Source organism: Vicia villosa, linkage group LG6 (genome assembly GCF_029867415.1).
Source record: "Vicia villosa cultivar HV-30 ecotype Madison, WI linkage group LG6, Vvil1.0, whole genome shotgun sequence".
Lineage (NCBI taxonomy): Eukaryota > Viridiplantae > Streptophyta > Magnoliopsida > Fabales > Fabaceae > Vicia > Vicia villosa.
Window position 1 is genome coordinate 129,687,186 of NC_081185.1, and position 72,089 is coordinate 129,759,274.

At 34.6% G+C, this 72,089-nt stretch overlaps 3 protein-coding genes across 3 annotated transcripts; all 3 read right to left on the reverse strand.

Annotated features, from left to right (window-relative positions):
• Positions 1 to 20,995: 20,995 nt before the first annotated feature.
• On the reverse strand, positions 20,996 to 29,446 carry LOC131609988 (ubiquitin carboxyl-terminal hydrolase 5-like). Its single transcript, XM_058881837.1, has 12 exons — positions 29,022 to 29,446; positions 26,529 to 26,783; positions 26,206 to 26,350; positions 26,023 to 26,082; positions 25,601 to 25,696; positions 25,090 to 25,491; positions 23,529 to 23,669; positions 23,278 to 23,448; positions 22,801 to 23,058; positions 22,057 to 22,700; positions 21,388 to 21,661; positions 20,996 to 21,284 (listed from the first exon to the last, which is right to left on the reverse strand). The coding sequence occupies exons 1-12, from the start codon at positions 29,156 to 29,158 to the stop codon at positions 21,138 to 21,140; spliced, it is 2,730 nt and encodes a 909-aa protein (XP_058737820.1). The 5' UTR covers positions 29,159 to 29,446; the 3' UTR covers positions 20,996 to 21,137.
• Positions 29,447 to 43,911: 14,465 nt separating this feature from the next.
• Positions 43,912 to 46,149, reverse strand: LOC131612370 (protein NRT1/ PTR FAMILY 3.1-like). Its single transcript, XM_058884167.1, has 3 exons — positions 46,009 to 46,149; positions 45,073 to 45,850; positions 43,912 to 44,929 (listed from the first exon to the last, which is right to left on the reverse strand). Exons 1-3 carry the CDS (start codon positions 46,115 to 46,117, stop codon positions 44,020 to 44,022), a joined length of 1,797 nt encoding a protein of 598 aa, XP_058740150.1. The 5' UTR covers positions 46,118 to 46,149; the 3' UTR covers positions 43,912 to 44,019.
• A 6,244-nt stretch (positions 46,150 to 52,393) lies between these two features.
• On the reverse strand, positions 52,394 to 55,972 carry LOC131609989 (protein NRT1/ PTR FAMILY 3.1-like). The gene is made up of 3 exons (XM_058881838.1): positions 55,763 to 55,972; positions 53,647 to 54,424; positions 52,394 to 53,517 (listed from the first exon to the last, which is right to left on the reverse strand). Exons 1-3 carry the CDS (start codon positions 55,878 to 55,880, stop codon positions 52,575 to 52,577), a joined length of 1,839 nt encoding a protein of 612 aa, XP_058737821.1. The 5' UTR covers positions 55,881 to 55,972; the 3' UTR covers positions 52,394 to 52,574.
• Positions 55,973 to 72,089: the final 16,117 nt, after the last annotated feature.

Below are 72,089 nucleotides of genomic sequence, written 5' to 3' on the forward strand. Positions count from 1 at the left end.
ATGAACATTAAAAAAAATTCAATCTCTCAACATGTGTCTTTACCTTATCAAGATAAACCTTCGAGCCTACCCCCTTATAACCTTTGATATCAGGACGATAAATGTTTCCTAACCTCCATCCATTGCAAGCTAATCTAGACATGCAAAGAGTCGTTGACCTATTGAACAACGTGTACAACTTAATGCCCTAGAAAAACTCTCAATTCCTAGAAGATTAGATCTTAAGAATTGAAGAAAACTTGTCGTATACCTTTCACACCACGTGAAATTGTTCCACGGTCTCCAACTCCTAATTAAATTTTAAATGAAAATTTAATTAGGTTTTTAATTTTATTTTGATAATTTAATTGATTAGGATTTTTAATTTAATAAATAGATAATATAATTAGTATAAATAATTTTATTTTTATTTTTTTGGCTAATAGTCTAGTAGTTGAAATTTACTCTTAAAAAACAAACAAGTGAGATGTCACGTGTTCGTGCCTGCGTCTCTGCATTTAATATCTTTGTACAGCTACCAACTAAGTTATATATATATATATATATATATATATATATATATATATATATATATATATATATATATATATATATATATATATATAAGAAAAAGAAAAGGATAGAAGAAGAGACAAAAGATATTATTAGGTGGCCTTTGCTACAATTTGAAGGGAAAGAACAAGTAAAAGTGGGAAGCAAGGAGCTGTAAGGGGTCCTCTCAAGTAGCAAATGTTGGAGAATCGACTTAACCACTCAGAAGAAGTCAATAAGAATCTCCTTTCTTCTTTTTACATTTATTATCTTGCATGTCTTGTTTTCACTATCCTTTTTTATTGCTTTTTTTTCCTACATAGTTCATACAAAAATTTGGTGTAAATTTTTATTAAATTAAATGAGATATTTGGTGCATAAAAAAAATTTATTGGATTTTTCAAAAAGTCATGTATATTTGATATGTTACCACATTCCTTAAAAATCCAATAATATTATTTTTGAATGATTACTAACTTAAACCAACAAACCAAAAAAATTAAAAAGGAATTTGACTTATCAGATTTTTTATGATATTTGGTGATACCTCTGCATATATCTATCGATAACTCTAAATATCTTATATTCAATTGCTTATTAAAAAAAAAAATTCTATATATATGATGTGACTAAATTTTATCGATAATTTTGAAATTGTTAGTATACATATATGCATGTTTATCGAAAATTTTAAGATTGTCGATAAAAACTCGTCCAAGTATATTGCATATTTCTAAAATTATTGATAAAAATATAAACAAAATTTTTAATTTTATCAGACATTTCTAAATTTTACCGGTAAAATTATCTTTTATACTTTTGTGATTTTTCTTTCTATTTTGTTTGCTTACTTTTGTCGGTTTCTCAGGTGAAGTTGGATTAGGTTGGAAATTCTTTTAGCATGGAGAGCACTTACACAAAAGCAGACAAAGCTTGGCCATATATATTTCAAATTAATCATAAAATAAAATACTATCATTTCTTAATTTCTATTTGTCTTAAAATATTTCCATTTTCTTATTGTTTTGGCTTTATACATTTATTGTTAAAATAATTAACAAAGACATTTTAATTTTAATATTTCCACTTCGCTTAGTATTTAATTATAAGTGTGCTTTATACACTTTTGTTGATTGATTGAAACTGCCAATAAAAAGACATCCAATTATATGAATTTCCAGCTATGTTAGAGTGTAAGACTGATTTTATTGCTTCAATTTTGATCTCCTAGTCAAGCAATCAAATCTCTTATTGAGCAAGATATATAAAAGGGGAAATTTTGTAATACTAATAAGATTTTGCTCAAAGATATCTCTAAGGTAATATAATTTTGAATAAAAACTAAACATTAAGATTCGATGCTTAAGATTTGGTATTTTGTTCCACCAAATTGAGTATAAATTTAATTGTTTTTTTTTTAATACACGGTTTGAGTTCTTTTTTTCTCTTATTTTCTCTCTACTTTTATTCTCTTTTATTCTCTGCAGTGTAGGTTGAAGCAGACCCCTAAAATTAACAATTTTGTATAGAAGAAAATTTATATATATAATTTTTTAGGTGTGGTTATTATTATTTTCAATGAAAAAATGACAAGTGTGTAATTTTTTCCCGCAATTTCCTCATATTTTCACTTCTTAAACGTTATTTAAGTACACTTGTTATATTTTCATTAGAAAAAAGTCAATCAAATATAAGAAATTGTATATAAGTTTTCTCCTTTTGTATAAGCTACAGAGAGAGGACTAAAACTCTACTTGATTTTTTAAACGCTAAAATTTTATTCAATGTGAAATTCTTAATACACTATTGAAAAAGAAATGGGGAGTCATAACGAAAGTTCATCCAAAGAATCAAGCAACTCATATATAGGAAAGCGTCAACCAGGCAAGCAACGGTCCAAGCAACGGTCCAGATGAAAAGAAAATGAGGAGTCATAGAGCAACAAGAATATAGCTCGGGAACAGCATTGTACTCAAGTGAACTTAAGCATCCTAGAAGGAAGTGTTCCACCCTAGCCTACTAGTCTACGGCCAAGTGTTTAAAATTCACGTGAACGCCTCAATTGTGGGAAAGGTGTTTAATTTGTTTATTACCCACTTCCCGACAGTCGGACTAAGCAATTAATCAACATTCAACTCGGCAACATGAGGTCAGCACGGATTCTAAAATACTTTATGTTTGACACTTTACAGCAATCGTAGAGGACAATTGTTCTGGATCCGCCAAATACCCAAATTAAAAAAAAAAAAACTCATTTACCTCTCCTAAAAGAGGCCCTATGACCTCTCAACCCATATATATATATATATATATATATATATATATATATATATATATATATATATATATATATATATATATATATATATATATTGACTCTACTATTTTTTGGATTTGTTGACTTGAGTGTTGGGGTGATAATCTTACAAGAATAACTTACCCCACCCCTTGGTTCTCTCACTCACCATGCGAGTTGCTTAAATTGCCCTCCTGCTTTCGTAGATGTACTTTCGGAAGCACCCTTCTTTTGTTTAACGTTGTTTTGTTCTGTAGATGTATATACGGAAGCTTCCGTAGATGCATCTACGGAAGCATTTGATGTTATATTCGCGCCAGACTCTTTCTCTCCCCCATTCTTTAGTTTTCACATTTTCAAACTCTCTAAACCTCCAAACGGCAAATATCAAACTTCACAAAACTTGTTTTTTTTCTCTCGAGTTTGGCCGATAACGTCAACATCAACTACCAACACATTCCAACAACTTCCAAACTTAATTTAATCGGGTAAGTTTTTGACGCTTCGAGTTATTTTAGATTTTTTGAAATAGAGTTTGAATCTGATTTTTAGGTGTAGAATGATTGGAATAGTTTTAGAAATATAGTTTAGAGACAATGTAGGTAGTGTTTGTTGTGTAAAACGGACGATCAAGTAATCAAAATGGGGTTTTTAACCCTCGGCAACAGTGACCAGACGCCATTTTTATGTTTTAGAGGTTTCAGAACCTTCTGTAGATTCATCTACGGAAGAATGGAACGTTGAGACATTTCGTAGAGGTACCTACGGAAGAAACTCGGTTTTTTGTAATGTTAGGTACTTCCGTAAATGCATCTACGGAAGAAAGCCAGCTTTTTTCTTTTTTTCTTGTTATAACTACATAGTATCTAACTCGATTTTATTTGTATCACAATGCAAACATTATGGCCGACCATCCAGGCCGCATCATACATGGGAGGACTGCACAACATGCATTCGTGCAGCGTGAACGGATGCATGTAGTATCACATGTGACTTATGGAGTTGTCGTTTCAGCTTATGTACCTGCTACACCCGTTCTAGTCGGGCCTTCTCCATCTGTTCCAATCGAGGGGCCTTTTCCATCCATTCCAACTGAGAGGCCTTCTCCATCTACTACTTCATCATGGAGGCCTCGGGGTGACGTTGAGGGTTCCTCACTGTAATACGGTGGGAGAACTGACTTTATTCGAAATGTCGCGGTAAGCAAGAGTCGCCACCGACTTTTATTTTATCCAATTTGGAAAGGCTAAAAGAACAGGAAATACCTTTGAAAGATTTTGAGTTCGGGGGGTAAGTTATACAAAGGGAAAGTGTAAAGCACCCTTTGCATCCATGGTTATCCATGGGCTCTTAATTGCTTAGCTCACTTTGTTTTCAAAATGTTTGAATTGTTTGAAAAGTGGGGTGTGAATAGAAATTGGAATAAGAACTTTAGCTTGTAAATAAGCATAGTCTTTTTGAATTTGATTTTTGAAAAGAAGTGGGAAAATATTTTGATTTGAATTTGAATTTGAAATACGAGCAAGCAATTAATAGCAACTACCCTAAGTTTTAAAATTCGTTCTTTTAGCTTTTCAGGCGAAAGGGTCTATCCATACCATGAGAGGGCAGGAAGTCTTTCAATTGGATGTTAAGGGTCATCGAGGTTTATCGTTCGCCACAAGACTGTCCCTACCATAAAGAGGGCAAGTAGTCTAAGGGAAGGATCGGAATAGCCATCTTCGTTAGGAAACCAGAGGATACCTCAGCACTTCGTAGGCAACTTCGAGGGACGAGATCATATTAGCGAATCGAAGGCAGCATCATTAGGGACTTATGATCTTTGAATGAGGGCAACATTGCTGAGGTATCCTCGTATTCGAGGGACTTTGGCTATTCTTCATTAAACACAAGGCAACAGGCAACAGGCAACATGCAACAAGAGGAGTACCATAAAAGGTGTGTGGGTGCAACAATCACGTGATCAGATTCAGAATAATTTATCTTGTAATTAGGTGATTCTAATTCAGTTCAGGGTTATCACTCCCTAGGATTACTAACCACACAATAATATAATATGACAGGTTTAAGTGCCTTCAAGGACAAACAATACAACCTCGAAGCAGTTACATAATAAATTATGGGGAAGGGGGAGGAAAAACAATAAATTTAAACCCCAATAGGGTTTGGCATAAGTAATAATTAAAAATAAAAATAAAAAAGAGGAATTTTAGGGTTACCGAACATTCGAGCTTTGACTGGTTGGTTAACCCTGAAAATTGGAAAAGAAAAAATAAACAGCAAAGGGTGAGTGTAGGTGGAGTTCATTATTGTTCGAAGGTAAACCCTAATTTTAAATAAAAGAGGCAAAATAACAAATATTTAAATAGGTATAGAATCAGGACTTAGCTTTTGATCTGATATGGTGCGTAGGCGGAAAAACCCAGATGGTAACCCTAAAAGAACTGCACCAAGAAAAAAGAAATTTTTCAGTGCATGACTGATCGAATGATGAACCCTACTTTAGCTCAAAAGGCGAACAAAATATAAAATAATATTAAACAAACCCTCAAAGGTTCATGGAACCGAAGGTTCGATTGAATAGATAAACCAAAATAAAATCTAATAATTATAAGGTTAAGCCTGATATTTTAATTATTTAAATCTATAAACAAATAAAATTAAAATTAAAAAATTATAAAGAAAATCGAATTTTCGATTAAAATAAATAAATAGTGTAAAATTCTTATGAAAAAAAGTAATTTTATTAAATAAGTGAAAATAATTAAGTGAAAAAAGAAATTAGAAAGAAAAAGAAAAAAGAAACAACCAAAATATTAAAAAGAAATAGAGAAAAGAAAAGAAGACTTAACTGCTGCGATTAGGTGTGGAGGCTTCATGATGGACCATGGTACGTCTGTGTCCTCAGGCACGTTGGATCTGATGGCACAACGAACGGATGGCTGGGATTGAGAGGTGTATCATGGTCGCGTGTTGACTGGGCGTACCGGAACTGGGAGTGTGCACCTGCAAAGAAAAATCTTGTAAAATAATGCAAGAGGTGAGGATGCCTCTCGCTGTTAAACATCTACCTCATAAATATTATAAAATAAAGGGTTAATACTACTTTACCCCCCTGCCATATAAGCGAGATTCGGTTTACCCCCCTCTTAAAAAAAATTTTATTGGACAAACTTTGCAAAATAAAGATTCCATCAATATTGACCCTGATCAGTTTTTTTGGCCAAGATTCTTAGAATCTTGCCTACGTGGCATTTTTGGTAGTGCTGACTGTACAACACATAAGCAATGTGGCACAGTCAGCACTGCCACGTGGAATTTATTTATTTTTTTAATTTTTTTTTTGAATTTTTTTTAAAAAAATTAATTTTTTTTAAAATTAATATTTTTTTTTTAAAAAAAAAATATTTTTTTTAAAAAAAATTTAATATTTTTTACGTTTTTAAAAAATATTTGACAGTACCTGCGGATTTACGTACGCCTTTAAAAATACCTGCGGATTCACCAACGGATTCGACAATACCTGCGGATTTACCTACGAATTTGACAATACCTGGGGATTTAACTTTAAAAATACCTGCAAATTTACCTGCGGATTTACCTACGAATTTGACAATACCTACGAATTTACCTGCGAATTTGACAATACCTGCGGATTTACCTACGAATTTGACAATACCTGCGGATTTAAAAATACCTGCGGATTTACCTACGGATTTGACAATACCTGCGGATTTAACTACGAATTTAAAATTACCTGCGGATTTACCTTTAAAAATACATGTGGATTTACCTGCGAATTTGACAATACCTGTGGATTTACCTACGGATTTGAAAATACCTGCGAATTTATATATAATAAAAATAAATTTTATAAATAATATAAAAAAAAAACAGTAAAATAATTTTGGAAAAAAATTTTAAAAAAAATTAATAAAAACGTAAAAACGTAAATTTTTTTTAATTTTTCCAATTTTTTATAATTCTTTTTCAATTTTTTTATAATATATATAAAATAAAAACGTAAAAAAAATATTAATTTTTTTTTTTTAAAAAAAAATTTTAAAAAATCAACAAAATTAATAAAAAAAATTAATAAAAAAATTTTTCAAAAAAAAAATTAAAAAATAAATAAATTCCACGTGGCAGTGCTGACTGTGCCACATAAGCAATGTGTTGTACAGTCAGCACTACCAAAAATGCCACGTAGGCAAGATTCTAAGAATCTTGGCCAAAAAAACTGATCAGGGTCAAATTTGATGGAATCTTTATTTTGCAAGGTTTGTCCAATAAGTTTTTTTTTAAAGAGGGGTAAACCGAATCTCGCTTATATGGCAGGGGGTAAAGTAGTATTAACCCTAAAATAAAACGTTCGAATTTTAAAAACAAAAGAACCGCGCGCAGCAGCCCAGTCCCAATTCATCTTCCTCATTTTGGATTTTTTTTACCATGGCTTTACCCACGGTTTTGGTGTGTCACCATAGAACCTACGACTTTCAAAACCAAAATTATACAATATAAATTCTTGGCAAAGGTACCAAACTATCATAAATTTGATTTTGAACACCATGGACCCCTTCGTTTGGCCCAATTATAACTAGAACACAAAACCCCAATTTTGAAATCTTGAACCCTAGCCATGGTGGAACTCTTATCTTGTAACAAGGCTCAAATTAAATTATCCAAAAAGTTTCTAAGCATGATTCTAAACACAATGATATATCCAAACATGGTTTATGATGCGTTTATGAATGCATTCGAACTTAAAAATTTTTGGAACAAAACGTGAATACAAGGATACGTCTTAACATGTTCTGATCGATGGTGAGACTTGATTCACGTTCAGGAAGTATCAAAGAATCAATATGAATGCTTGGATTGATCTGAATCGCCCTAAAACGTGGTCTGCTCCATGCCTTTGTATTCACAGTTCTTGAAGCTTTGGAATAGGTTTCTTGCAGCCAAATTTCTTCAAAAAAAATTTCTTGATCATCAGGGTAAATGTATTTATATAGTAGAAGCATTTAGGTCAAGTGATTGCAATCAAATATTAGTGAATCAAGGTGATTGAAATTTGGTTGAAAATCATCATTCAATCTTTCCAATTTTGGTTCAATTTCACTTTTCTTTTTCCAATTTCAATCTCCACGAAATTAGACCAAATATATTGCTCAATTGGTGATTGAATTTAGTTAAGATACTCTCCCCAATCAAATCTTGGATTTTTATTCAAATTATTTGATTTATATCATTTTTTTAATGAATAAAAATCAATATAAAATTAAATAAAAATCATAAACTCGTGGAATTCACATTAAATCTTCTAAATAGCCTGGGTAACAAGATTGGATCATGAAAAATTGGGCCCATTTGCAAGAAAATCTATTTTGAACCTTATTTGTTTCACATTTTTCCCTTTGAAATTTCCTATCTTTGACAAGGCATATCTCCCTCAATTTTTAAGGTATGGAAGAGTTCTAGGACTTTTTGGAAACCTCAAGATGTCCTCTACAAGCCACTTTGGAAGCTTTTTTCCATTTGAAGAATTTACCTTGATGATATGGGTTTGACAGAAAACTGCTTTTGGTTGACTTTCAAAAAGGACCTATAATGTTTTGAGTCATATCTCTCAAATGAAGCATTTTTGGCCTTGGCTTGTGAGAGACAAAATTGTACAGAATTCAATTTCCTTCAAAATGAGCGTTGGATGGAAAATTTCTGATCTTCCATGTGGGAGTTATGGCTGGTCAAAGTTCAGTTGACTTTCTCCTATGAAAACCCTAATTTAGAAACTTTTGGAATTGTTGATTTCTGATCTTTCCTTGATGAACCATGATCAATTCTTGATCAAATGGTGAATGATACTTCAATATAAGGATGTTGACAAAAAATCAGGAGTTTTGACTGTACTTTGACCACAGTTGACTTTTAGGTGAACTTAGTTGACTTTTTGAGCAATTGAGCGATCAACTCTTTGAATTGAGCCCTGAATTTTGTCATGGAAATAGTTTGAAATATCATAAACCATATGAGATGTATTGGAGCTTTTGTTTTATTGATTTTCTTCAGGAAATAGCAAACCCTAGTTTTTTGAGCCTTTGTTTAGGAGGGATGTCTTTGAGCTTTGTACCTTGATTTGAGTTTGAATTAAGAGAAATAGGATGGGCAAATTTTGGGGTATGACACTCACATATGCCCTTCGTCTGTAGACGTCGACAGAGAAGTTCTTCTACTTTTGTGCATGTGTTTGTGCCAGATGCATGATCTCCAATGCCACCTCCTAAGCTACACGAGGATGATCTGGTGCTGGAGTCTGTCAGATACCAGGGGGATCTTGTAGATGCATCCCTGTTGACAAGGTATGCAGATCATTCAACTAGGCATATATGGGAGAGAGAGAGAGAGAGGTAAATTTCCTTTTTTAATTACTTATTAATTTTTTTATTCGGTTTATGACTTTTCTTGAATGTAACAATATTTTTTTTCGAAAATTTCATGAGAGGGATCCCTAGAGGTTCTACAACCACGGCCATAAGATTGCCGCTCTCGTGTAGCCTGACGATATGTGGTTCCAGGATCCACTCGCAGCTTCTAGGATGAGGGACCTCTGTCAGGTCTGCTTTCAGACGATCCATAATGGAATACTGATGGCATTTGTAGAGAGGTGGCATCCTGAGACTTTGTCCTTTCATCTTCCTCACAGTGAGATTACCATCACCCTTGACGACATTGCATGCCTCCTGAATATACCTATCAGGGGTACCCTCTTTGGTCACGGTAGGCTGACGAGGAGGAAGTGATGGAGATGTTGATTGAGGAGCTGGGGGCTAATCCTGCTGATGTGCTTGAGGAGGTGGAGGGGACACGCGGGGCACACGTGGGGTTTCACTCCTTTTAGAGGATATATGATGTTGAGCTTCTTGCGGCACATGAGGCTGCTCGTGACGAGGCAGATGCATATATACATAGAGAGCGTGTGCTGAGATGTTACTTCCTATATTTGATAGGCACTCAGTTCTTTGTGGACACGAGCTTGACGTACACAAACGCCGTTTACCTAAGGTACATGTCAGATATCGCACGTGTCCATGAATACAACTGGAGAGCGGCTACACTGGTGTACACTTACCACAGACTCAGAGAGGGATGCATGTTGAAGGCAAGGACTGTGGCTGGAAGTTATACCCTCTTAGTGGTAACAATCTTATATCCCTCTACATTTTTTCAAAGTCTATTATATATTTGTGATAGTATGTTTGATCACCGTGTTTTTTTCAGGGTTGGATACTACAACACTTCTCTGACATTATTGGCTAGGGAGAGGTGAAGGGTTACACTAAGGCCATGTCGAGTGCTAGAGCCTTCTCCCCCCCTCAAAGGGAACCAGGTGTCGGATCCTTACAGGCGCTATCTTGACCGCATGGCCGCTAAGGACGTCTGATATGACTGTTATGCTGATCAACGTGAGATGGTTCCGTTTGATGAGATCGCATTATATTTTGGATGGTTGGCTTCCAGTTTAACCATTATTGTTTGTTATCTTCCGGAGCACGTCATGCGTCAGTTCGGCTACCAGCAGAAGATACCTCGCCACCCTTCTGAATTCGCTCCTATCGCCATGACTCGTCGGTAGGTAGATGAATTCTTTGCAGATTGGGAGCACCACACGATTCCTACTGAGGCTCGGGCGACCACATCAGAGGTAGACTGGAGCTACGTTGACGGGTACATCCCTTGATACAACAGAGTGTCACACTCATACATGATTCCCACCGTACCTGGATCACCGCCCAGACCAGCCCACGAGGAGATTTTGCGGGCTCATCAAGCTCAGTTGGACTACACTCAGGATGTTCTTCCTCGGTGTCGTCAGATAGCTGACATGGGGCGGGCAGACATTGCATATGGTTTCTTTCCTGAGGGGTCTGATGTCAGGCGTGTAGTGGATGGTATGATTAGACTGGAAGAGGAGGCATTTCAGTGCCATCGACATCGTGCCAAGAAAGGTGGGGAACTTGACGGTAGAGGCATGGTAGTCAGCAAATGGCGTGGTGGACGCAGAGGCGAAGGCGGGGTCAAAGACAGAGGAGGGGCGCATGATGATGTCCGACACACACAGTAGTGATGCTTGTGATATTTTTGATATCTGTATTTTGGTTTCATTTATGTACGTTACTTTGATTATGTATTCGACATTATGGCCGACGGTTTATATGATGTATTTTTTTGGTGTACTATTTACTATTGTCTTTAAATTGCATTACTTTACTTTATTATAATTTGAGTTTCCATTTTTGTTATAAAAATTGAGTTTTGGAGTGAAATGTATGTTACTTTAAAATATAGCAGACTGCTTCGTAGGTACATCTACGGAACACTCTATTTTAACACGTTTCGTAGATGTACCTACGGAAAGAAATAATTTTTAAAAAAATGTGCTTCCGGATGTGTATCTATGGAAGCAGGGGGCATAATTGAAATTTCACCAAGTGGATGAGAGATTTAACGAGTGGATTGATATTTTTTCAATCTTAAAAGTCCACCCACACATTCAACCGCGTCAGAAACTTGCAGCCAGTGTTTTGAAAACCGGATCGGACTGGCCGGTTGGACCGGTCGAACCGGGAACCGGCTAGGTAATCGGTTTGGTTCAATAGCTGGATCGGAAATTTCATTAAACCGGTGTGAACCGGTCAAAACTAGTGTAAATCGTAAAAACTGGGAAAACCGGCAGTTTAAATGCATTTTTAAAAAAAAAATTAAAACGATGTCGTTTTGATTATTTTAATAAAAAATTAAAATAAAAAATAAAAGAAATAAAATAAAAATAAAAAAAATATTACAAATACGGTTGATTTTGTTACCGATGATTTTGATATTGAAGAAGGAGATCCCAACATGAAAACAATTTTTCCTTTCTAGAAATTAAATTTAGTAGACAATGAAATTATTTTGTTATAAATTATTCAATTAGATTATGTTGCGATTAAACTGAGTTTGCAATTATACATTGTAATTTTGTACTATTTTATTATGTGTGATACCTATGTTTAAAATTTGAATTTAAATTATGAACTTGTGAATTTATTTATAATATGATATTTTCAAAAAATTTAAATGTTATTAGTTATATTTTGTAGAGACTGAATCATCCGGTTCGACAAGTTTATATTTATATAATTTTGTTATAACGACCGGTCTATTCAATCGAGTTATCCGGTTTAACCCGGTTTAGTCATGTGGTTCGACCAGTGATCCAGTGGTTCAACCAATAAACCAGTAACCAAATACCCTCATCAATTTGATGTTCGGTCTAGTTTTCAAAACATTGCTTGCAGCTTCGCTTTAGAAATTGATTCTATCAATTCACACATAATTTTAGTTGTAATTCCAAACAATAATGAATAATGAATAATGAATAGAATAGTTGTTTTCTCACACACATGTAGACATTTTATTTTGGATCAAATTGCATTCGCAAGTATCTATATCAGTATTTAGTCATCTACTCTATTTATCTTTATCTTGTCTTTGGTATAATTGTTTGAAATTTTGTTTGTGATAAATGTTAGATTTGTTTTTCATTGAATTTTTATTTCCTGAATTGTTTTGTTTGGTTGACATTCTAATTTTTTGTGTTTTCTTTTTTGTGTCTCAACGCTTAAGATTGGACCCCTCACACAATATACCAAACATTTAGACCATAATCCAAGGACTTGATAATGGCAATCTGATAACAAGTGATTCGACAAATCTTAAATACATACATACAAACTATTTTTAAAATTAGATTTAAATATAACTATAAATCTCTTACATAATAAGATTTTATGGTGATAACTCGCCACCTTTAAACACATTGCATGACTATCTCTCATCCAATGAGGAACTTTGAATCCCAATTATGCAATGAAAGTACTCTAATTGAAGATGAAATTTTGACTACTTTTTAATCAATAAGTGCAATGGCAAGAAGAAAACACCGTTCTTTTTCATCATCTTTTAAAACAATACCTTTATGATGAAATAAACATAAAGTACTCCCACTTAAAAGTATATAATAATACCAAATAATGCAAACAAGTTTGTATCTTTCAAAAACAACCAAATTATTATCAAAAAGCTCTCACACACACACACACACACTACTTTTTATCATGTCCAAGCTATAGAAAATGTCCTTAAAATGAATCAAACAAAAATCCTCCTATATACTTGTTGTCACTAGTCCTTTATACTTTGAGAACATTTGATTTTATCTATCTATCTTTCAATTTCAAGTTGCTAAAACATATCCATTTGTGAAATGAAAAGGGTCTATTATTGAAACCCACTTAAGTCATATTTCTTCAAAAGTTTCTTAGTCAAAGACATCGTTCTCACACTAAATGTTAAATGTCACATTGATATTGAGTCTTACCATCAATGTCATTGAACCAATAAAATATGCATCTTTATGGTCTTTCTTTGTCTAGTTTAATACGAATCATTCACTGCCTTTTACATAGTTTTATTGCAACTCTCTATAATGCATTTGCTTTATTTAATGCTTTGAAAACTAAAGGCTTTTCAATTCATTAAGATCACTTGCTAATCAAAGTACGTGTAAATTGTAGTTATCTTGCATGAAACCTCATAGAAAAAGCTTGATCAATCAAAGGCTTTGTCCTTTTGGACGTGCGTGTGGAAAAATATTAGCCAATTATGTTGTTGCTTGATCAATCAAAGGTTTTGTCCTTTTGGATGTGCGTGTGGAAAAATATTAGCCAATTATGTTGTTATTTTTGAGATAGGATCAATCGCAATAGAGCTAGTCTAGTTTCTAGAGACTTCAGATGAGGTCATAGATTCGAACATAGAATAGAAAAGGAAGTTATTGTTAGAGTCTAACTCAACTTTATAAAACTATTTTATATAGTGAATAGTGTCATTCTATATAAATTTTTTTAAAATTCTATGTCTAACCAATTTAAAACATAAGGTCTTATTACAGTTAGCAGTTCGAAAAGAAAGAGATGATTTCGTTGTATTACGAATGTCTAACCAATTAGTACAAGTGAGATTACTAGGGATGGAAGACAAACCCAAACTTGTGGGGTCCACCCGCACCCGAATCCGAGTCAATGGGTGAAAACCCGAGTTGATTGACTTTGGGTTCGGGTGCCACCCGATATTTCGAGTTTGGGTAGTGTAAAACCTGCACCCGAAACTCGAAATCACGCTCACTTATATATATATATATATATATATATATATATAAAAGTTGTAAGAAAATTGTAGGAAAATGTATTTTATGTATTTTACTGCGGGTTCGGGTTTGGATGAAAAAACTCGAACTCGGATGTGGGCGTGGGTGTTATTTTATCACCCGAATAGCCTTTGGGTTCGGGTTCGGGTTCAGGTAGTGATTTCAGGTGCGGGTTTGGGTTGTGTGAAACCTGCACCCGACCCATTGTCATCCCTAGAGATTACCCTCACATATATACAAAGCTAAGATCTTTAATAGTTATCTATAACTAACTAACTAATTTTGTTAATAATCCCCATCAAGTTAGGAGATATATGTTGCAAATGTCCAACTTGAAAATAAGACTAGAAAACAAATTCTTAGACAAGGCTTTACTAAGAGGATCTTCCGGTTGGTGCTTTGAAGGAATATGGATCAGCTTAATGAAACTTGAATCTACATGCTCTCTTATGAAGTGACAATCTATGTCTATATGTTTTGCTCTTTCATGATTCATTAGATTATTTATCATTTGTATTGTTGAGGTGATGTCAGAAAACACTTTGCATGAACATCTACACCAAAGAATTTTAACATTTGTTTGAGCCACAACAATTCTAAAGTCATAGCTGCAAATGCTCTACATTCAAACTCAGTTGAAAACCTTGATATAGTGGATTGCTTTTTAGATCTCCAAGCAGCCAATGAATATGTAAAAACCCGTTCTAGATATTTTGGTTGAGGTAAAGGTTCCCTAGTCTGCATCTAAATATGTAGAGATATGCAAAGATGAATTTCGAGATAAAAGGATGTTTTATCTTGGAGTTCCTTTCAAGTATTGCAATATCTAATGTATGCCATATAAGTGTGGTAGTCTAGGCTTAGTCATGTTTGACTCAATTTGTTAACTACAAAAGAGATGTATGGCCTTAATATGGTAAAATAGACCAGCCTCCCAATCATTTTTATATAATGAGAATCGTCTCTTGACGTTGGTCCATCATCATCATTAAGAGCTGCATTTGGATCCATTGGCAAAGGAAGACGTTTGGCATCAATGAAACTAGTATCCATTAGAACCTGAAGAGTATATTTTCTTTTATAAAGGGGAATACGAAGGGAGGTATCGCCTCGCCCCATAGTCTTCCCTCGCCCTACGTGTGAAACATGGGATAAGACGTTTCTCAGACAAAGATAAATTCAAGGTCATTAATTGAGCCATGACTCCCTTAGAAATAAGGATTCAAGTGAACACTATTGAATAAGTGGGTGGTGGCCCTTTCTGTGGAAAACCCCAGGTCATAGAGACCTCTTTAAATACGCCTCCACTCAAAAAAGAATAGATAGACCCCAAGTGATACACATTCTCTACACCCTAAAGAGCACCACACTAACTACAGTCTTAACACACGACCGTTGACAATTGTACGCCTTCTACCAAGCATCGGCGATCATCACTAGAGTCTCTCACCTCACGTGAGCAGGTCTCCTAAACTACCTCAAAACACCGCCGTACAGGGTTTCTCGTCGTCATGGGTAAGCACTAACCACCATATCATGTTATAAACCTACTAAGGCCTTTGAGTCGCTCTGCCCTTGCAAGAGGAACATGCACACTTGTATGTTTTAACTAGTACAGTGGTGCCCGCTGTGGTGCCCTGGTAAAACTGACTTAGGCTACACTTTTACTCTAAATTTCTCCATCTTCCCTCTGAAGATGGCCGAAAAAATCAGAATCCACATCGCAAACACCATCTTCGGAGGCTTAACTGGTGAAGGTAACTTAAGATTTTCTTAGCGAAAGTACACAAGGCAAGTATTTGGAGCAAATGTAATATCCCCTACCTTCCCCATAATCTCTCAAGGGAAAACAATAGTCAATATCATCTTCTCTGGAAAGGACGCCCTCTGACTCAACCCGCACGATGATGATCCTCTGGTCATCATTATGCAACAGGGGAACTGGGAAATCAAGTGTGTTCTTATAGACCCTTGCAGCTCTGCTAACGTCCTGTTTTAGGAGACCTTCCAAAAACTACAACTCAACCCGAATGACATAAAAACATTTAGTGGTTCTTTGACGAGGTTATCAAGCAAACAAGTACATATAATAGGGCATATAACCCTAGAAACCACATGTGGATATAGAACCGGCGCTATGGCGATTGACGCCAGCTACCTTATTATGGACGCTACATCACCATATAATATCATTCTTGGATGACCGACTATCGACACCTAGGGAACAGTCGTATCCACTATGTATATGACCTTGAATTATCCGCTCCCTAATGCTACTTAAGTAGCCTAGAGACAACTAAAGAAGAGCTCGAGCTTGTTGATATTCCCCCTTCTGAAGTTCCAAATACTGACTTTGAGTGGTTTGATCACAAACTGGGAGCCGAAGCGGAAAGACTCACTCGCAGAGAGGACTTGAAGGAGGTCCAAATAGGTCTTCACGCCCATTAAGTTATGAAGATAGGTACATTTTTTCCCGCAGAGGAGGAAATGGAACTAGTCGACCAACTCATTAAGAAAGTAAACTTTTTCACATGGACTCCCTCTGACATGCCAAGAATAGACACAAAAGTGGTGAGCTATCGCATTGCCATCAACCCTTCCGCCAAGCTAGTGGTACAAAGGAAATGGAAACTTTGCGAGGAAAAAAGGGTCTCCATTGATGAAGAGGTGGGAAATCTATCTCATGTTAGGTTTATCATAGAAATAAAGTATCCCACCTGTCTAACTAACATGGTTCTAGTATAGAAAGCTAACAATAATAGGTGACGCATGTGCGTAGACTTCACCAATTTGAATGTTGCTATCCCTAAAGATTTGTACCCACTTCCAAACAACGATCGCCTCGTTGATGGATCGTTGACATACAACGTGTTAAGCTTCTTAGATGCAAATTCAAGGTACAACCAGAGTTGGATGGACCCCTTGGAAACGCCTAAGACAGCCTTCATGTAAAATCATGGCAACTACTACTACTACTACAATGCCATGCCATTTGGCCTTAAGAAAATCGGTGCCACCTACCAACGCCTTAGGGATATTGTCTTCGTCTATTAGATAGGATGAAATTTGGAGGTTTATGTTGATGATATGATAATTAAAACTATTAAAAGGTACAATCATGCAAAATATTTGGAAGACATTATGCAATTCATCAAGAAGTATTATATGCACCTAAACCCCGTCAAGTATTCCTTCAAGGTTATGGCGGTGAAGTTTCTGGGGTTCATACTGACACAGAGAGGCATCCAAGGCTACCCAGACAAGTGCTAATCAGTCATCATGATGAGGAATCCCATTAACGTAAAGTGCAACAGCTTACAGGTCGCCTTGCCACCCTATCTCGCTTCCTTTTCTATTAGGCCGCAAAGCCTTCCTTTTCTTCGCCTCCTTAAAGAAGAATAAGAGTTCTGATGGACCCCCAAGTGCGAAGAGGCTTTCACCAAAGTCAAGGAATTTATCACATCGTCCTCCATCCTGACTCGCCTCGGGAAAGGTCATAGTTGCTACTCTACCTCACGATCACTAATTAGACGATGAGCTCATTCCTCATCCAATAAATCTACAAGACAGAGAAACTTGTATATTTTGTAAGAAACGTGTTTAGAGGAACCGAGTCACACTATCAAAAGATCGAGGCGCTATTCATCGTCATTGCAACGAGGAAACTAAGACCTTACTTTCGGGGTTTCAAAATCTTGGTAAAAATCAACTATCTTATCTAACAAGTCTTGAAAAAGCCCAATCTAACTGGAAGAATGGTTTTTTGGGCGGTGGAAATCTTAGAGTACGACATGCAATATATCCCAAGGGGAAGCATCAAGTCATAAGTTCTGGCATATTTCACAGTAGAACTTAGTTCACGTGTAGATGAAGAGACGCCCATAGAGTGGGCGCTATCTGTCGATGTCGTCTTCAACATTAAAGGGAGTGGCGTTGGAGTAGTCCTAGAAGGACTTGGCGACATACTCATCGAGCAAGCTTTAAAATTCGAGTTCACCGCCAACAATAAATAAAGCATAATATGAGGCTCTCATCGCCAGAATGATCCTTGCCTTAGAAATGGGAGCCTCCAAGTTAAAGGTCAAAATTGATTCCCAATTGGTCGCCAATCAAATCTCTGGGCAGTACCAAGACAAGGAGCCTCAATTGATAAGGTATCTACAAATGAACAAAACATATCTTATCATTTCTCCTTTAAATATAGCATGTCCCCCATGAACAAAACTTCAGGGCAGACCTTTTGTCCAAGTTGGCCACATCAAAAATAGTGGGGTTCAACAAAATAATTATCCAAAAGGCCCACACCTCTCCCAGCATAGAGGTATACGAGGTATACTCCCTGGAGGTGATCCTAGAATCTAGCTAGATGTCGCCCCTTTTCTGCTATCTACAAACTGGCGAACTACCACTAGACGAGGGGGATGCAAGAAGGGTATGAAAGCATGCTTCTAAGTACACCCTGCTATTTGGAAAACTATATAAAATTGGAAGATCTTGCCCACAAACTTTTAAAGGTGGGGTATTCTTGGACTACCCTGATGAAGGATAGCATCTCCTTTGTCAATAAATGTGATCAATTTCAAAAACATGATGACCTTCACCACGCCCCGCAGAACTTATCTAGTTGATGACTTCGTCTTGGCCTTTCTATCAATGAGGTGTGGACATTCTGGGCCCTTTCCCCTTAGGACCAAGTCAACTGAAATTCCTAATTGTAGCATATAACCACATAATTAAAGTAAGGCATTGGCCATTTTTTTCATGCTGAAAGTAAATTCACACATCCCCATCTTTTGGAATACTTATGTGCATTCATGATTTTAGGTAAATAGTAACATCAAGAAGAATCTTAACTTTGACTCTAGAGTCACCTTTTCTAATAATTTTTACAAGTCGACCTCTAAAACTTCTCACGCATGTACCCATCTTCTTCTCCATCTGCTTGGTCTGAATCAATGAACTTCTCATATTTTGACCCATACAGATACTTTGTTGAATTTTCTTACATTGATGGTGAATGTCCATTAAACTTTTTGGTTAGACCAAAGTTGCGAGAAATCTACCTGTCACCCCTCAAATTAAACATGTCACCCCCCAAAGCTATGCTTCTACCATTATACCCTTGCTTAAATTCACTAATTTTCAAAAAATTTACGTTTCTACCAGAAATTTGGGGTGTGTATCGGAAATTTCAAAAAATTATCGAATTTTTAAAATTTCCGTGAGTTTTTTTCGGAAATATCAAAAAAATACCAGAAATTTTAAAAAAAATTCCGATATTTTTTGCAAAAGAAAAAAATTGTGATACCATAAATTTGAAATTTCTGGTATGAACTGAAAAATTTTAATTAACTAAAATTTCCGGTATGATGTACTGGAAATTTCCTTATAACTGAAATTTCCGGTTTTTTTGCAAAAAAAAAAACTGTGAAATCATAAAATAAAATAAAACTGATATGTACCAGAAATTTAAAATTTCCGATATACCAAAAATTTTTTGAATCTCAACATTTTTCAACAAGGATAAAATTAGATTAAAAAAATATAGGGAGTTGCCGGGTATAAAAAATGGGGTGGCAAATTAAATTCTCCAAAGTTGCACACCAAGCAAACATTACAAAAACTTCAAGGATTTCCCTTTAAAATGTACCGGTAACAATGATCTTCAGGCGGTCTTCTTTCCACTATATGTAAATCCCGAGGATTGCAACCAAATTTAGATAGTCCCATAGTAACAGATCCTTTATGAATAGATTTTTTTAAGACAAAATTTTTGCTATTATAACATTCTTGCATACTTTTAGACTTTCAATGACGCCATCTTCATCATAAGCAAAAGTATGAGCGCTCACACAAGATGGAGAGGATAGGGAAAACACCACAGGCATTCACAGGTGGAAGGGGTTGATAGAAGAAAACTGAAAGGCAAGAATCTTAAACGAAAATTATGTAGATTTCTTGTTCAGATACTGGAGGGTTACTTAGCAGTCAAAGATGTTTCAAAATTCTGTTGTGTTAGTTCTTTGTCAAGTGTTTTATTTGAAATCCAACAAATAAAATTAGGACAAAACTTAGGTACAATTCTTTAGGTGTGGTTCTTACTATTTTCCAATAAAAATATGACAAATATACGTAAATATGATTTAGTGAGTGAAAATAGGAGAAATTTACTTGTCATATTTTCATTGAAAAATAATAAGCACCACACCTAAATAATTGTACCTAAGTTTTGTCAATAAAATTATATCAGTAAAACAAAAATGTTTATAACTATGCAGCTTCTAACAAAAGGGTGGCAAAACAGATCGTGGTCCGTCGGACCGGCCGCGCACCCGCCAAAAAATGACGGGTTGAGTTGAGATTTTAGACCCGCCGCTCGCCAAAATCCGCTGCCCGCCATACCCGCCCCGCCAAAGCCCGCCGCCCGCGCCCTCCTCCAAAACCCACTCTTTTTTAAGTTAATTCTAGTAATTGCAATTCTTGATGGTTTATTTTATACATTTATTTATAAATATATGTAATTTTTTTTAAATAAATTTGTTAAAAATTTGATTTTATAAAAAAATATTTTAAAAAATAAGTGAAAAAATTAATTAAAAGGTAAAAAAAGCCTATTAATCTATTAAAAAAATATAAATAAAAATAGGCGGGTAAGCCCGCCGCCCACCAACCCGCCATCTTGACGTGGCGGACATGACTTTTATGCCCATTTTAATTGGCGGGCATGCCTGCCCCGCTCGTTCGTTTTTTGGCGGGCATATGGCGGGGCTGTCGGCCCGTTTTGCCACCCCTAAACAAACTCCATCATAATAGTTTCACCTTGATTAAGCATAATGCTGAATATTCTAAAAATATGATCAAATATAACAAGTACATTATTTCATCAAAGAAACTCCAAAAACAAAGGGTAAACTTGAAAATAGAACAAGTACATTATTTCATTGACTAAACTATTATATTATCAACAGGCTAGTGTTTTTCATTACACAACAAAAAATGTCTGAAATGAGACATGCACTTGAAAATCTATTTAATGCCTAATAATGCATACATGGAAGAAGACTAAGCTCCATTGCTTACAATATCATCATCGTCAGTTTTTACCCTCCGGTAGAACAGAACATATGCGGCTGCAGTATTAACCTCGTCTTCACTTATGAGCGATATGTGGCTATCGTCAAAATTGTACCACCTGTTTTCGTCTAAAAGCTGCATATTCCAAATATACACAAGTCAGGACGCAGTGTTGCTAAAATGAAGACTAAAAAGCCGAATCAAATTCAAGGAATTAATGGTTTATTTATCATTTTACCTTAATATGTGCAGTATAATGTCCACTACCCATACTACCGTAATGATTGGTAAGGGCGTAGAGTTCATATACTTGACGCCGCGAGTTGTTTTTGTTGGCTATGTAATTTGTTAAATCAAAATCATGAATAGGAAAGTTAACGAAAGTCTCGAGTTTATGCTTCATTGACCTACTGTATGAGAACCTCTTTAAATGAATTACCAAAACCTCTGGGAGCCTCCATAAGTCAAGCTTTTTACTTGCCTGCCGTCTCTCTTTGCATTTAGGACAGTACCTACATCGGATTTTAAACATAGAACCTTAGCAATATATATGTAATCAGCAGAAGATTTAAGAAATATTTCTGCAGCAGGTGGACATTTTGCCCTAATTCGGAATTTTCAAAATTTTCTTATGATATAGTAATTTTGGCTATAAAGAGAACTAGAATAGCATTAGTTGTAGCTTGCAAGAGTCATAGCAGCCACTGGTATCCGCAATGGTGCAATACTCGATAACACTGGACAGATGTAGTGATTTTTTAAGGAGATACAATTAAATAATTTAAACAGGTCAAAAAGAGATCAAGCAAACAATTATTAATGCATATTCCATTTGAATGTTTGCTAAGTATGAGAGAGACAAAATATTAGTAGCATATATGGGATAGATGAGAGAGGATAAACTAACCACATATCTTCAGGCACCAAAGGTTCTTCACGCAGAAAAGCTTCCAAACAAGTGTACAATGAAAGAGGTTCAGAACGAGCTTTCTTGGTTACAGGCCCATATTTCAAAACTTCAGGCAAAGTCTCGAGTGGATGAGTATCATACTTCTCCAGAAGCTTCTGAGACCAATCAATATAAACCAACACTCTTGCTGATGACGGTGACAGTTTAACTACTTTCTCCCCTCCCATTGAAAGATCAATGCAAGCATTGTTATCATCTACCAGTAGTAAAGGTAACGTTGGTAGGTGTGTTGCTTTTGAACCGGTATCATCCTTATTTGTTGAATTCAACACGGTGTTGGTTTCAGCAGAAGCAGATTTCAAAAGTGGAGAGAGTATACCATTCACTATTACTTGTATGTCACCTCTGGTGATTGTATCATCGCATGAGATCAACGAAACAATAGGTGTTCCATATGGTTTCCATCCTGAAACGGTATGTGAGTCACTGCTCTGCTCTCTGCGGCGATGTATCAACTGGAGGTACTTTGTGTTTTTGTCCATCTTTGGAATCTTGTAAGCGGAAAGACGGTCATCATCTTTAATTGAGGACAACAATTGAAGAGGATCTTCAAAAAATCTATGGATCAAATGGTTTCGTATCTGCAAATAACAAATCAAATATAAAACATATCCAATTAAAATAAAGTATTTAATGCAATTCCAATAGACACATTTAACTTTATTCTAGTATGGTACACACCTCCACAAGCACCATCCTCTCGTTATGCTTCAATGAGCATGCATTGCTAAGCCCTTGTATAAGATCTCTGCACCGTCCCTGCTTGGGCACTGTTACTGTACACGGAGATGGCAAGGTAGAACCATCACAACTAAAAACTGTCACTGTCATGGTCCTATTGGTGGCGGACTGGAGAGGCAGGGAAAGGTACATGAAAGGATCAAATGTGACGGAGACTTTGTTGCAAACTGGACAAACTAAAGTCGACTTGTATTGTCCCTATAAATGAAGTGTCAGAAATAAATATGAGCTTCTGTCTTTTATTATGAACATAAAAAATGAAAATAGACATCACAATTTCTAACCGACATATCCATATATTGTGACCAAGGCTCAACTGAATCATACTAGTCCAATATAAATAAAGCAATACATTATGGAGAACCTATGCCAGTAAAGGAGAGTAATGTCGTCTGAAAATGTAGTCACTTGACTCACCTGACACACATCAACAATTATGGAATCATTACGAGCAATATGATTTGCCCAATACTCATCAGCCACTTCTTCATCCGGTCGGCCATCAGCATCTCGAGACTTTATATATGGTTTGTGCTTAACACGATTTAAGTCTTCATGGAGACCATCAAGTAAAAATGCTAAGAGCTCCTGATAAAATAATAAAACAAATGCTACCACAGACTGCGTCATGGAAGTTGAAAGAGGTAAATAATTTCGCTTAAGCAAACCTGAGAATCATGTTGGTTGTGCCCACTGAACTGAGGTGCAAAGCGAGCAAGCTTTGATTTAAAAGGCCGAGGAGCAATCGGTGTTCGCCCAGGTGCCCATAGTTTTCGAAGCAACTCACCAAATGCTAGGGCTAGCTCACCCTACACATCGGAAATTTCATGTAAGCGCAATAATTTATGATTATAACAATTAGTTAATACAAAAAGATAAATCAAAAAGAAAAACTTCTCCCACCGGATAGGATTGGACGCATGGATGAACCAAACAAAGTCATAATATCCAATTGCAAACATGTGCATATATAAACCATCTAATCTATAAATGTCAAGTAAATGTATGGCAAATCCACCAAAGGCGAGTACATACCATATTTCCGTCATAAATGCTACCCCTACTTTTTTTCGCTAAGGTCCTATTTTTTATTATGCCTTCCCTCATTTAGTGCACTATTTTTATCTCTATAACATAGGGCTAATAGTTCTGTAGTAAAAATTTCTCAGCTTGAGTGGTAACTGAGCTGGGATCTCTCATTGCCTATATAGTTCTTCATTTAAAACAAAGTACTTAATCGCAATTTTAATAGTTATATGAAAGTCTCTATTGCCCCACCTTTTTCACCCTAGTCATGACAAATTATATAGAGTCAACTGAAAAACATTGCCCAACCAATCAAAGTCATTGAAGGATTGGTACAATAATGCAGCACAAAAATGTAAAATCTAATTTGCTCATATTCAAGCAATATATAGACATAGTCATCTTCTTAGAACCAAGATACCCTCTCTGCCACAAATGCTACAAAGCTAAAGACAAAATTCCTATACAAATACTACAACAAACTACTAAAATATTCCTTTATTTAAAAAGTAAATATAGCCCAAGATATTAACTAAAAGTAACGGAGCAAAGGAATGAACAGAGCATTTCCTTGCCATTTTAATGGCAGGATAAATGTATTAAAAACAACTTTCATGACCATTCATTAAACTTTAGGCTTAATTGTACGATCGGACATGGAAGTTTTAGAAAAAAATATACTTTTGTCCTCTATAGATATCATTTTGAATAATCAGGATGACCTTGTTCAAACTGAAATCAATTGGAAGATCAAAAGTGAACTCAAACCTTGGTCACAATAAAAGCATCATTAAACCTACAGCTTAAGCTGTTGGGATACTTGGTTCATGAGATAACACCATAGTTTATATGACCAAGTTGTCTAAAATTTGATCCTTTGCAACCCCATTTTTCTAAATAATAAGAAACAATTAAGCATGGGTGAGTGGGTTGTGTGCCTACAAATCATCAATAGTTCAAATCCAAAAGACTATGGCGTGAGGAGACATGTCAGGCCTAAAAGCATCCATCTTCCTTCACTCTAAAGCCTGAGCTTTTGCAATAGTTGTTTCATGATATGCCTAATAATACTATATATCATGTTTTAATGAAGATTATAAATAATCTTTTATCAATACTCCAAGTTCTTACCATACAGTTTAGCCCGCATAAAAAATATCGAAAGAAAAGGAAACAAGTTAATGCTTTTAAAATGATACTTACAACCATGCCGAGTGGATTTTGCCAATTTATCTCTTGATGATAGTCCTCCCTAAAGTATCTAGCAAATTCTGGCGTATGAACAAGGCACTGTATAGCACTGTTCATGAAACAAGTATTGCCAAGATTTAGCAACCCAGTGAGACCACCAAATGAACCTCTTGTGGTGACACCAAGAGTTCCATAAGGGTTTTCTGAATCTCTGTCCGGAGAATTTAGTTTCTGAGATGAAGAATGTTCGATATTGTTGCCTTTAGATCCACCCTTACTAGTAGACAGGGCACCGGCAGCTGATAAGTTTGATTTTGAAGGCTCCACAAGAACAGAATTTGCTTCCCTCTGTGCTGATCCATTTTCTTGAGCAGAGCTTGTGCTATTTGTATTGTTTACGACCTCAACAAGAATCTGTATGAATGTCGCCATTAATCAAAAGAAAAACAAGAGTATTAAAATGTAAAACGTAAGGGAAATAGGAAAATTCCTACATAAAACTCGGTGAATACTGAAGACTCACATCTTGGTCCATTTGTAGATTGACATCATCCAGAGTCTTATCCATGTCATTCATCAAGGCGTGCTTCCGATGGCCATAGTAATCCCAGATGCGCACCTACAACATGCATATCTATTTTTTACTTCATGCAGAATAAAACAGAAACACTGTTTCAAATATTAGGGTGTGTATATAGTTTGTATTTTCATTTTGATTTGTAATTGTAAAAATGTCACCTTGCATTCATTTTGTTAACTATATCGATAGTTTTGCATAGGATACACTAAAAACAATTGGTTGTTATTTTCAATGTTTCACGTATAAATCTTTGGAAACAGAAAACAAAATGAATACAATGTGACCTTTTTGCAATAAAAAAATGGAAATAGAAACAGAAACCCAACAAACCCTTAGAATTCTGAGAAGGAATGAGAAGTCATTACCTGGTCCAACTGAAGATCGAATATTTCACAAGCATTTTTGTGTAGCTGTCCAATAGTTTCCTGCCCAAAATATTTCAACTCTCAGGTAGATATAGCATGATCAAGTTGAATAACACTTGCAAAAGAACGGAAATGAATTTTAAAGATGTACTTATCACAATTCATTACTATCTCATATTATACCTTCTTGCTGATTCTTATAGTGGAGCGAACATTTTTTGGCAACACGAGTAATTGAAGGCGTAAAGGATACACCTCTACTGCAAATTCAGTCTGGGAAAGACCTGAACTAATAACTTTCCTCGCTAATGATGGTCCGCCACCATACCTAGTTGAGAATGAAAGGAAAAAAGACAAGCAGCTAACATTAAAGACCGGTTACAGGTTTAGTTGTATTACTGTATATAATTTGGTACCAGATGCTATATTTCTCAATAAAACTGAGAAAATCAATAAATCAAAAGGAAAACCAAAAAATGGCATATGTGAAAAGCAGACAAACTCACCATTTAAATAATTGGTCCCAAACCACTTGGGGAAGTAACACATAGTCACGCCCTTCTAAGAGTGTATCGTGAATTTGAATACTTGTAGTAGAGTCCTCTGATCCAGTATTATCTATCAAATCATAGTTATCAATACCAGCTGGCCTCTTTAAAGCACTTAAACTAGCCAAATCGCTATGTTCATGAAAGGAAGATCCATCATAAGAAGGGTTTGTCTGGTCTTGGTTCACATATTCAATCCAATGTTGCCACCATCTGCATGGAAACAAAGAAAAAAGTTCATTCTTATTTTGTGTGATACCATTCAAACTCGACCAACCAATTAGTCTATAGCCACCAAAACAACAATTGGAGAAAGTGTGTCTGCATCGTATTATGTAGTTGGGTTTTTGTTAATGTTAAAAAAATATATGTTTCTCTCAGGACCCTTTGTCAACAGTATCAAGCAAGGGGTGACATTTTTTTGCACAAGGGTCTTTTTCCTGTTTATAGGAAAATCTACTCTTGAAACTGAAGTTCAAATTTAATTGATTTTACAGTCAAGAAGCTCCTTTCATTTGGAATAATGTGTTTGTCACAAAGTGTGCTAATACTTTTGAGGATGCTGCTTAGGTTCTGAGCAAGTGGTACAAGAATTGAAAATAAATTGTCGATATGGTGAAATAATAAAGGCCTCCTCTGCAGTGTTGAAAACAAGAATTAAAGGTGAACCAGAAGAAAGATTATGGTGGTGTTTGCGTTGAATATGATAGACTGTTAGTGCTGGGATATGGTGGAGGGATTTCAACAGCAGTGAAGACAGGTGGAGCTTGAGCAAGAGTTCACAAAAATTGGTTGAGTTTTGCGAATGCAGCACGCATGAATTCGACAAAAATATAGGGGAAGCATAGATGGCAGTAAGGTACCGGTTGTAGGTGGATTATGAAGCAAGGGTAAGGAAGCATAAACATGCATTGCATTAATAGTGGAATGGAGAAACTATGCAGGTGCTGTTTCAAGATAGAATGATGACAGAAGCTACTGCAAAATTTCTATTCTCAAGACAACTTAACTTGAAGTCACAAGATATTTCTCTCCACTGTTTTCATGTGGCTGCGGTTTGGATTTTTGGTGATGTGGTAAACGGTTTCAATAGATTGATTATTTACTCTGGTTCATGCTCATAGTAGCTTCTGTACTTTGATTTTACTGCAGCAACTCAGCATTTCATCATGCAATGCAATTATAATGGGATTGGGGTCAAGGGACACTCTTTACTGTAAGAGGAGTAAGTAAGTCTAGAGTTTGTAACTGAATCTTATGGGATATGGGGTGGAAGCTATGTTACTGTCAGAAGGAATTACACATGCTTCTTTACATATTATATTTATGTTCAACTTTGATAATGGTTGTAGATTTTGGAGTACTAAAAGTGGGTGGGATGGCATTAGGTGGATGTGAATTGTCATTAGATGAGGTGTTGTTGCCGCTGTAACTATGCAGAACATTATGTTTTAAAATTCCCTATCCTAATCTTAGCATATCCTGTGCTTTGATTAGTGTGTTATAAATATATTTTGCTTTTTCAAAAAGAAAAACTGAAGCAGCTTCCCATTATTGGGTATATAGGTTCCATTAGAACACATAATTAGCTACACATAAGTTTCATAGTAAAAGGGCTCAGACATGAGACAGACAACACAACACAACACAGTAACACTATCACTGCCTAGCTTTCTAACAAAAACAACTGAACTACAAGCTAGGTCTTTGTTAGAAAAGGGCTGCAAAAACTTCTCCTGTGTAAAACAATATTGGATGAAATGAAAGTTGATAAGAACCCATCAAAGACACGCCCAAAATCATTCATTTCAAAACAAGGGTTTGATTGTCATGTGCTGATGTGCATCCATAATGAAGGCATAACAATAAACTATTGGATTAAACCAGTCTAAGATTATTGCAATATTCACCTAAAACTATCCCCTATCTCCCCCCAACACTTAACCACCACAAGAACAACATAACCAACAACAACAATCCGCCCTTTTCCCACTAAGTTGACCCGGCTACATGGATCAAAGTGCACCATAATGTTCTATCAAAAACCATGTGTCTATCCAACTCATTAATCTCAAGATCTTTCTTAAAAGGTTTCTAGGTTTTTTTACCTGTACCGGTTTGACTACCCTCCATCTGATCTCTAGCATGTTTTCTCTCTAAATGCTCAAATCAGTCTAGTTTCCACCGGATGCTACCCCCAACACTCTAAATAATATTATCACTCCTAACCACAAATGAGCATAAAAACAAAGCAAAAATCAAATTTTGGGGCAAGATAATAAAACCCACCGAATTCTGGTCACACCCCATTTTTCCAAGGAATGAAACACTGATGTAATAAAATCAAAAAAGAAAAAAGGCTTAAGCTTTGGGTCTAATTTGGGTACCCAAATGAAACCAAAAAAAAAAAAGTAAAATAAACATAAGCAAATGAAAAGAGAAAACTTCTACCTCTGAGTGATGATGAAGAAGGTGTCGCCTTCTTTGATATTAGTTTGAACAGAAAGTGCAATGTCTCTGATAATGATCCTCTCTTCATCTGGACTCAGCTCGCAACTGCTGCTGCAACACATCGACACCTCTGTCATCTTCCTCTCTCAACTCAACCCAATTTTTCTCACAATTTTCCCTTAAATAATGAAAAAACTAAGGTTTTGAGGTTGAAGAAGCCGATTCTCAGAGGGAAAAGAGAAAAAGGAAGAAGTAATTTCGAAATCCAGAGGTGCAGTTCCCTCTACTCAACGGAGGGTGCACACGAGTTCCGAGCAGGTTCGCGGAGGTGGGTAAATTGGGGATTTTACCTGGGCAGGGATTAACAATTTGCTTCTTCACTTGATTTTTCTGGGATAGAATATTGCATTACCATGATTTGTTTGGGACATTCACCCTAATTCATTAATTTATGTTTTTTTTACTTCTTATTTAATATTTATTTTTGTGAGGGTAAGTTAGTGGCAAACGGACATGTCTATCCCGTTTAGGTCTGTTCTGTAAAAAAACAGGGCGGTACGGACATAATTAAGGATGCAGATCTAAAATTTTGGTTTGTCCTACAAAAAATATGGGCGGGAATTACACCTATTAAGACTAAAAATGCAAAACTTTATGTTAATTTTCATGCCCGCAAAAACCCGTTTAAAAAATGGGGTAGGACGATCACATTAAAGAATGAGGGCTTAAAACTTTGATTTGCTCCACACTAAAGTGCGGACAAAATAGACATGTCCAACAAACCGGACCTGTTTTACCACCTCTAACGTATAACCTAGGGGTGGCAAAACGGGCCCGGCCCGCGAGAAAAGCCCGTTTTACCCGCACTTTTTTTGCGGGCGGGGCAAGATTTTAGGCCCGCTCTCTTTAATCTGCTCGTCCCGCCCCGCCCCGTTTTTCTGTGGGCTTTTGCGGGCATTTGTTTTTTATAAAATTTTACTATTTTTAGGCCTAAAAAGTCGAATTCCCGCGGGCTTTCCCCGCCCCGCCCTCACTTTTTTGCGGGACGGGGAAAGGTTTTAGACCCGCGCTCTTAAAAAAGCCCGCACCGCACGTCCCATTTTTTTTGCTGGCTTTTGTAGGGCGGGCTTAAACGGGACGGACATGCCCGTTTGCCACCCCTAGTATAACCCTAATTGGGAAGAGAAGTTTCTCAACCGGAAAATAGATTATGTGATTTTCATACCTCATAAATATTTTATGAAAAAGAAAAGTGAAAATTAAAAAAAATGACTACTTTATGAAAAAGAGAAGTGAAAATAAATAAATAAATAAATAAATAATAATAATAATAATTATAATAATAATAATAATAATACTAATAATAATAATAATAATAATAAGATAAGAAAGAGAAAAGACCTCATAAAGTCATCTAAACATATATCTCGTATAGATGTCTTTCTTTCTTTTATTAAAAAAATGTATTGACTTAATTCATATCGGAGTTCTTTAACTTAATTTAAGGTTCTACGTTGATTTCTTATCTATTAAAAATTACATTTAAATCCTCAAAAATATCTTTGTTAACTAATTTGGTCCATTGTATTAACTTTTAACTTTAACTATATTAAGTAAAGACAATATTGTTTAGTGTTCAAAAATAATTTTATTAATTTTTTAACATTAACCATTTGATTTGATTATTTTTAACAAATTTGTTCACCTTTAAATTTTGATGGCCTACTAATTCTAAGAATACACCACCAACATCTAATATTTTTTTGATTTTTTTTAAGTAAAAGATTTTAACTCATTTCATTACTAATAAGATCTTGAATACATGTTGGTACATCAATAAAATTATGAAAACTAGCAAGAAATGGAGCCACATGTGTCAAAACACGAGCAACCTCATTAACTTTTCTCATAACGAACTTAACATGAAAGTTCCTAAAAAAAAGTGCTAATGAGCGATTGCATTGTAACGTAATAGCATCCAAATCAGAATAATTTGGTTGCTGATTAATCACATTATCCACAATATTTTTAGCTTCCAACTCAAAATTCACCGTATCAAACCCAAGAGCATGTATCAATTTAATAGATCTAAGAAGGTCTAAAGCTTCCCCTATATCTACTTTGGTAATAGGGCAAAACCACTCGGTCCGAGCTACAACAAAATACCCCTCGTTATCTTAAATGCAAGCATTTATTTCTACCATATTACTAGAGAAGGATGTGTCAATGTGGCATTTAAGACGGTCCGCTGAAGGTTTACTCCACTTAATATTCGTAGACCTTTGAGATTGATTGTTATTTCCCAATCGATGTTCTTGGGCATTCCTTCATCATGATAACAAATGAGTAGCACGACCGTAAATAGTGTTCGAAGAGTCCTCTATGAGATTCCATATTTGATTATTCCTACATTTCCAAATACTTCACAAGATAGTTGAGAACAGTGCTTATAGATCCTGATTTTGAAATCTGCAAAAAAAAAAAATCTATTGTAGCAAATAAGGTGTTATCATTCAGCAGTTGCTGCAACATGGACCAAAAACCCGCTTTTTTCTAGCACTTGATACTCTTGAGAAAATGTAAAAATAAATGTTTAACATCTTCAACATCTTCAACACCTTCACCACAAATACCACAATGAGTAAGACATTGGATGTCTTTGTTTATTAAGCACAATCTGATTGGCACACAATTCCTGCATAAATGCCAAAGAAAATTTTTAACCCTCAGAGGGACTTAATTTTCGAAAGAAGCTTCCACTTCTCACTAATCTTAAGATGTGAGGTATCAATAGCATCTTTAATACAATAACGATAAACAATACGAACTGAAAACCTTCCATTCTTTTCAAACTTCCGTACTAAATATTCACCCTAATTCATTAAATTATGTTTTTTTACTTCTTATTTAATATTTATTTTTGTGAATGTAGATTGATTTGAGAAATCTATTAGATTTTAGGTTTTTTTTTTACAAAAATTGAGTTTTCTCTGAGTCTAACTGAAGAAATTAATCTCAAATGATGTAAGATCATAATGGGTGACAAAATTTTCCTTAAAAAAGTTTTAAAAATGAGAGAAAAAATATTTGAAAGAGAGATAGGCACAAACTCATAATTAGTGCCACAAAGTCATCTAAATTTATCTCTATCACTCATTAAATAATTTTGTTTATTAAAGGTGGTTAATTTTGATTTAGAATGATCTGTTTTGATTTAAATAAATGACTTTTATAAATTTTTTGTTTGTGTTTTTATGTAGTTGGTTTTGAGATATTTTATTTTTTATTCAATTGTAGCGTTTATTTTGTTTTGATTGATAGATCATCTTCAATTTAGAAGTTGTGTATATTTAATCAATGACTATAATATCTTCAATTATTGTATATCTAAAAACATATGTATTGCATACACTCAATTTTGTTATTTCATATACATTGTCATGCATGTGTATAATTTATCATTTTATGTTATTAAGTTGGTCATTGTGAGTTTGTTCGCCATTTTATTGTTTTGTTTTGTGGAATTTTTATTGTTTTTTATCGATAGACTCATTCAATTTTAACAAATGTAACTTTTTTTTTAAAATTATTACGGAAATTTACACAACTGCTTCGTCAAATTACCCATTGTTTGAGTTAACAACTTATTTTGTGATAGAATTGAATCATTGATATTTAGTTTAATGATACCACTTTTTCTTTGGTCAGGGTTTCTATTACGATGTCCCTGATAATCAATGAGTGTCATTCGCTCAATGATTGTAATTGAATCTTCTACGCTTTTGGACATCCCTTGGCACTAACATCTAGCAACAACTTTGGTTGTTGTTGTGTCCCATTTTGGAAGATGTGTATCTCTATAAGCTCATAAAAATTGTGATTTGGACATCTTCTAAGCACGAAGTTATACATTTCCCAAGCTTCACATGATGTTTCTGTTGCACCTTGAGAGAATACTGATACGGTTATCTTGGCTTACATGAATATGTTATGAGGAAATAATTTTTTTAAAGATTTTTCCTCTAACTCATCTCGATTTGTCATTGTTGATGCTAGTTGGTCTAAATATCATTGTTTTGCTTTTCCAATTAGTGAATGTGAAACAACCTTAGGGAATATCGCTTTTTCCCCGTCTTCGAGGCTCATAGCATCCTAAAAATCTCGTAAAACTTTGTAAGGAAAGTATATGAGTCTTCATGATCTAAACTTGAAAAAGGGTAAGCATACATAATTAGTACCAGTCTCACTTCATCTCAGTTTGACATGCATTCCTTATGTTCTGGATATGTGTGTCGAACGTCTTAGACTGTTGCGGCATGCCATGCCACCAATATTGTTTCCGTTATTTTTATGGTTGTTCTAATTGTTATTATCCGCATCAGCCATGTTTTCCTGTTTTAAAACTGAAGACTCTATTGGATCTAATGATATAGCTTTCAATTTTTCCATTATGAGTTTTCAAGTGGTTCTTTCAATTTCGGGGTTGAATAGAAGGTGTTCTACTAGATCTTTTCCTCACATTAATAGTTAGAACTAGCTAATACTATGAGTAGTTTAGTGACTATAAACAAAATATATAGGTATTAACATTTATGAACAGAAAATTTAAAATGATGAAAAAAAATTATTGAGATGTCTTTAAAAATTAACGTTGGTCCTCAACATTGGCACCATTTTGTTGTGTAGTTTTCCGGTAAAAGTGCAATATTATCATATCTACATAAATTGGTTGTGCTTAAACATAGATTTAATGGTTTTTATGATTCTAAGTAAGAGTTTAAAGTTTTTTGGTTGCAAAAAAGTAAATGACAAAAAATAAATGGAGATTTAGTGTTAATAGTGAGAAAACTTGTTAGTGGTAGATTTCATCATCATTATACTCATGCAATAACATTGGTTAGTAATATGCTCTTTTACTTAGCTATTAATATTATCTTCGGTTGCTCTAACCGCATCTCATCTCTGACTCAACAACACGATACCAGTTGTATTAGTTAATACGAAATGTCTCGCACTATTAACTACAACATCATTAAGTTCCAACATTTATTTAAAAATATTGATTATCAATTATCAGTATTCTGCTGATATTAAACCTAATCCTATGTCTAGGCATTAGCATCCAATAGATGGAGACTTGAATATAGTAACAACCAACAACTTTTATATGTCAAGTCGTGTTATGAAAACAAATTTTAGATAGCTAATCCAAAATATGCACTAAGAACGAAGAATCATCAATATTAAAACTTAAGTAGAGTTACATAAAATGCCATGGCCGAATGAAACATGAATATACAGTGACTATATCTAACCCCCAACAAATAGATTTATATCTACGATTTTTCACTATAGTTGCATAACTAATCCATAAAAGATAAATTTGGAGAGCCACATACAAGTGTCACTTAGAGCAGTGCTTTCGCCTTTAATCCCATTCTCATATTCTCCTGTTGAGAGCAAGGTAAACCTACTCCTTTTATGTACTCCCTTGAATTCACTTAAATCTCCCTAAAAATTAAAGTTGGACTTCCTATTTATAGGCTATAGAAAGGTAGGTGTGCTAGGTGCACTGTCTATCCTTGCATTGCGCGCCTACTTTCTTTTAGGTTAAGAAATTCTAACTCAGTCTACAACTAGCCCTAGCCACTCGAGCTCACTAGGCGCACTGCTCGTCTTTGCTAAGCACACAAGCCATTCCTTCACCACGAAGGTACTTAGCCAATAAGTCTTTTTTTGTCTGTGCTCACTTAGCGCGCCCATAAACGTGGCCTAATGATAATTTTTTTGTCTGTGCTCACTTTGATTAATTTTCATGCATAAAATGACCTTTTCACCAAAGTCAACACAATTGTCTCGATTCAAGGCTTTGTATAATTCTGATTAAACAAAAATGTTTAAGCATGATTCAGATCATGCCATATCCTGATTCGACTCATGTCAAAAGTGGATTCTCAAGATTTAATTTTAAGGAAACATGATTCAAATCACCATTATCCTTGATTCAAGTCATGAGGTTTATTTCTTCAAATAATTTGATTTGATGAGCATAAATCTATAAAAAAAAATGTTCTGGAAATGTGATAGAAATTAAATTTCAGTGTGATTCACATCACATGACTCAAATAATTCCAAGTCATGATTCAAACCACACTCTTGAGTTTTCACCATTTTCTTGATTCAATTCAATTCATCACTTGATTTGAATCATCACTTATGCTTTTAACTCGAATTATGGAAACAAATTATATTAACTTTGTGCCTTTTCTCTAGCACATATAAATATATTTAATTGTCATTATTTTCAATAAAAAAATTTAAAAATTCATTTCTTCCTCAAACACTAAAACTTCATCTTGAACATGAAAGATTCTCGACTCAAAAAGAGTGTGATGTGTTGTCTCTGAGGATCTCATTGAATTTGTCTAGCTAGAAAGAAAATCTATTGGAATTTTGGTTAGTGAATGTCCAAAAAAAAAAAGATTTTTCTGTAAGTTGAAGACTCGAAGTTTCTTTAACTCAATTTCGTTCAAGAATTTAATTTCAAGTGGATTTTCTATTAGACTCGAAGACTTTCTAAAGAAGTGGCTTGTGCTAAAGATTGAGATATGGTGTATATCAACCTCAAAGCCTAGGGAGCATTTTGCATTTTGGGAGCATACTTGGAAATTTAGAAGTTGTATTTGCTTTCGATTTAAACTTTGTTAGTATATTTTTGTTGATATCAAACATGTAAAAAAAAAAACTATGTATATCTTATAATATAATATTAGTGGAAGATGATAAATTCTAATGAAAATTCTTTAGAGCCTGGATTAGGTGACTGTCATACCCTAATTTTTGACCCCCCTGAGATGACATATCTTCAGGATTTTCATCAGGTCAAAGCAAGTACCCAGAGCAGTCACTTCTTCATCTGGCATTTAATCAAGGATGTTCAAAGACAAGAAAACTCAGGCAAAGGATCAATCAATAGAAGGATTGGTCTCTAACACAATCATAGGACTCAAAAGCTTCACTTTTATATTCACCTATGATTGATTAGACACCCAGTCATCTGAATACAGGTTTACTCAGGTCACCAGACTAGGGTTTTTGAGCCTATCAAGGACTGAAATCAGGGATCACCTTTGGGAAACCCTAAAAAGCTCCAAGACATCTATTAAAGACTTCAATCATCTTCAAATGATCCATACAATAAGATCCACTGGACATCACACCTCAATTCAAGATCCACAGTCACCAATTTCATCTGGTCGACAATTAGGGTTTTTAACCTAATTCATCTGGATAGTTGACTTTTAATCAGGGCATGGATCCAAAACTCAAGACATGATTCAAGAACCTCTACTACCTCAATATAACCCATTTACATCACTCATTTGAGGAGAAGATCTTAATTCCACACAAAAGTCCAAAATCTCACTTTATCTGGAAAAAGTCAACTGTATGGGATCACCTTTGACTTTTAAGATTTTTGGTCAAACCATGACTTTCAAAGATCAATATCATCAATATATGGATATTAAAGTCATTTGACCAAAGAAATTCAAGAAGAATCATCAAGGAGCAAAAAGTCGGGAATTAGGGTTTTTGAGGGCATTGTGGGAACTCAAAATTTCACCTACACAACTCAAAAAACTTCCAACATAAAAGTTGTAGATCTTGCAAAATAAAACAGCATCTTACATAGGAACTTTTTTCAAAAGATCAACCATTTAAGAGATTTGGAATTTTCAAGCTTTAGGTTATAAAAACTTAGAAATTTTTCTAAGTGTTTTAACCTAGTTTTCATCCAACTTTGAGCTCATTTTTCACAATTTTCCCAAATGATTCTGAAGAAACCCCAAACTAATGATTTGAAGTAGATGTTTAGGGCTTTCCAAATTGTGCTCAACCTTCTCCAAATTCATTTTGAGCTAGGAGTTATGCTTGTTCAAAGTTGGCCTCATAAGGTGAAATTATAGGTCATGTACAAATTGGAATTTTGCAATTTTGTGCAATTAGCTTCACTAAGTGATGCTACACGACCTCTAATACATCTGCAAGCATGCCATACATCAATTTCCATCATTGCATAAGGATTGAAGAAGATTCCCAAAAACAAAGGCATGTGATTATGTAATGATTGCCTTTTTGAATTTATGGCAAATGGTGAATCATCAAGGAATCTTGCTCTAAGCCAATTAGAACTCTCCTCTGCATCAGAAATGTTCTCTAAGATCATACAAGATCAATGGTTGGGGAAGCTAGCCCGAAAATGCATCATTGCATTTGGGATATTTTCAAAATTTCTTCATGGCTAAGAAACCAAACTCACTTCACTAAGCAAGCTTGCTATGTTCAACTGCTCTGAACCATTTGCCTATAAATAGAGGGGTCTTTCTCATTCAAAAAACACACCAAAGCAACAGAATTCTTGCTTTCTCTCTTCTTTCTTCATACTTAAGGTTTTCAAAGGTTCTTTGGCAAGAAGACTCGGATTCTTCAAACCAGAGCTCTTCCTTTGGAATTAAGTATTCAAACACCTTAGGGGAGTCATTTAGAGGTGATCCAAACCTCTGAAACACTTCTGTACGTGGGGAATCATCATCTTCACCTCTCACTTGGAGCTGTTGCAGTTGGGGTCGAGCAAGAGGTTCTGGGCACTTTCAGTCCAAGTTAAGCATCTCAACACCTTCCAGGAGGATCACTGAAGCTATCTGGATCGTTGCAACAACTCTGCAACACACTTTGATCAGAGCCAAATCTTCATTTTTCAGGTAAGTTTCAAAAGCTTCAAACTCTATGATTCACGCATGATAAATTTAAAATGAAGTTACCAGTTGGTTTCTGCACCTTCATAGATCATTAGCCCTCAACCAATTGCATCAAATCATGCATATATAGTATTTCATGTTTAATTTCAGTTTTAGGGTTCTTAGTGTTCATGCTTGCAAATTTTATGTTACACTTAGAATAAATGAAATTAAAGGACACCGTCATGATCCTCGTCCAAAAACGAGCAAAATCCATCTTTACATCTTTGAATTTAGTTGAGAATTGAGGGAGATAGGATTTCCAGAAATTGAAATCGTGAGGTTGAAGATGAAGTTGCTTTGCGCGCGCTTTTTTGAATTCTCAGAAGCAAGTTTAAAATATAATCAATTGGAAGCGTGTTTTGAACGACTAAAACGTTCAGCTCACTTGGTTACAAGCGCCTCTCACTTTCTCATGCCTTAGGTCTGGGGTTCGATCCCCCCTCAGACCTTTTGTTTTTATTTTTCATTTTAACGCGCGTGTTTTATATATAACCAATTGGAATCCCTCTTTAGTCACACTGAGCGTGTAGCTCAGTTGGCTTTGTTTTGTGTGGTGACCATGGGAGCGTGGGTTCAAGCCTTGGTAGTGACAAAACAATATTTTTTATCACTTTTTCCATTTGATTTCTTTACAACTTTAAACAATTATTTAACCTATCAAATTAATTCATTTTAATTTCATTTTTTACACACTTGTCATTTAATATATCTATTTTGTGAATAATCAAAAAAATCATAAAAATATTATTTATTTCATATATTCTTATTAGGTTTAAAATAGTATGTTTTAAGTGTTTTCTTAAATACTTTGAAAATATATATTTTCATTTTGTTTTAACCTAATTACTTTGTGAATAATTTTATGATAAAACCCTAATTATTTAGGTCTTAATTAGGTATAGATTTCATCTTTGCCTTAATTAAGTTGACTTTTGTCAATGTTCAAAACTGTTTTCAGTCTCCAATTAAACGGATGATTAAGGTTTTCAAACAACAAAACCTTATATCATTTCAATCATTTTCAACTGTTTCTCATAAACAGTAAATCATTTTTCAATGGGCCTCTAATAGAGTGTAAGTCCCAACACCTTTTTCTTTTCATAGTTTGTTTTTTTCAAAACTGTATTTACAAAATCTTCTTTCTGTTTTCAAAATATTCTTCTGGTATTTGAAGGGCATTATTCCCGGTGAAACTCTTCAGATACCTATGTGACCTATGTCCATCTTCACTTCTTCTGTTTTCAAAAGAAACATTACCTGTTTATCATATATATATTCAACTATTATCCATCAATTACTGGTAAGGCTTTGTACATACTTCTTCAAAGGCCTCCACTCCATCCAGGTTAGGCTTTACAAGCTTTCAATTTACAGTCTTTATTTAAATTATTGTCAAATATAGAACTGTTTATATGTATATTAGAACTACGTTTGAGTGTAAACCCTAGGACAGTTAAACTATATATATATATATATATATTATAGGAATATGACCTAGGATAGAGAATGTCTTCCCGGTGAAGGCTCTTTCCCAATTAGAGATCTGTAGTTCAAGCCCCCCAAGATGAATTATTCCCGGTGAAACATCTTGGCAAAAACCTTAGAATCAAAAAAAAAAATAGGACACATCCACCCAAGAGGAATTATTCCCGGTGAAACCTCTTACCCATTTGCTTAGAGCCAAAATAAGTTCAAAACCACATAGCTTTCTCTTGTGCTATAACAAGGACCCTCGACTAGCCTCCTCTTGGGCTTTGTACAAGGACCCACAGGCTTCTTAAAAGCATTTCCAGCTTCCTCTTGAGCTTGTATACAAGGACCCATCAGGTTTCTTATAAACATAGGAACAGGTCTTTAGTCACCTTTTAACATACCCTGGTGAGTTTCTTCCAATTTAAACTAGACTTTAAACAAGCTAAGTTTGTCTCAATTTTACATTGAGTACACCTTTTGGAATGAGAGACATGGACAGTCTCTGTCACCCTTATCTTCATCAATTTTCCTTAGCAGAGTCTAGGATCCATGTTTGCTTATCCTCAGCAAGAGTCAGCCTTCATCTTGGGCTTTAAACAAGAAGTCTCCACTAGATAATCTTTCTGCCAATCATTTTAACAAAAAACCCCTGGAAAGGGTTAGCCTCCAAAATCACTTCTTCAAAAACCAAAGATTCATTTCTCTTAGGAGATAATTTCCCCAAAAGAGTCAAAAACCCCTGGAAAGGGTTAGCCTCCAAAGTTAATTAATAAAAACCTGTTTAAAAGAATAAAACCCCTGGAAAGGGTTAGCCTCCAAGTTCAGTCAATAAGCAGTTAAAACCCCTGGAAAGGGTTAGCTTCCAAAAATCATTCTTTTCAAAAGATAAACTCACCAGCTGAGTCAAAATCCCTGGAAAGGGTTAGCTTCCAAAAAAATCAGTCTTTTAATAAATAAATCCTTCAGTAGAGTCAAAACCCAACAAAAACAGTTAGCCTCAACCTTGGACTTCATACAAGGCACCAAAACAATAAAACTCCCCTATTAATAGTCAGCCTCAACCTTGGGCATTGTGCAAGGCAGATAATAGAGTCTCCCCAGTGAGTCCTTCATCATTCAGGTAGCCACAACCTTGGGCTTTGTACAAGGCAGATAAACCATACTTCATGTGTCAAAGATTCCTAACATCTAGGATCTTTTCCCTATTAGAGTCATTCATACTCGGTCAACCACAACCTTGGGCTTTGTACAAGGCAGAAAATAATATTTTTTCTAGCTAGAGTCAGCCTCAATTCTGGGCTTTGTACAGAATACAAAAATTCCTTGTAATTAACCCCCAGTGGAGTCATCTCCCAGAGTCAATAAATAATACATTAATCAAAAAGCCTCAAGCTTGGGCCTCATACAAGCCAGTTAAAAATCAAATCTTTTATACAGTAGATAGACATAGCTTATCTCGATAGAGAGATCTTTCCTCTATCTCACCACATTCAAACAAACAAACATTACATTTTATTTTAATTTTAATCAAGTCTCCCATTTAGGATTTTGAAAGGCATGAGCTGGCAGTAAAACCCAGACATGTGGTAACTTTCCCTAATTTGGATGAGCATCTTTCTTTCATTTAAGAGGCATTTGACTGGTATACTTGCACATACACAAGTAAGGTCCCCCTCTTGAATGAAATGAATTCAGTTATTCTGTCACTCTTTTAATGTTTGTGGTGGAATAGTAGAAATACCTCTCTGTAAAGATAAATTCATGTCTTTTTACTGTAAACAGAGATTTAATTCAAGCTTCAACCTTGAGCTTCAAGCAAGGCACCCAAAAATAATTAATAATTAATTAGTTCCCCGAACTACATTAAGCTCTGGCTTCCATTAGGGATATGTAGGCATAAGGTTCACAAGGAATCTCAGCGAGCTAATAAAATACCAAAAATAGTCAGTCAGTCTGTCTGTCTTTCTTTTATTCAATTCAATTCCTTCTCCTAATACAAAGGAGAAACTTTCCCAATAATCATTAGCAGCACAAACACATTTAGACACAGAGAAGGTTCCTGTAGAGTACTACAGATATGTAGGGTGCTTAAACTCTTCCCTATGTATAACCGACCTCCCGGACTCCAGAATTTCTAGTCTAGGTGAAATCCCCACACTTAGCAAACTCCTAGGGTTTAGTTGAGATCTTTTTTTCCCTTTCCTACTTGTAGGACAATAAGAAAGTTCGTGTGATATCGTAGGAAGAACTGAAATAAAATTCCTCCCACCAAGGGCGCATTCCCCTTCCGAATTTCGCGTGAAGGGTCTAGCGTGTCGTCCTCCCAAGTGAAACGGGGAGGTAAAAAAAACGACAACCACAGTGACGAGTGACAATGAATCAAGATAAATCTAATAAACTGTTTTACGAATTTGGATTCTCTCATGTTCTTTTGTTCATATTTTCTCTCTTTTTTCTAATCTAATGGTTAAATATCACACCAAGTAAAAATAATAGTACAAATAAAAGAGAGAAATTTGAATTAATAGTTGAAATTAGAGCATAATGAAAACATGAGAGAAAGAGCATGAGATGATCCGAATCCCTGTTTTACACACCATTTGAAATTAGAAATTGCATAATCTAGAATTTATTGTTTAAATATGTTTGCATGTATTAGGCTTTGAATTCCTGCTTTAAGAGATTTAATTTCTTAAACTTTGGTTTGATTAGATTTAGTCACCTAATCACCAATTTGTTAATCATGAACGGTTAATCTATAATCTTAAATGCTAGTGAATTTAATTTGGATTGATTCAAATATCTCATTTGAATCGATTGAAATTAGATTTTTTCTTTACCCACCTCCCTATGGGGGTCACCCCCAGCGAAAACCCCATTTTACCCCGCTTCGGAAATGCATTTCCGAAATATTTTTTTTTCTAAATTTTTCCAGACTTTGGAAGTGCATTTCCGAAAAAATCCCAAAAATTGAGATTTTGACTAATTCGGAGATGCATCTCCGAAACAACAAAAAAAAATCTAAAAAAATCCCAAAAATTAATTTTAGGATATTAATTAATTCAATTATCATAAATTTGATATAATTTATGAGTAATGAATAATAATAATTATATATTTTGATATAATTTATGAGTTATGAATAATAATTATTATATATTTCTATTTTGATTCATATTTTAAAATTTAAAATAATTTTAATTAAAATAATTAAAATAATTTCACTTACAATGAGTTATAATTTTTTATTATATATTTATAATAATTATTATATATTTATATATTTACAAAAATAATTAAAAAAAATGAGTGTTTTAATTTATATATTTATATATTTATATAATAATTATAATAATTATTACATATTTATAAAAATTATTATATATTTATATAATAATTATTATATATTAATTATAAATATATTTATACATTTATATAATAATTATAAAAATTAAAACAATGAGTGTTTTAATTTATAATATATATTATATTTATATTTATATATTATATTTAATTTTAAATAATTCAAAATTTACTTATGAAATTAAGATGTTTTTGATTTATATAAGTTAGTAAAATAATTTTTAACTTTAAAATTGTTTAGGAAATTTTATACCTATTAATTGTATTGATTCACCTTGATTTTAATTTTTTAATAATTATTGAATTCTTTCGGAAGTGTATATCCGAAACATTCCAAGACCAATTTGGTCTTGGAATATTTCGGAAGTGTATATCCGAAGACACCCCCCTCCCAAAAAAAAGGTGTTTTCGGAAATGCATTTCCGAAAACCCAAAAAAGGGGGTGTTTTCGGAAATACATCTCCGAAAACACCTTTTTTTCGTATTTTCGGAAGTGCATTTCCGAAATAAGACAAATTTTGAAAAAAAAAAAATAAACGTTTCGGAAATGCATTTTCGAAATGAGGGTATTTTGGGTTTTTCACCAGAGGTGACCAAGAAAAGAGGGAGGTGGGTAAAGAAATTTCCTTCAAATTATTACACAAGTTGCAATTATCTCATCTTATTGCTTAGCAATTCTTGAGTAGCTTTAACAAATCTATCTCATTACACATAGTTTTGAAAATGTTTTTCAAATATTCTTCTTCTACAAAACTCTAATTAATAAGTTTTTTAAAATAAGAGAGTCTACCAACCACCTTCCCCTTATAGACAATTTCTTAACCAAATTGACCAACAAATTGGATATAAAAGGAGAATGCACTGAAGTAGAACATGATAAAATTCATTTCAACTCATTTCATCATTTAAATTCATTTTTATACCTTTTGATTTAGATGGAATAACAAGATTGTTTAATTTAATCCTAAAATATCCAAACAAATAGGTTGTAATCTATATTCTACTATTAATAGGGATAGTACACTTCCGGAAAAAAAAGGGTGTTTTCAGAAATGCATCTTCGGATATACACTTTTTTTTTCGTGTTTTCGGAAGTGCATTTCCGAAATAAGACAAATTTTGAAGAAAAAAAATGCGTTTCGGAAATGCATTTCCGAAGTTAGAGATATTTTGGGTTTTTCGCCAGAGGTGACCAAGAAGACATGGGGTGGATAAAGAAATTTCCAAAAATAAATAAGAAACTTAATTCCATTTCTAAAATACAAATTTGCATAGAAGGTGAACATTCACTATCAATACCAACTAGTATCAACCAAACCATAGTTTCATTCATCTTTTACAAACCCTTTCTTATCTTTCTCTTAACCATCTTTTAAATTCTCAACTGATATATTTGCATCACCTTCATCTAGATCTTCTTCCTTGTTCCTTTCACAAACTTCATCTAAGGACTTGTAAGTGTAAAACCAAGTACATATTATGTAATAAACGAGATTTATAACTTGAATCCCACTAACAAAAAAATAATAGTAGTCCAATCTACCTCTATTAAGGTTTCTGTCAGGAAGCCAATTCCTCTCTTTATCAGTATACTTATGAACCAATGATACCAACAATGTGCCCATATAGTTACCAATAGCTGTAGTTATGCAGTACAAAGCAGTTGCACTACTTCTCATACTCTCAGGCGATTGATCAAACAGAAACTCCAAATGTCCAACAAATATGAAAACTCCAGCCACTCCATGTAAACAATACTGAGGTACCAACCAAAACACACTTATTGGAATTATCGCTTTTGGATCATCCAATAAGTTGTATTCTGCAGCAACATTTTTTCTTTTTATTTCCACTATTGCTGAAACTATAGTCGCTATAATGTTGATCACAAAGCCTACTCCCATTCTTTGCAAACATGTGATTCCAACTGGATTCTTTGTGAATCTACGAGCAAACGGGACGAAAAGACGGTCGTATAGAATAACTCCTGTCATCATGGTTAGCACACTGAAAATTGACATATGGGCTGGTGAGATTTGGAATGAGGGAGAGAGATGACGGTCCATTGAACGCGCTTGTTGAATCATAAAACTATGCATATGTGATGAAGAAGCTATGAGCAAAATTCCGGAAGCCCAAATTGGAAGCATTCTAATGATGGATTTTAACTCCTCAACTCTATGGACAGTGACTAGATTCCAAAGGTTTGGTGATAATACATTTGAATCTTTTGCATCTTTCTCTATGACAATTGCAGCCTTGTCCAACCACCTGCATATATATCTTGAGCAGTTACATACTGTAAAGCACAGACAGCAGATACCTGAACACAACACAGACACTCTGTATCTATATGATAATAAAAAAGATAGGACGCTCACACCGCTACTTATATATTATAGTATTTGACTTACTTATATTGATCAGAGTGTAAAAGGCTTCCTTCTAAAGAAATTCCAGCATCAAGTTCCTTATTCTGATATAGAAGTTTGAGGTCATTAGGTAATTTCTCATTCCTCTTTTTGACAGCAGCTACAATTACTTGCGCCAGACGAACCAAAGGACTTCCGTTTGGTTTCACAGTCTTATACAATGGTGATCCCAACACAAATGAAACTATTGATATCAACATAGCAATAGTTGGAATGCCAAGGCCCCAACCCCAACCCATATTGTCTTGAACATAAACCACAATTGTCAAAGCACTAAGAGAAGCTAACTCCATGAAGAAAAAGTACCAGTTAAACAGGCTCCAGTTCCTAGATGCCACACCACTTTTTGTCATGTCGAATTGATCTGCTGAAAAAGGAACAACACAAGGTCTAATGCCACCTGATCCAAGAGATGTGAGAAGGAGAGAGACATAAAGTGTTGATAGTTGTGAAGATGTAGGTTCTTGGCAGTTCACTTGCGTTGGACAAGGCTCGGGGCGAAAATATGGGAGAATAGTCGATATAGTAATACTAATCAATCCGAGTTCGTAAATGAGACATCCGATTGTAATAGTCCAAAACCTTCCAAGGAAGGAGTCTGCTAATAGAGCACCAATGAGAGGAGTGAAGCTAGACATTCCACCAAAATTTGTGAGTGTGTTTGAAGCTGATACCAATGGCATGTTCAACTCTTGGGTTAGGTAACTTATCAAATTACTGTGAAAACCAGCAGCTGCAAATCTATCACACACTTCATTTCCTGCATGTACATATTGTCTATCACATTTAAAAGTTTGCATCATTAATTATAGTTAAAATGAACATTGATATATCCAATCCATGCAAATTAAAACTCAATTGAATTTAGAATATTAAACACAATGATCATTAATTTAAACAAAAAGTAAGTTAGCTCACCAAAAATGAAAGGTAACGTTCTGATCCCTCCTCTTTTCTTGTTATGTGCTATCTCCACTTCTTTTTCTACCATTTCCATACTACTCTTATTCCCCTTCTCCATCTCCATTTCCACTCACTTTAGGTATAGACAGAGAGAGAGAGATTGAGGATTCTTCATAGAGGGAAAGAGCTAGGTGTCTTTTTTTTTTATAGGTTATTTTCTGATAATGTTTTTGAAAATTAACCATTTGGCTGAGTTAGAGAGCCATGATAAAGTGACATGGTTGCATTGCAAGGGGTGGTGGGATTGCGTCTAAATTCGGATTTTCTTTTTAAATATTTGTGTGTTACTTAATTGAAAATAAAAGAAAATCAAAATAGTTTTATTATAAAAACAGAAAAGAGGTGATGAATTGGAGAAATTAACTTGCCACCCAAAATTATACTTGGCACCCTCCAAAATGAATAAAATGACTTAAATGTCCGACAAAAATTTATTACCATATTTTCTGAAATTTGCGTGAAACACCGGATTTTTCAAATCTTTGGGCGATACCGAAAATTTGAGGAGCGTACCGGAAATTTGGCGAAAACAAGTAAGTTTCTGGTATTTTTTACCGAAAATTGTGAAATTTCTGGTATTTTTAAAAAATTATAAAAATACCGGAAATTTTGAAATTTCCGGTATTTCTATTTTTTTTTTAAAAATGCTATTTTTCTTATATTTTTAATTTTTTTCAGTGAGGACTAGATGTAGAGATGGTACTGTTGTTCGGGAGCCGGTGGCTGTTGCTGAGGAGCAAGTACCTGTTGCTGATGAGGAGGTGCCTAGAGTTGAGGAGCAGGTGGCTGTGGTTGAGGAGGGGGTTCTTGAGGAGCGGGTGGTGCATGATACGAACACCACCACAGGTGCATCTACGGTCCCTGACCATGTTGCTTATAGGATATGGCAGGGCGAGGAGGTATTTAACATTGCTTAAGTACTTAATTTTTATTATGCAATTTTTATTACACACTGTGTTTTAATTGTATTTTTTTTTGTTACATAAGCGTCCAGTGCTGAAGGTCACTTCTCACGGGTCGAAGTTGAGGAACTTCCCCGAGACACCGATGCCTGAGCAGGTGGCGAGGATAGTTCGGGACTTCCATTTGATGGACTTGTTGGATGCTCCCTAACGATGCTGGACGCCCCTCTATTATCAGCTTTTGTTGAGAGATGGCACCCGGAGACCTCATCCTTCCATCTTCCATTCGGGGAGAGGACGGTGACTCTGGATGATGTGCATTCCCTATTTCACCTTCCGATTGCTGGTATGTTTTGTACACCAGTTCATAGGAACCAGGCGACGGTGGTGCACATGGTGATGGATGCTTTAGAGGTTGATGAGCTGGTTGTGCTTAAGGAATTTGGTGACACTCGGGGCTTTCACCTCAGGATGTCTTGGTTGAGGAAGGTTTATCAGGAGCTTGTCAATGCAAAGAGGTACCAGGCTGCCGCTAGGGCGTACATGTAATATCTAGTGACATGTACTCTCTTTGCGGACAAGTTTGGAGTTTACATAGATGTCTGCTATCTTTCTCTATTCAGCGACCTTGAGACCCCATGTTGGGCTTGGGGAGTGGCTGCATTAACGATGTTGTACACGGCGCTTGATGCCGCATCTCGTCCCGACACCAAATAACTTGCTGACTATTTGAGCTTGTTACAGGTATATATTCTTACATGGTTTTTTGTGTTTTATTATAATTTACCTGGGCTTGATTATTTTTATTTATGCAGTGTTGGATCTACGAGCACTTCCCTCACATCTATGAGCGGAATACCCAGCATTGTGCGGCTGCTGACCCTTGTGCGAGGAGGTGGAAGGCCAGACAGACCCATCCAGAAGGGATGATTGAGTACAGGCGGAGGCTGAATTCTCTGACGCTGGATGATGTCATCTGGACACCGTATACAGGTCACTCCGATCAACTTCCTTTTGATGTATCTCCTTTATATTCATGGTATGTTAGATGGGAGAGCCATGTGGCTAAACACTTGCCTAAGAAGTGTCTACGCCAGTATGGTTATATACAGGGCATCCCACAGGCGGTCCCAGAGACTCCAGCTGGTGGCATCGATCGCTGGTTTTAGAGTCACATCCTCAGCTCCCCCGTGAGATCATTGACACAGCTGTTGCGGTTCAGCAGTCTAGGCAGTGTCTGGATGATTACCTGGAGTGGTTCCTCAGTGTGTCACACCCTAGGGTCATATCGTCTGTCGCAGCATTAGATGTTCCAGGGCCTTCAGGTACCAGGGCTTCTTCACCACCACCACCTCCACCTCCCGCTGGTGACCAGGACAACCGCCTGCAGTACATTGCAGTTCACTTGGATATCCTTATGGGTTTGATGAACCCTGATGGTGAGGTTCACAGTATTTTAGGTAGATTGGAGGATGTTGCCCGTGGAGGACCTATGTAGATTTATTTTGTTATAATTGTATTATTTGTATATTTTGTATGAACATCTTATGTATGAACATATTTTTTATTGCATAATCTTTTTGGCTAGTACATGTTTCGAGTAGATAAAGAAAATAACATCAATAACAAACAAACATAGTTAACAAACATCAGATGACAAACAACAAACAAGCATAAACAGTACTCTGAAACATGAAAACCTAGGCACTACCGAAAGACTCTGGACGAAAAAAACATTTCATTATATCGTCAACGAATCTTTGGATCTGAGCATCCAACTCGATCAGACCTTTCGTTATTCTACGGCGAAATGATTTCCACATGGTCTTTACATCTTCATTATTCTTCAACTCGATTAAGTTGTATTTCACCCTTCCATTTGTATCAATCAAGTCTTCCCAAAACTCGATCCTTGTCATCCTTCTGTTATCAGAATCATGCAGCAAATTGATGAATTGATGTGTTATCCGATAACCTAAGACCCCTATTTATACAAATGGTGGTGCATTCTAGACCACACAAATGTATCGATGCAATCAGTACCCTTTAAAAGTGTCGGCAAATATCAATCATTTAAAAAACCATAAATTACAACATACCGGAGATTTAGTTAATTTGAAACAAGAACTATGGTGCAAGAGCGAGAAACAACAATAAGAAACGAAGAAGACGATGGATTTGGCTAGGGCATGAGAGAGGAAACAAGATTCTTATCCCTAATAATGAGGGCATTTTGGTCAGTTCATAAACAAAAAACACATGTGGCATTTCATTTAAATAAAAAATAATAAAAGGTGATGCCACATTAGCATTTTTGATGATATGTCCGGCTTAAGGTTAAAATTAAAATATTTTAGAAAATTTAGTGCAATCCATGCAACTTTTTTTTTACGGGGTTTTTTTCAAATATCACCTATATGGCAAGGGGTGAAAAAACTATTTTCCCTAAAATCTATGATATGATACCGAATTTTTGGAAAATCATATATTGAGTTTTTGAAAAAACAAATATAAAATTATAATTTGTTTTCAAAATCTATAATTTCATACGAAATGTTTGAAAAGCATGACTTTGCTTTGTATAAATTAAACCACACACTTTCGAAATAATATGAAAATGACATATATAAGTGGGTTAATAGTAATTCACCCCCTGTAATGTTAGCGAATTTTGCTTTTCCCCTCCCTACCTTTTGGCAACGGTATTTTCAAAAAAATGTTGCCAAAACCTGCCTTTGGCAACGGTGGGGGGGTAAACCGAAACACGCTCATATTACAGGGGGATAAACTACTATTAACCCTATATAAGTTAATAAATTCAGAGAACACAATAAAGTCAAAATAAAATAGAATCGAAAATTGTGCTCCTAATACAACTACTATATACTATTGCATAAGACGAAATCGAGCTCCCTTGTTCCTATGCTACCTTATGTATTGCAGTGCCTCCCCTATTATGGAATTTACTACGTCCCTCACCTCCGAGCCATTAGGAAAGATTTCTTTGTCTATATATGTCTTCCCAATCTCCATGATACAACGAATCTAGGCAACACATCAACAACATGATCTTCCCTAGCCTCTTCGTCCTCTAGTATCTCCTGATGAGTTGACCTAGGTGGCTCTCCCAGAGCATCAGTTTTCATATAAGGATGTGACATTCTGAAATACCAACGGATGTAGCCGTGTACATCAATCTAGTCGCTAGGAGCTAGGGTACTTCATGCCTCATATCGTACCAGATGCAAAATATAATTATCAAACATGCTATCCATATCTCTATATGTCATAGCGGGAGAAGTAGACTCAGAAGGGTCTTTGGGAATAAACTGCATGTAGCCGAACTGCCACATGACGCGCTCCACCAGATAAGGATACATCCGATGTGAATCGCAAGCCGAACATCCAGAGTAGAAGGCAATGTTCTCCAAGGGGCCCGTCTCACGGTGATCTAAGTTTGTACGAAGGTGTATATCCTCTGCTCCCATGCGGTCAAGATACACTCTGTATGACTCTGTTGCCTGATTCCTTTAAGTGGGCTAAATGTAGAAGCACGTGGCATATCCTCAATGTAGGTCGGAACACATGACCATTCAGATATGCGTGGGAAGTGTTGTAAAATCCAAGCCTAAAAATGGTACATATGAATCATTAGTAAAAGATGCATAAATGGACGTAGCAAAAGTGTTATGAAACACTAAAAGATGCAGAAATATTATCGTCAATAGTGTGATGCTTCCTGTCACTTGTTTGGTCTACTACATACAGTCTTCGGCTAACCTGGAGTACAGGTAGACTAAATTAATGTCCCCCATTTGTACTCATGAATCCGCTCCAAGTCATCACAGTATCGCATGTAGATCACATCATCCACATAAATGACACTCTTGTCCACAAAAATAGATGTGTCAACTAAATACAACAGGTATGCTCTCAAGTGTACGTTTTATGCTGCACAACCTACTCGTCACCACCAGCAGCCTGCTATGCATCATGTAGTTGTTGTGTATACAACCTCTCTAAGAATTAAAACCTGGCATAGCCACTCGGGTGGTTTCTAACTCCTTCACAACTTCCTTGGGTCATCTCCCAAATAGTCTACCATTATCTCTGATGCCTCATCTCTGTCAATCTTGCCATGATCTAACAGTCTCCTCTTGATCGAAAGATGTAGCAGGCACGAGAAATCGTGAAGTGTGATAGACATCTCACCATGTGGAAGATGAAATGGTAACGTCTCCGAATGCCATCTCTCTACAAATGCGCACAACATACCATGGTTAATTGTAACATAACTAATCATGCACAAGTCTCTCAACCTAGATAGCTGTAACACATCCTTAACCCAATGCTCATTAGGCACCTATAATCTCATAATCTTCTAGGCATGGTTGATGAATTTTAAAGTATCATGGTCCTGTAGAAAAATAAATCATCGTTAGATATGTCTCTCAAAGAATATTTTGAATACTATAACAAACATGTTTATCAAAGAATGAAAACAATTAAATTTTACATCTCCTTCCAAGATATATTTGACAGTATAGTCGGGGTATAACGACAACAACGATAAGTCGGACATGCACACTTCCTCCAAACCTCTGCCAGCTAGGGTGCTTGTGGGGCCTCGGGTCCCTCTTCCGAAGACTCGGGTTCCTGTTGTGCTTTGAGTGCCTCAGTAGGTGGCACATATCTCCTACGGGAAGACGAAGGTGGAGATGAACAAGCCCTAGAAGTTGACGCTACCGCAACAACCAGACTAGAAACAATAGCTACCTCCGAGGCTTGAGATCTTTCCCTCCAAACCGATGCATGATGCGCACTATGCGGTACCTCAATCTATATTGTTTATCAGCCACCAACAAAAAATTCAAATAATGCATCTCTAGATTCTATAAATCAAAATGTTGGAAAATTTTAGAGATGCATTTTTGAAATATTTTGCAACTCAGAATAACATTAATGACGAAAATGCAGTCCATGCTAACATCTAAAACAATGCATTGATCATTTAAACTATCTATAAAACACATTATTCATTTCAGTAAGATATCTAAACTACCTATTAAATAACCTAATACTCTATTCACATATGAATCATATATATTCTTGGATGAACTTACTAGATAAATCATAAGAGTATATAATTTTGAGTATGTAATATAATCTCTCTGTCATTCGACGTGATGTAACGATGTGCTACATTAGTCACCTCCTATTGAAAATTATGGCAATTATATATGGCTAGAAAAGACTTGATGTTTAAATCTCTATTGACCAACCCCTCTTTCTTATAAACTTTCATGGTGCACTTTATTCACATTCATTTTTATTCTAGTACATGATACTAGCTAGTCCTATTGGTTGATGACAATAATGTCTGATGTAACTCAAGATGTGGGCTATCAATCGTGATGGAGATATGTCCAAGCTAAGTATTGTACATGTAAACAAAGTTCTAATAAATATCAAATGATGATAAAACTACATGCAAAAAAAAAAAAAATACACACATCATTTCCATTTCTTAACAATGGAACTTACATATAGAACTAGAGCATTCATTATATTCAATACTAATACTTATTATTACCTACTAATATCAACCTCACCATACTTTCATTCATCTTTTGTAAACCCTCTTTTATCCTCATCCTTACCACCTTTTAAACTGTCAACTGATATACTTGTACTCTCTTCCTCCAAATATTCTTCCTTCTCTCTGTCACAAACTTCCCCCAAGGGCTTATAATTGTAAAACCAAGCACATATTAAGTAATAAATGAGATTTATAACTTGAATCCCAGTAATAAGAAAATAATAATAATCCAATCTTCCTCTATTAAGGTTTCTATCAGGAAGCCAATTACTCTCTTTACCAGTATACTTATGAACCAATGATACCAACAATGTGCCCATGTAGTTACCAATAGCAGTAGTTATGCAGTACAAAGCAGTGGCACTACTTCTCATACTCTCAGGTGATTGATCAAACAGAAACTCCAAATGTCCAACAGACATGAAAACTTCAGCCACTCCATGTAAACAATACTGAGGTACCAACCAAAACACACTTATTGGAATAATCGCTTTTGGACTATCCAATAAGTTGTATTCTGCTGCAACATTTTTTCTTTTTATTTCCACTAGTGCTGAAACTATAGTGGCTATAATGTTGATCACAAAGCCTACTCCCATTCTTTGTAAACACGTTATTCCGGCCGGATTCTTTGTGAATCTTCGAGCAAACGGGACGAAAAGGCGCTCGTATAGAATGATTCCTGTCATCATTGTTAAGACACTGAAAATCGACATGTTGGCTGGTGCAATTTGGAACGAGGGAGTGAGGTGGCGGTCCATCGAACGAGCTTGTTGAATTACGAAACTGCCTAAATGTGATGAGGAGGTTATGAGTAGAATTCCTGAAGCCCAAATGGGAAGCATTCTAACGATGGATTTTAGTTCCTCAACTCTATGGACAGTCACTAGATTCCAAAGGTTTGGAGGTGCATTTGAATCTTTTGCATCAACTTCTGTGACAATTGCAGCCTTGTCCAACCACCTGTAGATATATCTGAGTCATTAGGTAATATTCCTGCTAGTTTTATTTATAAGAAAAAATTTACTTTTTAGATTTATTGAATAGATAATGTATCTGAGCGTACTTTAGTTATTCAATATCTGAACTTACTTATATTGATTTGAGTGTAAAAGATCTCCTTCTAAAGAAATAGCAGCATCAAGTTCTCTATTTTGATATAAAAGCTGAGGATCATCTGGCAATATCTCGTTCCTTTTCTTGACAGCAGCGACAACCACTTGCGCTAGACGGACTAAAGGACTTCCTTCTGGTTTCACATTCTTATAAAACGGCGAACCCAACACGAACAAAACTATCGATATCAGCATCGCAATAGTTGGAATGCCAAGTCCCAAACTCCAACCCATATTATCTTGAATATAAACCACAACTGTCAAAGCACTTAGAGAAGCAAAACCCATGATAATAAAATACCAGTTGAACAGATTCCACTTCCTAGACGCAACGCCATCTTTCGTCATGTCAACTTGATCCGCCGAAAAGGGAACAACACAAGGCCTAATGCCACCTGATCCAAGAGATGTGAGAAGGAGAGAGATATAAAGTGGTGATAGTTGTAAGGATGATGCTTCTTGGCAATTCAGTTGTGTTGGACATGGTGGAGGACGAAAATAATGTAGTGTGGTTGATATAGTGATGCTAATCAAACCGAGTTCGTAAATGAGGCATCCAATGGTAATGGTCCAGAAGCGTCCAATGAAGGAATCTGCTAGTAGAGCACCAAGGAGAGGTGTGAAGCTAGATGTTCCACCGAAATTTGTGAGTGTGTTTGAAGCTGCTACCAATGGCATGTTCAGTTCTTGGGTTAGGTAACTTATTAAGTTACTGTGAAATCCAGCACTTGCAAATCTATCACATGCTTCATTTGCTGCATGTAAATTGTAAATATGACTTGTAAAATATTCATGTATAACAAAGTTTTCATAATTTACTAGAATTAAAGTTGTAATTATTATCCATTAAATCGACTCAGTTGATATTTGTGCAGAGACATATCGGCTTTTGTGATTCTCAAGTTTCCTCCTTTCAGAAGTGTAAGAGACAATCATTCATGATATGGCAGGACTAGATTTGTTTTCTCAATTTCGACTTGGCTGTATACGGAGGCACTAGCGAATCCACTATTATTTGTTTGTGGATATAATCATTGAATTTGCATTTGCGGTGATGAAAATCACCGCTTTATATACTATGGATATGTTATTTCTATATATGTATGGACAAAAGTTACAGAATATTTGCACGTGGAGACTGTTGAGCAAAAATGCTACTCTCTTCACTTTTTTTTAATATTTTTATTTTAAAACACTGTATTTAGTTATAAGGTTATGTTTAAAAAGTTATCCTTGAATATATTTTAAATTTATAAATTATTAAAAATGGAGCTTTTTTTTTTTTAAATATACTCTCCTTTAATTTCTATTAATTTGCAAGTGAATGAATGAGTTAGTCCACAAAGAGGTAGAGTATCTCACTTGCGGGATAGGTGTACATTGGCATGCCTCAACCAATTTTATAAAATATAATATATTTAGTGTTATTAACAATAATAAGTTGAAGATTTAAATGATTGCACTCATATAATTAATAAACTACATTAGAATGAATTGTTTAGAAGAATTCTAATTCAAATTTTGATTGGAACAATTTTTTCTTCAGATCTTTGGATTTCTTTTATGATTTTTTAAGTTTTTAGAGATCATATATATTTATCAAAGTTCAATTATGACAAAATACTATGAATCATATTTAGTTGGACAAATATATTACCACGTTTTATTTAGTCACAATTTAATTTTGAAGAATTTGAAATTTAATGGTGTAATTTATTTCACACATTTTTAAAAACGACTCTGATTTTATATTGGCCACCATTTAAAAAAAAAAAAAAACTCAAGTCATACGAATATGAAGATAAATAAAACCAAAATAATCGATTTTATTTAATAATTAAAACAATTGTGACACTGATTTTAAAAATGAATAATTTGAAACTGTCTTCAACTATCAAATTTCTTTGCACAATTATTAAGTGAGTTAACTAAACTACATTCTTTTAGTTCTTATATCTTGAAAAATAATCATGAGGACATGAAAGTAAGAATCCATATTTCAAAGCTATGAACATAGAAACATAAGAAAAGTGAGGATTATGAAACAATGGGAAATGAAATATGAAGTAAGTTAAACAGAAAGTGAAGCTCACCAAAAATGAAAGGTAGTGTTCGGATTCCTCCACGTCGATGGTGGTTCATCTTCTTGCTCTCAGCTTTCTCCACCATTTCCATTTCCATGTCCCCCTTAATTCCCTTCTCTATCTCCATTTCTCTTTAATCATGTAATGGGTATGCGAATGCTTATATATAATATACTTCTCAACTCAACCAATAGTGTATCCTTAAATAACTAGCTATGCCTATATATGATACAATCACCACTCTATTTATAGACAGAGATGGATTGATTTTCACCCCCTCTAACAATTTAATTTAATAATCTTATAAGTCTTTATCTTTAACTTATACTACTATTTACTTTTTAATGAGTGTGATTTTTTTTATTAAAAACGTGATTTTTTTACATAAAAAATTTGTTTTTGTTAAAATATTATAAATATTTTATAATATTTTTATATTAATTTAGAGTATTACTTAATATGAAATTTGATATAATGAATTAAAATTGAGTCTTTTGATGTCAAGTTAATAATTATTATCGATAATATTTCTCTCTTATTTTTTACAAATATAATTACGAAATCAATACTTTTAAATAATAATAGAAATTAAAATTATGTGATTTTAAAATAAAGGAATTAGATTTATGAATAATGAAATGGCAAAAATTGTTATCATACCTACAATTTTTTATTTATAAAACAATCTAGGTGCAAAAACATCACAAAAAGGGCACCTCAATGGGTACAACAAACCAATCTTCATAATCAGCCACATCATCTCAATGGCTATAAAAAAAAAAGTATAGATGTATCCTACCTCATTCTGGACGGTTAGAAGCTTTAAGGTTTTTCAATAGTTTTAGGGCAAGTTCACGTGATGAAAGAGTCTATTTTGAGGTGATTTTAACGATTTGAGAGTAAGCTCACATGAGGTGATAAGCAGGGGTGATTATATCTGAACCAAACTAAAAGTAAAACTGCAAATCGAACTAATCTAAACTGAAAATCGTAAAAAATCGTGTTTGGTTTGGATGATTTTTAGAATAAACTGCGCGGTTCGGTTCGGTTTGCGGTTTTCATTTTATAAAACTGAACCGAACCAAACCGGACCACATTAAAATTAACATAGAACGAGAAACCAATCCAGTTCATTAAAATCAACAAATCCTGGTAATATGGACTCCAACCCTCTGCTAGGGTTTGTGAGTTCGCCTGAAACGACAATAGGTAATACTATTGCGGCAAGTTTGAAAAAGAGCACGATGGAGATTGATCTACAGGAACGAAGTACCAGAAAAGTCAAGGAAGGGGTGGTCCATTTGGTTGAGAAAGGTATCTCTTTCAGGGATATCATGGCTGGAAAAAGTGGGGATGCAATGGATGAGGAAACCGAATTTGATCAGGAAGGTCTGGGAATTAATGAAGATGATTATGGGGACATCAGAGTTGAGGAAGAACTGATAGGTGGTTATGAATGCCCTAACTTCATTTTCTCGGAGAATGAGGAGAAGAGAATTCAAAGACCATGGAAGAGAGGGGTGATTGTCAAGTTGCTAGGGAAGAAAATTGGATACAAGGCTCTTGAGAACAGACTGAATCAGATGTGGGTTCGTAAAGGAATTATTAGTATCATTGACCTGAGCAATGATTACTATCTTGTGGCGTTCTCACATGAGGATGATAAGAAGGCGGCAATGCTGAACGGGCCGTGGTTCATCTACGACCACTATCTGACGGTTAAAGAATGGAGGCCGAATTTCCAACCTGAAATTGAATCCATCAACGAAGTGGAGGTGTGGGTGAGAATTACGGGACTCCCAATATAATATTATGATACTAGGGCATTAACATGCTTTGGTAATCGTACTGGCTGGACGGTGAAGGTTGATAAAACCACAACGAAGCAAGAGAGGGGCAAATATGCCCGCATCTGTGTTACGGTGAACCTGGAAAAACCGCTTCTTTCTATGTTGAGAATCCAAGGAAGTAGTTACAAGATTGAGTATGAAGGGCTACATTTACTTTGTCTTGTTTGCGGTCGCTACGGACATTATAAAGAAAGTTGTTACTTCAATAACAAAGGGAAGAATCTGTTGGGTGAAAACAGTAATGATGGAGAGAGACATGCAGACAATGAAGCTAAAGGTGATGGAAGTAGGCAAAGAGTGTCTGAGGTGGAAAATGGACCCTGGAAAATTGTTCAAAAACAAAGGAGGGGGAAGAAAATGGTGGATGGTCGGAAAAACACGACTCCGATGAACTTCAATAGAAAATTTAATGCTGGGGGATCCCGTTTTTTAATTTTAGAAAATGAGGATATTGAAGTTAATGTTGATTATAATGCTAATTATGACAAAATTAATCCCATTATGGAAAAAGATGGGACAACAATGATTGCTCCTGATTATTCCATTATGGATAAAGTTCCAAATAAAAAAAGAGTAAATGACAATAATGATGGTGCTGATGTGGAGAACACGGGAGAAATTTATAAAGAGGATATCCTTGATTCTATTACGAGCTTGGAGATTAATACTGGGGCCCAGGAGTCTGAAAAAGTTACGATTGGTCAAAGGCTTGGTAACAAGAAACAAAAACCTAGAATTAAAAACAAGAAAACTTCTTTGGAAACACGTGGAGGTATTCAATCAAAGGAGAAATCTGGAGGCATTAGTAGATCAGGTGTGGAGGGAATGCTTGAGAATTTTAAACCAGGAGCTACAAAAGAGGCAGAGACATATGATCTATTTAGCTTAGTAAGGAGAAACAAAAATGAGCTAGTTGAAGTTGAGAATGATGTTTTACGTAAGAAGAATGCATTTGTTCACACTCAGACAGTGGTGGAGGGCCATGCAGGGAAGGAAGGAGCTATTAAGGTAGATGAGCCACCAGATTTAATTGGAGCCAGACTCATGAATTTTTCCTACCCTATTAGGGAATCTCAACCTATGAGGCTGGATATAGAGCATATAGATGATAACATAGCAGGTGAATCAACTTCAGTGGAAGGGACTAATGAAGTTTTGAAGGACACTCCGTGAGTTTTGGTTGCCCTAATCTCTTCATTATGTCTTTATGACGTGTACAAATAAAATAATCATGTGTTGGAATTGTAGAGGAGCAGCTAATAAAGCCTTCTTTAGATATTGCAAGCAATATCTAGATACTTATAATCCTAGTGTTTTGGTGATTATGGAAACTAGATGTGATCCGTTAAAACTTAAGAAGACGATGATGAAACTTGGGTTTGATTTGATGGAGTCTTCTGATAATAGAGGATTTGCTGGTGGAATTGTGTTAGCCTGGAAATCTAAAGAAGTTCAGATCCAGGTGCATGATATTAATAGTCAGTTTATTCACGCCAAAGTGTGCATGGAGCATGTGGATGATTGGTGGTTAACGGCTGTGCACGCTAGTCCCAACGATAATTGTAAATAGCTGTTATGGGATAGCTTGAAAAACATTGCGAGAAATTTGGCAGGAGGATGGATGGTTGCAGATGATTTTAATGACATTGATAATGTGAACAATAAAAAGGTGGCTTGCTTGCTTCCATGCAACGTTGCCATAAGATGAGGGAGAGAATTGAAGCCTGCAAAATCAGCAACATTGATATGTGGGGACCCAAATTTACGTGGAGAGGTCCAATCTTTCATGGCGGCCAACGAATCTACAAAAAATTGCATAGAGCCTTGAGTAACGACGAGTGGAAGATTCAATTCCCTGATGCTTATGTTCAAGTCTTAGTGCGGGTGGAGTTCTCCGATCATCACCCTATTCTCATTAATTTGCAAGAAGAGAACCGTGTTTACCAGAAGCGCCCGTTCAGATTTGAAAATGCATGGCTCATGCATGACACTTACAATAGTATGCTGCAAGAGGTGTGGAAGAAGGATTAGTCTCTTACGTGAAACCTTAATAATATTATGATTGGTATTGATAAGTGGAAATTTGAGTCACTTAACCAAATTAAAAGAATAAAGAGGATAGCTTTAAGAAGATTAGAAGGAGTCCAAATTAAGCTGCAGATGAGAGATAATTATGGTGGTATGAGGAGACTTGAGAAGCAACTTCAGAAGGAGCTTAGTGATATTCTGAATAAGGAGGAAATGATGTGGTTTCAGCGATCGCGAACGATGTGGTTGGCAGATGGTGACCGCAATACAAAATATTATCATTTGAAAATATTGGCTTGGAGGAGGAAGAACAAAATTATAACACTCAAGGATGATGATGGTACGTGGATAAGTGACCATGATATTCTGAAACTGCATGTTACTAAGTTCTATAAAAAACTTTTTTCGTGTTATCAAGGTTTGTGTAACTGGAGACAATCTTCCATCAGTTTCCCTAGAATATCTCATAAGGACCTGGAAATTCTGAATGCGGATATTAGCGATAAGGAAGTTAAGACAGCCCTTTTCTCCATGAAGCCTTGGAAAGCCCGAGGGCCAGATGGTTTCCCAGCTGGATTCTACCAGAAAGCGAGGAGTACAGTGGGAGCAGATTTAATTAAGTTTGTAAAGGAGATTTGGAAGAATCCTAGTGGCATGGCTGACTTTAATAAAACAGATATTTGTCTCATCCCAAAAGTGGATCAACCAACTACTGTGGCTCAATTCAGACCTATTTCTCTTTGCAATACAAACTACAAGATTATCAGTAAGGTGGTTATTGCAAGACTTAGACCGCTTAAATCTCATCTTATCTCTCCGTTGCAGACCGGTTTGTTCCTGGGAGATCCATCCACGAGAACATCATCATTGCCAAAGAAATCATGCATTCCATGCAAAAGAAGAAAGGTAAGAAAGGCTATTTTGTTATTAAATTTGACTTATCAAAAGATTATGATAAGTTAAATTGGGAGTTTATTTGGAGGATATTGGTGGAGATAGAACTTCCTAGGAATATCATTAATGTTATCATTCATGGTGTGACTAATGTGGAGACGAATATTAATTGGAATGGCAATAAGAACGAATTTTTCAAACCGCAACGAGGAATTCGTCAAGGTGATCCTATGTCCCCTTATCTGTTTGTTCTTTGTATGGATAAGCTATCTCATTTGATAGAGCAGGCGATTCTAGAGAAGAAATGGAAATCGTTTCAAATTGGTAGGAATGGAGTTTTTATTTCACATATGATGTTTGCTGATGATTTGTTGATATTTGGGGAAGCTAATGAAGCTTAGTTGAATTGTGTGAAGGCTACTCTTAACACTGAGAAATCTAGTATTCTTTTCAGTGAAAATGTTCCTCGTCGCACTAGGAGTCAACTTATCCATATATCTGGATTTAGAGAAACTCATAGCTTTGGCAAGTATCTTGGGATTTATCTCAAAGGGAAAGCTAATAGGAAGCAAGATTTCCAATATGTTGTAGATCAGGTGGCTAACAAACTGTCAGGTTGGAAAGCTCGTAATCTCTCGTTTGCTGGTCGAGTAACCTTAGCCAAGAGTGTCATTGAAGCTATACCTACTTATCCTATGATGACAAATCTTATTCCGAAAGCCTGCATTCATGAAATTAAGAAAATCCAAAGAAGTTTTATTTGGGGTGACTCTGATTCGAGTAGGAAATATCACGCGGTAAGCTGGGACAACGTGACAAAAGAAAAATGTGATGAAGGGCTTGGTTTGAGAGATCTTAGTATCATGAATATTGCATGTATAATGAAACTGGGGTGCAAAATTTTGAATGGTGATGATGACTTGTGGTGTCAAATTTTGCATAAGAAATATAATGTGGTGAATAATAGCAATAGTCTTCAAGCTAAGGATTCTGACTCTTGCTTGTGGAAAGGCATAGCGAAAGCGTCACTAGGGCTGGCTGATCTGAGTGTTTGGAGTATTGGTAATGGTTTGGAAATCAAACCATGGATGCATATCTGGATTGATAGAGGCAAGCGAGTAGCAGATTTAAATCTCAATATTCCTGAAGGTATGAGTAATCTGAGAGTGGCTGATTTGGTCGATGAAACGGGTGGATGGAATTGGACCCTTCTCAACTGGAATCCAACTGATTTAAAGCTTAGAATTGCGGCCATGGCACCTCCCTCGAATGATAATGGTCGTGATAAGGTAGTATTCACCACAGATGAAGAAGGAAATATCTCTATTAATCAGCTCTACAAGCACCTGGTGCAAAGTGGTGACAATGATGATAGTAAGGTTTGGAGTAGAATTTGGAAGCTGAATGCCCCTGAGAGAGTCAGAACCTTTGTTTAGATTCTTCAGCATGATCGCTTGCTTACGAATAACCGTATTAGCATGTCAGGCTTTGGTCTGGATGGTTGTTACTTATGTGGAGCGAACCATGAAACCTCCCTTCACGCTCTGAGAGACCGCAATGTAGTGAAAGGTGTTTGGGACTGTATAGTTCCTATTACTCTTAAATCTAACTTTTTCCTTGCAGGTTGGCACGATTGGATAAAACTAAATTTTTTTAACTGACTTGCATGGTAGCAATGATTGGGGCGATACCTGGGCAATTGCTTGTCACATGTTTTGGCACTGGAGGAACAAGGAAGTTCATGATAACACTTTCAAGCGGCCAGTTTGTGCTACAGCAGTGATTATGGATAAGGTGCTCCAATACAAGAAGGCTATGGTCATAAGTAACAAGATTATGGAGAGATCCCATGATGTTAAGCTTGTCCATTGGTGTACTCCGAAGCATGCTTTTGTGAAGCTGAATATTGATGGTGCCCACGATCATACTGGCTTATCTGGAAGTGGTGGCATTATCAGAGATAGTCATGGTGCTTAGATTGGAGGTTTTTCCAATTGCATTGGTTCGTGTAGTCCGTTAATGGCTGAATTATGGAGTGTTTATCTAGGTATCAAACTGGTTCTTGAACTTGGCTATTTAAAAGTGGAGGTGGAATCCGATTCTTCCAGAGCTGTTGATTGCATCAAGATGAAGAAGAGGAACAATAATATGCTGGTGGGGAGCTTAGTGTCTAATATAGTCAAGATTTTCTCTCATTTTGAAGGGGTGGAAATTCAGCATGTTTATAGAGAGGCTAACAATTGTGCTAACTTGCTTGCTCTAGAAGGAAAGAAATTGAGAGGTGATACCATTTTCTATAGAAATCCCCCTCCTTGGCTGCTGCTTGACTTGGAGAAGGATAGAAGACTTTTCTCTAGTCCTAGGATTATTTCCTTGTAGTTTTTCTTCTTTTTTGGGCCTTTGGCCCTCCTTAATATCAAAAAAAAAAATCAACAAATCCTAATTTAATGGTCGTGATTCATTGTTCTCATTTCTCATAATAACCAAGTGTTCTCACTTTACGACATGTGATATAATTAAAGATGTTGTTTGATTACATTATCTATGTCAAGATATAATTTAACATATTATCTGATTTCCTATGTCAAAATCTAATATATTTAATATGTGTGATATAAATGGTCACAAAAGTAAAAATTGTAAAAATAATTTTTTTTGAACTTGCAAATAAATAAATTAACCCTAATAAATATAAGTAAGAATTTCACATTTTTAAATATTTTTAATTAAATTAAAATATAGGTGATAAATAAATAATATGTTTTTATCATGATTATACATAAGGAATAAAATTATATGAATTCTAAAAAAATAAATTAAAAGAATAAAGTATATATTTTTAAGTTTAAGTTTAAATAAATATATTAATATTTAAAAGAAAAAATAAATAAAATATACCCGGGTTAAAATAAAAAATAAGAAGATTAACCTATTTTAGTTAAAATAGATTATAAATTAATTTTAAAATTAATAATTTTGAAGTCAGAACAATTGTAATCACTGGTATCCATCCTTAATATTCTACAATATATTTTATAGACATGCCATATTTTAAATACTAAATAATACTTCAACTTTCTAACAGTAAAAAGAAAAATATAGAAGGTGGTATTTTTCCCCAAAATCAAGAAAATTAGAAGAAAAAAAAAATTGTAAGAGAGAGCATGAACAAATAAAACTTGATATGTTAATAACAAAATCACACATATTTAAAGAATGTTTATATATGTTATATTTTAGGAAAACAAACTCAATTATAAAAAGATAAATAACATAATCAAGTTGTTGGTTTAAATTTTAATAGCAGGTTGATACATGGAGTAACTTTAAAGAGTTAGAACTAAAAAGTCTTTTAATAATAACCGTAAAATTTAAATTAATCTCTCAGATTTTAAAATATTCATTCAATAATCACATGAGAATGAGTACTTTATATATATATATATATATATATATATATATATATATATATATATATATATATATATATATATATATATATATATATATATATATATATTTGAGTCGGGTCCATACCCCTCTGGCGCCGGTCACTATGAGATACTCTGGTCCAAGTTATGGTTTCTGAATCGACTAAGCAGATGTATTTACATATGTGTGTTCTTTACTGTAAGGCTATCTTGTACCTTACTACAGGAGATTTATGTCTCGAGCAGATCCAACGATCCTCCGCATTCCATGAATGAAAGATAGCGAAGACTTTTTGATTTAGTAACACCTGGCAAGCCTTGGGGTCAACTGTTTTGGGCCGGCCAAAGAGCTAAAGACCTAATTAATATCAATCCACTTCAAGTGACCCAAGGTATAAAAGTTATCTCTCTCGAAAAGTGTAACACCCCGTTTCGTTAGATAATTTTGTTTAATTTAATTATGCCTTTTGTGTGATTTATTTACTTCCTGTGTGGTTGTGAGGGTAAGTATCCTTGAGGTGGGAATATAGGGGGAGAGAGAGGGGTTGGTATAGTTGTTTAAAATTATTTAAAATTTAAATAATGATAAATTAGTGAGTTTATTTAAATAAATACGAATATAGTAAAAGTTGGGGTAAAAGTGAATATTGGAGGGTCAAATAATGGGTGGAGAGAAGCTTGTGTTTAGTTGGGCCTAACTTTAATTAACCAAAAGTTATTAGAATAATATATATTCTAAAAAAAATTGGAGAAAAATAGACGATTTATATCAGTACGTGAGAAGAGGAGAATAGAGAAACGAAGATTTTGGAAAAGGATTGTTGGGGCTTGAGAGAAGGGATCAATTGAACTTTATCTTGTTGAATTTTCTGGTATTAAAAGATAGGGGGAGAAAGGACTTTCAATATATGTGTATTTCATGATGGAGTAGAAAATAAATGTCCTTGCTCTCATTAATGTTCTATGATTTTATTCTATGAGTGTTGTGTTTATACATGTGATTTTATGAATGAAATTATACTTGAATCATCATGATTATACCTGTATAAATTTCTACCATTGACGAGTGTTTGGATGTTGAGATCATGAATGTGAGTGTTGGTGAAATTGTTGATGAATTGTTATGAATCATGATGAATATAGGTCTTGTAGTATATTGATGTTATTTGATAACACTACTACAGAAAACCCATTTAACAACGGTTGTAAAATACATATAATCACGTGGGTTCAGACATTGTTATGTAAAGTGTTGTCGTAAATACGTTACTTACAATCACGGTGCCGAGACCGTTATAGTATACTAAAAAGTGCACGCGCTATCACAATGATTAGTTAAATCAACCATTGTGATATACCTAGAGGTCCCTGGTTCAATTCTCAGCACTGACAGTTTAGAACATAAATTATAATTCATCACAGTTACATTAGATAATTGTTGTGGTAAGTACCCATAGTTTATTATATACTACGTAGATTGCTTGTATTTCCATACACCTCATTAAAGAAATAGAACCATTCAAATTGATGAAGAAGTATATAATCTAAAAATTAAACTATTCTTGAAAACCAGCTTAAACAAACCATTTGTTTTCCTACTCTTTAACATAAAAATATGGTTCAATAGTATGATTCCTTCATTGCATCGATTCCTTCGATTCTATTTTAATTTGAACAACATCAATTTATTGGTTGGGTCTACCTCATTGTCGTCGTTATCATCGTAATTGTTTTGATAACTTATCATCATAATAATCACGATGATAAGCGACGACAATGAGGTAGACCCAATAATTAAATTTTATTCAAATTAAACTATAAGAGAATATATCAATGTATTGAATGATCGGATCATGGAATCACATTCTAAATGCTAAAGAACATGAAATAAATGATGAGATGTAAGCAATCAGAAAACATTGATTTATATAAGTTGGTTTTCAAATACAACTTAATTTTCAGATTATAAATTTCTATGTTAATTTAAATGAATGTATTTTCAGTAAAATGTTAATGAAACAAACAATCTACATAGCATATAATAAACTATAATTCATCTAATGTCAACCTGTATAAGAATTTAAAGAATAAAATATTATTAAGTCACAAGAAGCCTCTTTCTTGTGACTTAGCAATATCTTATTCTTGTTTTGATCGGAACAGTTGTCAATAACAACATACAACAACACAACAAATACACGCAACAACATAAAAATACACACATTTTAGGACACACCTTTTATAGAAAATTATCGTGAAATGGAACAATTATGAAGTTCATCTAGTTTGGAAAGCTATGAAAAAAATACAAAGGTGGATAAAGTTTCCACAATAACTTCATACTTCTTATATTTTCTTCCATAGCTACGCAAACTAAATGTACGATAGCCACGCATGCACTTTGTTAAGGTGGTTAGACGAATATGAAAAAATCATGACAACAAACATTTATTAACAACAACAAATCTTATGACGATGAAGAAAAGAAAAAAAATTAAGAAAATCATGTGAAACATAACAACAACATACACGAAAACGAGAAAATTGAAGAATACCTTCATGTATGATGAACAAGATAAATTATTATCACTTATCTGAAAAACACTCATATGGAATAGGAAAGCTAACGACGAAGAACAAGATTGACGACTATTTTCTAGAATAGGAAAGCTAATGACGAAGAAGAAGAGAAAAAATGAATGATAGGGTTTTCCCGTGAAGGTTACGACAATACTGTAAAGAAGCGAGAGTTATTCGCTTATATATAGGTAAACTTGTCACAACGGTTATACAAAATAACCATAATGATATCCCTTTTATTTTTTTAAAACTAAATAAAAAAGCAAAGGCGCGCCTTAACGTTAAAGGAATCAAATATTTTAGGACGCTGAGGTTCGAACCCATGAAAGCTTGATTTTATCACCACGGTGAGCTTAACAACCGTTAATTATACCCTAAGAATTTTTAATTTAAAAATAAATAAATTTTAGCGCCTGAGAGTTGAGATGTCACCACAGTGTTTGAAAGAACTGTGATGACTTGGATGTTGTTGTTTCCGCCTTTTCTAGTAGTATAACATGATTCACTGATAAATTCGTGTACTGTGTTAATTAATTGTGAAATCATGAGAAATAGTGAATTAACTTGGTAATTTGATGAAAATAAGATGTAATAATAGTAGAGAATGGAACTGTAATGTTGGATCCTAGAAATAAGTTGTTTCACGTGTTTGGGAGTGTTTGGGTAGAGTTTAAGAATACGTGATTATTACAGTGCGTGTAAAGATTGTATTTTTGGAAAATTGAATTATGTCAATCAATTGCAGCCTAGAGTCAATCGATTGACTTTCGTTTTTGGCCATCATGTAATCAATTAATTAAAGGAACTTAATTGATTGTTCTTAATCCATAAGAAACTTTTGAGAGAAATAGAGAGTGCGTGGTTTTGGGGACAATCGATTGACAATCAATTGTAGCAGGTCAAAAATGCGGAAAAAACTATTTTAGATGGAGAACAATCGATTGGCTGTTCCTTTCAATCAATTGCACATTTGGGATTTTTAGTCAAATATTTTTTGGATCATAACTGGAGATTCGTGACTTCGTTTGAGGCACAATTCGAAGTGTTGGAAAGCTAACACGAATTGCCATCAAAGGGAAATGTCTTCAGGGGCTGAATATGTTGTGTTAATATGGTTGTTGTTGTATGATTTTTGAAAAATTATGAATTGGACAATGTTTGATTTCCTGATGTTTTATACCATAACTTTTGACCCATATATCTGAATAACGCGCCATTTGAAGTCTAAGAAAGTAAACATTCAGAGCTACATCATGGTAGTTTTTGGTGAAATAATTGATAAGTGGTCATGTGCCTACTGTAGGAATGTTTGTGATGACGTTTACGACGCTTTAACGAATCGTTGTGTTATTTGATGAGGTGTTAATGTTATAATAAATTAACATGATTAAATACTTTCGAATATGAAATTGTTGAGTTGATGTTGTTGGTGTTGTTTGTTTATTGTTATAATATTGATTAATGATTGTGTATGGTGATTTATGTTACAAGTAATGGTGATATATGCACGATGACTATTTTGGTGAATCATTTGGTGATAATGCATGTTGTTGAGTGTCATGCATCATGGTGTACGAACTTCGGTACAATTTTGGTGAGCCTTGATTTTATGGTGGGAATAAAGTGCGAGTATCTAATTCCATTGAGGGGGTTAGTGAAGTGTTGCTATATGGTGATTAGCGGAGATTTTTGGTGTGCTCTAGTTCCAAGAGGGAATTTGATCTTATGGTGGGGATTGAGGAGCAAGATGAACCTGAGTGTTCATAAATGGTATCGCATGCATAATGAGTCAATTGTGGAGTACATTGCATACATAATAGCATATGTGGTTGATTATTAAGGATGTTGTTGATTTATTGAAAATGTGTGTATGTTGTTGCGAATGGGTGTGAGATCATGAAGTGATTTGAACGTTGGAGTGTTAACCCTACAAGTCAATCTCCACAACACCGTATCGAAGAACAACACCACCAGTTCAAGATTCCTTATCACCAACTTACACAAAATTCTAATTTCGAAACTGAACATCACTGATACTAAGATAGAGAAAATGTATTTTGTGTATATATATATATATATATATATATATATATATATATATATATATATATATATATATATATATATATATATATATATATATATATATATATATATATATATGTTTAAGTATTCATGATCCTAGAATCATGGTAGTAGTGAATACAATGATCCTATAATAATTACAAAGTAATAATGCTAATGAATATATGATTTCATAACCATAACATCCATGTATCATGACATATCATTCTATAACTGTCATGATACATGGGTGTTATGATTATGCAATCATATATTTATTAGCATTATTACGTAGGGATCATTGTATTGACTCCTACCATGATTCTAGGATCATGAATACTTAAACATTACTCTCTCCGTTTTAAAATGAATGTCGTTTAAGGTTTTTGCACACAGTTTAATAAATATAATAATATTGTCATAAAACATTATACTTTGATTAAATTAACCTTAGAAATTGTTGTGAATTAAGTGTGAGGAAGAAGTCCCACATTAGTTAAAAAAAGGAAAGAATGAACACTTTATAAGTGAGAGAACCCACACACACACCTATCACCTTAAGGTTTTAGGTGGAGAAGTGGTGTCTCTCCCACAAAGGTGGGTTGCTCAAAGAAATATCCCGAAAATTAACAATGCTCTCGAACTCGGCCCTCCCCCGATGTTGCGCTAACAGAAATGTATTGGAAATAGTGTACAGAGTAAAAATTAAAGGATACAATTGAAAAAAATAACAATTATTACTATATTGAAAAGTGAAAATGACATTCATTGTGAAACAAATTTTATTTGTTAAAATAACACTCATTGTGAAACAGATGGAGTATTATATATATAATATTACATTCATCGTGTATCATATATATATTTTATTTGTTAAAACAACACTCATTGTGAAACAGATGGAGTATCATATATATATAAATTATGTAGGAGAGAGAAAAAAATTCACTCATAATCTCCACCATTTATTTTAAAATCCAATGGTTCAGATTCATTCTCACATTCTCATATAAATATGACATTCTCTTATGATATGCCATATATATATATATATATATATATATATATATATATATATATATATATATATATATATAATAAATTCTCTATCTTAGCATAATGATGTTCTGTTTCAGACAGGGCCGGTCCAATCAACGCAGAGGCCTTGTTCTAATTTTAAAAATGGACCCAAATTTAAAATATAAATACAATTATAATAATTAAAAAAAATACATAAAAATTACATTTATGTATTAATCAATAATATATTTAATTATAATCATTTTGAGTTTTGATCTATCTCAATTTTTGTATGTATTAAGTTTTTATTTTAGTATTTTTTTGATTTAATGGATTTTTTTTATAACATTTTATTTATTTCCATTAATATTTATGAAAAAAAATTGGATCTTTTAAAAATTTGGGGCCTCCCAAAATTTGGGGCCCTGTGCTGTAGCACTTCCTGCACATGCACAGGGCCGGCCCTGGTTTCAGAATTAGAATTTAGTGTAAGTTGATGATAAAGAATCATAAATCAGTGGTATTGATCTTTGATACGTCATGACGAGACTTCTACTTCTAATAATAACATTTTTTTTTTAGAGAAATATAAAATTTGTGGAATCAGAAGCCTAACTCCTAACTTTATGTAAAAAAAAAAAAACATTTACAGTTTGATTTTGATAATGTATGTCGTGACTCTTCCCGTCCTTATTAATATATCCCATTATATAAAATATTCAATAAAAAATTATTAAAATTTTAACAGTGTAATAAGTTTTTCATTTCCAATTTCACTTTAAACCATTTTTGATAATTATGATAACTATTGTCAAAAAAAAAGAAAAAAGTTAATAATGATGACGTCGCAGCTTACGCGAAGTGAGTTGGAATTAATATGGGTGTCAATGTCGATAACATGCTGTTGCTATGGTTGTTGTTGACATTAACAAGTTTGAATTCAAATACAATCTTTCCATATAAGGACACTAGTGTATCACAGCCCCACAGGAGAGGCAACAATTTTGTATTGCTTTCGGGACAATCAATCATGTCCGTGACACTTTGCAGCTACACTTTTTAATATAAAATTATGATTTAAGCTCGTGAAGTGTCGTATGCAATATGCATCAACAGCGTTTGATTAAATTACTACTTTATTACTGTATTCATGAATCACTGAATTGGTTGTAGAGTTGTGAAAGACTTTTGCATTGCAACATAGATATGGAGTATGGACCATGAATGATTACAGTGGTCAACATTCGAAGGACCAAGTTGTAGGACACTTCATCTTGACATGACTAAAATGGAATAATTCATGCATTGAATAACTAGGGACCATAATAAAAAAGACTGTTGTGTTGTGGCATGCGGATTGTTGATGTATCTTCCCATTTTCGACTTGTGCAGAGACAAGCAAGATTAGCTAAATCTGCCACCTATAAACTAATTTGGTTACGAGTCTTGGGTGTTGTCTATGGTGGTGGTCCTAACTCCTAACATGGTTAGGATTTGATCGCCCAATGTCCAATTTATAGAGGTTAAAGGAGAGAGTCGATTTAGAAGATTTATCTTGAGATCCTAAAAATTTTATTTTAATGTTTGTTCTATAAAAAATTATGATATATGTATTAATGATTACTGATTATACATAGCAAAACTTTGAAATTGTTAAACTTTCATGATTTATTAATTTTTATTGAATATGGCCTCATATATTAATTAAGAAAAGAGAAAAAATATGTGAAAACTTTAAGCGGGTCTTAAATTCAGCTGTATGTTGTGTGTAGGTGATTAGAGGGCGTAGGGCTTTACTTCGCGCATGTCGGTTCAAGAATATTATTGTAAACTGAATCGCAATATTATATATATATATATATATATATATATATATATATATATATATATATATATATATATATATATATATATATATATATATCTTATAATATTGCATCTATAATTCATAAGACATAAATAAAAGAAACTATAGTTGCTCTATAGTAGTAGAGGTAGACATACTGACTGAACAGCGTTAACAAAGATTGACTGTGTTCATTGTTTTTTAATTTTGTTTCTCTTTGATCTTCTATACTATTTGTTGTTCTAACAAATAGTGTAAAATTCTAGGTAACTACGTTTGACGAGACAACTTATTTGAGATTATGGCAAATGAGGGTTAAGGATATGTTGGCTTAGCAAAGTGTACATAAGACGCTGTTGTTAGCTGAAGATTTCGTTTTATATTATTTATCCTTCGAAGAAGTAGAAGATCGAAGGAAAGATGGTTACTGATGGCCATCCCTTAAAAATAAAAGAATGGCTACTGATGGCCATGCTTCGAGAGTAAAGATTTCTAAGTTCGCTATGAAGATAATGAATACTGAAAGCTAGTGAAAAGTATGTGTCTTCGGGGACTTAGACAAATTTGTAAATATATTCAAGTATTACTACTTAGCGTGTTTTTTCGTAGTGTTTGTTTAATAT

Bases quoted from the DNA above. Each gene is read 5' to 3' on its own strand.
- LOC131609988 (XM_058881837.1), bottom strand. From the start codon at position 29,158: ATGACAGAGGTGTCGATGTGTTGCAGCAGCAGTTGCGAGCTGAGTCCA. The intron at 25,492-25,600 runs GTGAGTCTTCAG...ACATTCATACAG, and splicing joins ATCTACAAATGGACCAAGAT to ATTCTTGTTGAGGTCGTAAA. The intron at 23,449-23,528 runs GTTTGCTTAAGC...TTATTTTATCAG, and splicing joins ACAACCAACATGATTCTCAG to GAGCTCTTAGCATTTTTACT.
- LOC131612370 (XM_058884167.1), bottom strand. From the start codon at position 46,117: ATGGAGATGGAGAAGGGGAATAAGAGTAGTATGGAAATGGTAGAAAAA. The intron at 45,851-46,008 runs GTGAGCTAACTT...ATGTACATGCAG, and splicing joins AACGTTACCTTTCATTTTTG to GAAATGAAGTGTGTGATAGA. The intron at 44,930-45,072 runs GTAAGTCAAATA...ATATATATGCAG, and splicing joins TTACACTCTGATCAATATAA to GTGGTTGGACAAGGCTGCAA.
- LOC131609989 (XM_058881838.1), bottom strand. From the start codon at position 55,880: ATGGAGATAGAGAAGGGAATTAAGGGGGACATGGAAATGGAAATGGTG. The intron at 54,425-55,762 runs GTGAGCTTCACT...ATTTACATGCAG, and splicing joins AACACTACCTTTCATTTTTG to CAAATGAAGCATGTGATAGA. The intron at 53,518-53,646 runs GTAAGTTCAGAT...ATATATCTACAG, and splicing joins TTACACTCAAATCAATATAA to GTGGTTGGACAAGGCTGCAA.